At 46.1% G+C, this 72,089-nt stretch overlaps 2 long non-coding RNA genes and 1 other non-coding gene across 6 annotated transcripts; 1 reads left to right on the plus strand and 2 right to left on the minus strand.

Annotated features, from left to right (window-relative positions):
* Positions 1–16,044: 16,044 nt before the first annotated feature.
* On the minus strand, positions 16,045–22,795 carry LOC129631858 (uncharacterized). 2 transcript variants are annotated; one of them, XR_008704211.1, is made up of 5 exons: positions 22,674–22,795; positions 21,429–21,569; positions 20,144–20,387; positions 17,354–17,403; positions 16,045–16,735 (listed from the first exon to the last, which is right to left on the minus strand). It is a non-coding gene; the product is annotated as an uncharacterized LOC129631858 (long non-coding RNA). The 2 variants fall into 2 exon arrangements; XR_008704210.1 differs by lacking the exons at positions 20,144–20,387; positions 21,429–21,569; positions 22,674–22,795 and adding an exon at positions 18,085–18,395.
* A 5,170-nt stretch (positions 22,796–27,965) lies between these two features.
* On the plus strand, positions 27,966–28,038 carry TRNAG-CCC (transfer RNA glycine (anticodon CCC)). Its single transcript has one exon. It is a non-coding gene; the product is annotated as a tRNA-Gly (tRNA).
* A 23,680-nt stretch (positions 28,039–51,718) lies between these two features.
* Positions 51,719–62,033, minus strand: LOC129631489 (uncharacterized). Of its 3 annotated transcripts, XR_008704048.1 has the most exons (5): positions 61,795–62,033; positions 58,267–58,404; positions 52,474–52,690; positions 52,174–52,298; positions 51,719–52,092 (listed from the first exon to the last, which is right to left on the minus strand). It is a non-coding gene; the product is annotated as an uncharacterized LOC129631489 (long non-coding RNA). The 3 variants fall into 3 exon arrangements; XR_008704046.1 differs by having other exon boundaries at positions 51,719–52,298; XR_008704047.1 differs by lacking the exon at positions 58,267–58,404 and having other exon boundaries at positions 51,719–52,298.
* Positions 62,034–72,089: the final 10,056 nt, after the last annotated feature.

Raw genomic sequence — 72,089 nt, forward strand, 5'->3', positions numbered from 1 at the left:
GTGGTTAAAAATGTAAGTTTGTTGTATGATTTGAAATGTAAGCAGGACAAAGGGAGGATCTTTGTCACACTTCATAGAAGAAGCCATTCTAAAAAGATACAAGAATTAAAACAATAGCATTTCCAATGAAGAGTTAATATAGGAACAGATCAATGGAATAGAATCAGAGATCAAATCAATAAGCAAACCCATCATTCAAATATTTAAACAGTCACTTTTCAAATAAGCAGGAAAAGATTATTCAAAACTTGGTCTGGGACAACTATCTAACAACAAGGAGAAAAAATAAGTGAAGTCTGAGTTCGTTACAATGAAATAACTGAATTTGGAATGTAGTCAGTTCATTTGAATGGAATGAACCATAATATCATAGAATAAAATTTCTGTTAATTAGAATGGAATCTTGAAATGAAGATATCTAAGTATGACACTACAGAAAACATTGATATATTCAACCATGTGAAAATGAAAAGGCCAAACTTAAAAACAATTATTGTGGTAGAAAAACTTCCAGCCATAATGGAGAAAAGAGATCAGCAATCTTTCTCCCCAGAAAGCAACTACAGAACTGGAATAAAATGTCAAAAGCAAACATTTAAGGACTCTAGAAATTGACCAACAGCAAACAGCAAATTGGAAGTGTTTATTCATAAAAAACTGGTAGAAGTTTGAGAATCTGTGGTTTTCTTCCTAGGGCTGCCCCAATTTACTTCCTCAACTCAGTTGGTGCAGTAGTTATGTCAGGGCAAAACTGGCCGTGAAAAACAGCATTTTACTGCCAAAGGGGGCTGACCTGTCTTGGAATGGAGGGAAAATCTTCACCTGATGGTGCTGTCAGTAAAAGTTGCAAACTCAGAAAAAATCAGTGTAGGGGAACCCACAGTTAGGCTAGTGTGAAATTGTAGTCCCACTTAGGCTGAGTGAAAGAATAGCCAGAAAAGTAATGGGGAGATCCTGGAAGAGCTAACTAAGCTATCCACACACTTTTGGCTGCCTGGAGAACCTCTGGCATAGGCAGGTAAGACTCAAGAGAAGAAAATAAAACTAAATCTTGAGGCAAAGTTGCCTCAACGCTTAGGAAGCCAGAAGTTTTAAAAACAAAGCAGATATATCAATAGCCACACACCCTTAGAAGACATATTGTACAGACTAAGTGTAGGTAAGTGCAGGAAAAGTGAATGGGAAGCAACACTTTAATAGGCACAAGGTTTCTTCCTGGAGCAATAGAAATATTTTAGAACAACATAGTGAGTTTACTGAATACCACTGATTTATACACTTTAAAATAGTTAATCTTATGCATGTGAATTTCACCTCAGTAAAAAAAAATTTAATTAAAGGAATGTGCTCAGAGGCACTAGTAGGTAAAAAACCCATCAGGAAATGCAAGAGACGTAAGAGATGCGGGTTCAGTCCCTGGGCCAGGAAGGTCCCCTGGTTGAGGACATGACACCCCACTCCAGTATTCCTGCCTGGTGGGCTACAGTCCATAGGGTTAGTTGCAAAAAGTCAGACATGACTGAAGCGATTTATCATGCACTCTCAGTCGCTCAGCCATGGCTGACTCTTTGCAGTCCCAAGGACTGTAGCCCACCAGGTTCTCCTGCCCATGGAATTTTTCAGGCAAGAATACCAGAATGGGGTGCCATTTCCTACTCCAGGGGATCTTCCTGACCCAGGGAATGAACTCGCATCTCTTGTGTCTCTTGAACTGGGAAGCAGGTTCTTTACCACTAACGCCACCTGTGTAGCCCAAATAAAGGAATATAGAATGGCATTTATTCAAACCAAGAACAAAAATAGAGAAGTATACGCTTAAAAAATAGACCTAAATGAAAAATGATAATTCTAGAGTGAAAAATACAGTAATCAAAATGAATATTCACTAGATAAGCTCAATACCTGAGATGGCAGACTAGAACAACAGTAGGAAAATAAAACTTCTCCAACATGAATAACAGGGGGGAAATTTTTCATAAACAGAGACAGATTTGTGGAAATTATCAAGTATGCTAATACACATATAGTGGAATTTCTTGAAAAGAGAGAGCAAGATGCAGGAAAAAAGAATATTCGAAGAAATAATAGCCAAAAGTTCTCAAATTTGATGAAAAAGTGTAATCTACAGATGCAAGAAGCTCAAACAAAACATAATATAGGATAAATATATTGTATTCAGCCTGAGGAGAGCCAAAGACAAGCAAAAAATCGTAAGAGTGGCAAGTGTAAAATGACTCAGCATGCAGAGGAATAACATGACTAGCAGCTGACTTTTTGTATCGAAAACAGTGAAACCCAGAAGGCAGTGGAGCGACATATTCAAAGTGCGAGGGAAAAAACCTAAAGCTGTCAACCAAGAATTCTATAATCAGCAAAACAATCCTTAAAAAATGAAGACAAAACACATTCCCAGAAAAACACTAAGAAACTTTGTTGTTAGTTGACCTGCCTTATAAGAAATACCACAGGAAGTTCTTTAGGATGAAAGGAAATGACACCAACTCAAATCCATAGGAAGAAATACAGAGCCCAGAAATAGTAAATATATAGGTAAACGTAAAATTTAATATGAATTTAAAAATTTTTTTCTTTTTTCTTATCTTAATTTCTTCTAAAAGCCTAAGATTGAAACGAGTAATTCTAGAATTTCATTGTTGGGCTTATAATGCCTTTGCTGCTGCTGCTGCTAAGTCACTTCAGTCGTGTCCAACTCTGTGCGACCCCATAGACAGCAGCCCACCAGGCTCCCCCGTCCCTGGGATTCTCCAGGCAAGAACACTGGAGTGAGTTGCCATATAGATGACAATAATACCATAAAAGAGGGGAGAGTAAATGGGGCTATATTGTAGCAGAATGGCTAAATTTTACTTGAATTAGGTGAGTGTTAACCTGAAATGGTGATACCTCAAGCTGTGTATTTTAAACCCATAGAGCAATGACTATGAAAATATATATATATAAACTAGAGAAATAAAAATGGCATACTAAAAATGCTTGTTTAATACAAAGGAAAGCCACACAGAAGAAACAGAAGAATAAAAAATCTATGACTTCTTAAAAATTAATAGCAAATGGGTAACAATTGGAAAGTTGCACAGGGAGGCTGCAGGCCATGGATGTTCACAAGGGATTATCATGGAACTGCCTGTTTCTGTTCTGTGCATTTTTCTACATGTGTGTTATATTTCATTAAAAAAAAGCTTTAATAGCCTTAAAGAAAAATATATTGCATTCAGTACACTGAAAATTGTATGTCTTTATTATATAATCGGCTTTTATAAATCAAATGGGCAAACGATTATCATATAGAAAGCCAGAAAATTCAAAAACTAGAAGTACAGGTGTCTGATAAAGAGTTTTTAATAGTCAATATCAGAAATCCAGTAAAGTTAAATTATATAGTAGGCATGTCCAACAATAAAGGAATTTCCATGTAATAGGCAGCTATTAATCATTTAAAATAGCATTTTAAATAATATTTTGATACAAAATCATAGTCACGACATAGAAAGTGAACAATATAAATAATATAAAACTATTTGAATATTGAGAGGGAGAGCCCTTTATATATTAAATGAAAAGTCCATGTTATAAAACTGAATATAAATCATGATCCATTTTAAAAAAGAAATCTCTGTGGCGATCAAACCAGTCAATCCTAAAGGAAATCAACCCTGAATATTCATTGGGAGGACTGATGCTGAAGCTGAAGCTCCAATACTTTGGCCACCTGATGTGAAGAGCCGACTCATTGGAAAAGACCCTGATGCTGGGAAAGACTGAGGGCAAGAGAAGAAAGGGACAACAGAGGATGAGATAGTTGGATGGCATTACTGACTCGATGGACATGAGTTGAAGCAAAGTCAGGGAGCTAGTGAAGGACAAGGAAGCCTGGCATGGTGCAGTCCGTGGAGTGGCAAAGAGTCGGACACAACTGAACAACAACAAAAATATATGGATATGTACCTAGGCCTCTGCATAAGAAACAATGGGATGAAATGTTTCAAAAGTCTGAGTTCCTGTCTCTGAGTGCTGAGGTTAAGATGATTTTAATTTGATAATTCTTTAGATGTGCATTCTAAATTTTTCACAATGAGCATGTATTAGTGATGAATTAAAAAAAAAAAAAAAAGATGTTTTTAAATAAGAGTCCAAGAAGTATGAAGCATTGTTACAGCGAAGCTGTGGGACACAGCAGGGCAGGGAAGGTCCACCCTATCCACCACCCCGTTAACCCCTTGCAGCAGGAATTTATTTTTTTTTTTTATAAATAAAATAGATCAACACCTAATCTACAGCAGCAAGATGACTCTGTCCAAATGTCAATGCTCAGGCAAGCAGTAAACATGAAAACCTTGGAAGGAGCCCACCAGCCCATATGGCAGAAAGCCAGCGGAGAGGGAGGTGAACATTTCCTATGAAAATATGCTCATGCCTAGGGTGGGATCCATACAGGTAGCATGTAAAAACCCAGAATATTGAAAGTAAACGTGAAGGTGTGTACACGGTACTCATTCACTCAGCTGTGTCAGACTCTTTGGGACCCTATGGACTGTAGCCCACCAAGCTGCCCTGTCCATGGTTCTCCAGGAAAAATATGGGAGTAGGTTGTCCCCTGCCCTCTGGGACTGAAATCACTCCTCCTGCTTAGCGGGCAGATTCTTTACCACAGAGCCACCTGGGAAGTCCAAACATGAAGGCACCTCACTGAAAATACAAGTAAAATCTCTAGGAAACTTTGTTAATGTTGTTACTTTTTGACCACCGATCAGATTATTTTTTACTTTAATTGTCATGAGGAACGCCAGGATGTCAACAGAGACCGCTGTCTGAGCCACCTAAAAGGTGGAAGGATACAGCCAAAGCAGCCAACACGTTAGCATACCTCCCAGGACAAAGAGAGCTGTGCTCACCCATCAGACCATCTTGGGCAGGGTTAATAAAGGCTTCCGCTTAATTCCAGCTCTCCAGCATGCTCTGGGGAGGGGCACCTTTGAGCAATTATTACATGCATAAAGTGAGTCAAGACTGCAGCATCTAATAACCACTTCTCAGCAAATTTTTCAGTCTCCCTTTTCTGATGGGCAGTAGGAGTTGTCCAACTGTGCCCAGACACACCCTGCAGACAGAAGCTGAGGGTGGGGGCGGTGAGGGGTGTCCCAGAGGACAGCAGGAGGACAGGGCGCCTGCCAGCCTCTTCTAGAGTCGGGTTCATGCCAGAAAAAGCCAAGCACGGGAACCATCAGGAGAAAGAATATAGGGCTTTCTGACTCCCCTCCCCCGACAATACCTAATTATAACTCTAAGTAGCAAACATACATTAAGTTCAAGAAAAAAGTCCAGATTGTTTTCCCCATAATGTCCATTCTGATTTTGGAAGTTATCATATTGGTTTTCCTCTTTAATACTCTGCTTTGTGGTATCTTCGGCACTTTGCCCATTCATGACATTGGGATGGTTTTGTTTCCTATTGCCCCTTTGAGAAAACCTCTAGGTTATGCTTTTCTTCACAACCAGATGAGTAGCACCACTCATGGGAAAGAGTTGGGCTGACTCCTGAAACCTTCTAGATGAAGGAGCCCAGACCTCGCTGCAGGACTGTCCACCAGACCTTTGCCTTTCAAGGAAATGCAAGCAGCAAGTCACCTGCTGGAGGAATCCCAGGGACTGGAAATCAAATTGCTCTTGTTTGTTACTGCTTTCTTTTCATTCCAGACTTAGAGTGCACAATTTTTTTAGAAACTGGAAAATAGTCTTGGATGGTTGGGCTTTTCTAACTAATTGTTAGACAGAGATGCATGTATATCTTGGCCAGAGCACATGTCATTAAAGATAAGGGGGGTTGGGACTCAGAGCTTGCTCAGTCCCCTCCAGAAGGAGAAGGTGCAGATCAATCACCCAGCCACCGATGGGCATGGACTCTCCGACTGAGTCCTAGAGATGCTGCCCTTGCAGTCTATTGCATCAGGTGTGGACCAGGTTCTAAGCCTGACAGCCATCCTTTTAATTCAACTCAGTGAAGTGCTCTTGCTGCCCTGAAAATATTCTTTTGTGTGCCAAAGGAAGTGAATAATAATTAAAGGGCCCTTTGGACAATATCCTTCTGCCTGAGGAATCGTTTACTCAAATAATCTAATTTGTAAAAACCTCTTCACTACCTTCCTACCCAGGTTCCATTTTCTTTTGCATATATTTTTGACACTCAACTAATGATGGATAGAGGGAATTCACACATGGTTGACTGCATCTCATAAAGACACTTGGATGTAGTTAAGATCACTAGCAGCTTTTTTTTCTTTCCAGCACCCGATAGCATAATGTGTTTTCTGAACATGTGTATAAGACACACATTGATACCAAAAGTTGTATTCTACATAGCCTGATAAAAAGGACGACACATCAAAAGCCAAAATGAAAGTCTAATGTGTACTATAATCATTTAAGAGATTAAAGAAACTAGTGTAAGGTTAAGGCCACCAAACAGTCTCCACGCACTACCCATATCCATGAAGGTGATGCTGAATAGCCATGAAAAGATGGCAGGACTTCGGTGCCCACAATGATGCAACATCCATACTGCAGCATGCATTTGTCATCACTTGCCCTAGCTATTTCTGAAAACACGAACAAATGCATGCAGTGATGAAAGACACTCAGTATATCCTGAGTGGCCTCTAGAAGCAGAGGAGGAACATGCTGTCAGGGCCGGGCTATGATATATTTCATAATATAATTCAGCCATTCCACCATGTGTCCCAAGCCTGTTAAGCAGAACTTTGGGTTTCAGGTCAATGTAAAAATGAGCTGGGACTGCCCATTCGGACTCAGAAGAATGCGGTGGCACTGTGCTTGGGCTCTGCAGCAGACCTTTCTGGACCAAACCCTGGCTGTATGGTACCCTTGCCTTGTGACCCTTGGCAAGTTCCTCTCCAAGTCCTGCTTTCCTTATTGAGACAGGGACTCAATACCAGTCCCTGAATCCCAGGATTTTTATAAGGATTAAAGTAGCTGGTCCAGGCAAATTAACACATTGTCTCTTTAAAAAGTAAATGATCAAGAGATGTTAATCCTCATTTTTAAAGCAAAGAATAAATTCATAGTGAACTTAAATCATTTCCCAAAGTAAATTCCATGGGTCAATTAGAATATTAATAGGTGCTCCGTGGGATAAATAAAAAATTACCTGGTCAGTTGAGGGAGATAAACAAAGTTGACCTGGTTTCTACTTCTCCAAGTCTTTTAACAGGTAAAGGAAATTGTGAATATCTCACAACTGATCGGGATTTTGTGAACGGTGAGCTGAACAAGACTATAAAAGAAATATCCAGCACATTCAAGATGCTGTTAGGGATAGACTTTTATCAAGAGCTTTAGCATGAGGCTGAAACAGAACCAGGAAGGTGTCCAGGATAACCCTGAAGTCACCTCCAAACTCTGAAGGAAGAGTAACAAAGAGCAGGGTTCTGCTTAGATGAAAAAATAGACTCAAAACGGAAGCTTCGGTAGAAGGCAAGTACCTCCATAAACTGCTAAGGATGTCAAGTGAGGAATGGACATGATCAAAACTTGACATTTGTTTTGCCCTCTCGAGGGGAGCATGATTTTGAAGGAAATGGTAGCCAGTGAGGAGTTTTTTCCTAAAGCTGTGGATTTTCCAACTAAGCATCATTTCCTAGGTGGAATCCTCACGCTCATTCCTGACACTTGGGAACCTGCCACAAAACCCTCAGCGGGAACCCCAATGACTGGGTCTTTGGTACACTGACTGACCCTCCTCCTCCACTCTCAGATCTTAAACATCTCTCAGTTTGCCATGTGTAGGAATCCTTTAACACTTGCCAGGTTCTGAGACAGACCAAAGGAAAACACTTTGACCATCCCCCCCAAGCCCTCTGCTTCACTTTCTCCAGGAAACAGTTTCTTACCAAAAGTGATCAAACCCAACTTGACCACCACACGAGACTCAGAATAATGAATAATCGCTAGCCATTCTGAAAACCCCATCCAAACACTTTCAAAGCATGAAATCACTCTTGTCCAAGGCTTGCACATAAAAGCAGGCGTATTCCTAATGGTCTAAAAATGCTTTGTTACACCTGAAACTAACACAACACTGTAAATCAACTATACATCAATAAACAAATTTTCAAATGCTTTGTAACAATAATAGCCTTCTTACTTGTTTTATTAAGTACGTAGATCAGAAGACCATTTCACAGGGGCAAACTGGCCGGTTTTAAAGGGTCAGTCTCCTTACTGAACAAAACTGCCCTGAGCCCTAAACATGATACATCCTGTTGTTCATTAATTTCTATCAAAACAGCCTCTTGGGCTTCCGTGGTGGCTTGGTGGTAAAGAATCCGCCAGCCAATGCAGGAGGCCTGGGCTCTGTCCCTGGTCTAGAAGGATCCCACGTGCCAAGGAGCAGCTAAGTCCGTAAGCCACAATTGTAGAGCCTGTGCTTTGAAGCCCAGGAACCGCAACTACTGGGGCACGTGCCTCAACTACTGAAGCCGGAACGCTTCAGAGCCCATGCTCCACAACAGAGAAGCCACTGCATTGAGAAGCCCATGCACCGCAATTCAAGAGTACCCCCACTCGCTGCAACTGCCAACGAAGACCCAGAACAGCCAAAAGTAAATAAATGAATGAAATTTAAGAAAAAAAAAAACAGCCTCTATTTCTTTTTAAAAGATATGGGAAAGCAAAAATAGATGCAGGAAGATATACTTTCTGTGTGAGCAATCTTGGCCAATTCTCTATGAGATTCCCCCAAATTCACCTAAGTCAGAGTTGAAGATGTGCCTGGAATGATTGGGTAAGTGAGCCCCTTACACTCCAGGAAGCTAAGCCAATCGTTCACCATCAAAGTGCTCGAAGATGAGAAGGGCAAATCCTGATGAGCCGAAAAGGAGACACCCCCAACTTCCAAAGTTTCCCCCTGATGAAGCCAATGAGTTTCTAAGGAGGTCTTTTCTTCACAAAGAAATAACGTCCTCCTGGAGAAAGAGCCGTGCAGCCGATTAAGACATTTCCCAAGCATCTGCTAACCTACTTACAGGCATCATTGCTCCCTAGGGCCTCGGGACCCTTCCACCTTCCTGAAGGGAGTAGCTGAATAGGTAAATGGGTTATATCAGGCCAGGAAATCAATGTGTATACTGTGTTCTCAGCCACAGATGAGCATGTCGAAGCCATTTTATTATAGCTCTAGGAACCGTATTGATCCAGCTGTAACTACTCAGAGGTGGCCGGCACTCCAATGAGGACGCATCCCTCTGTCCATCCAGCCGCCTCTCCCCACTCCCTCCCCACCGACTCAGTAGTGCTTAGAGAGTAAGTGTTTGCAGATTGGATTAATTTAATGTTTGCTTAATCAAAACTGACTGCCCTGGAACTTAAATGCTATTAATTACTAAGAGAATCCAGAACTGATCCTCTAACACGGCAAAGCCGGGGAGGAACAGCAGCCCTGCAGAGCTCTCTTAAGAGTCACTCTTAAGGAGATTCTGATTGTCATTCTTTCCAGATGTTCATTTTGTTTCCTTCTCCACTTCCACCACCCCCGTTTACGCAGCCACTTTCCCCTGCAGCCTTCTAGAAAATACCTGCTGCTCTTGTCACTCTTCTTTATGGTACAAATGGTATGTGCGTTTCCCCAGCCTCTGATGTTGGGCGGTATGCATCACGTCCATCTCCCTGCTTCTCTGGTCAAAGAGCACCCATTGTGCCCTGTTGTTAGTTCCATTAGAGTGCTTTCCAAGAGCACCTAGAGCTCCTCAAAGACAGGGGCTGTGACTTATCCATCGGTCACAACCCCAGTGCCAGTGCTGTGCCTGGCATGTAGTGGGCATCCATAGGTGTCTGCCAAATTTCATTTGGACAGATAACAATGCCCACCCGCTCCCCAGGGACTCTTTGTTTACAAAGTCCTCCTCTGTGTTGACATCTCTCCAAGGACACCATCTCAGAAGCTTTGGTTCAGCTGGTACCTCCATCAAATTTTCCATCTTCTCTACTCATGAAAAAACAGGAAAGTCTTTCCTTGAAACCAAGATCTTATGGCTATCTTGATCATGAATTAAACACCATCACAGGAGAAATGGGAAAGGATGTGTCTGCCTCCAGATCTATCCCACTGTTTTGGAAAATAGTAACCATGCACCAGAAAACACCACGCAGCTCAGCCAGAGAGCTAGTGAGAACCAGGAAGGAAGCTGGTGCTTTCCCCCAGCAATACCAGAAGCTTTTAATAAAAATACCATGCTTCTGTAGTCTGGCTGCAAACACATGCAGTGTCTCTTGATCACCTCCCCACTAGCAATGAATGGTCCCACCGTCCACAGTACAGAATACACAACACATCTATGTATTGTAGAGAGAAAGCACGCCTGCTCCAAGCAAAACTCCTCTGCTGAGCGTGCGTGCATGCTGAGTCACTTCAGTCGTGTCCAACTTTGTGACCCTATGGACTGTAGCCTGCCAGGCTCCTCTGTCCGTGGGATTCTCCAGGCAAGAATACCGGAGTGGGTTGCCATTTCCTCCTTGAGGGGATCTTCCCAACCCAGGGATCAAATCTGCATCCCTGCATTAGAGGACAGATTCTTTATCACTAGCGCCACCTGGGAAGCCCCCTCTACTGAGCAAAGGCCTCAAAGGCAGCCACCTCTTGAAATGCTGAGAAGCAGTTCTGCTGCTTCTCAGCCTCCAGCAGACCACTGGGGAGCTTGCAGCAGTCATTACAGGGGACTCCAACTCACAGGCCTACAGTGAAGCAGCTGATTAAGTCCATGACCAAAGCAAGTAGAGTATATGTCAATACAGAGGGGTGAGGCCCACAGCCAAATAGCAAGCACATACTCCTTTGTGAGTTCTTGCCAGCTAATTCCCTAAGGAACACAGGGTCAGTCTGAACAAATCTTACTTCTGCCAGAGAACACCTAAACGTGCGAGGCTGGCAACAAACTCAACTTTTAAAACCTACATAAGTGTGCATGCAAGCTAAGTCACTTCAGTCATGTCCAACTCTTTGCTACCCTATGGATTGTAGCCAGGAAGGCTCCTTTGTCCATGGGATTCTCCAGGCAAGAATACTAGAGTGGGTTGCCATGCCCACCTTCAGGGGATCTTCCCAACCCAGGGATCGAATCCACGTCTCCTAAGGCCCCTGAACTGCATGCAGATTCTTTACCGTTGAGCCACCAGGGAAGCCCCAAACCTACATACATCATGCAAATGAAGTCTATAGTTTAGTTAATAGTATTGTACCAACCTCAGTTCCTGGTTTGGTAATGTATTGTGGTTACATAAGATATTGTCATTGAGAGAAGTTGGGAAGAACACACAGAGACTCCACATAGTATTCTTACAGTTTTTTTATGAATCAAATTGTTGCTGCTGCTCAGTTGCTAAGTCATGTCTGACTCTTTGCAACTCCATGGACTGCGGCACACCAGGCTTCCCTGTCCTTCACCATCTCCCAGAGTTTGCTCAAACTCATGTCCTTTGAGTCAGTGATGCCATCCAACCATCTCATTCTCTGTCACCTCTTCTCCTCATGCCCTCAATCTTTCCCAGCATCAAGGTCTTTTCCAATGATCCAGCTCTTCACATCAGGTGGCCAGAGTATTAGATTTCACCTTCAGTCCTTCCAATGAATATTCAGGGTTGATTTCCTTTAGAATTGACTGGTTTGATCTCTTTGAGGTCCAAGGGACTCTCAAGAGTCTTCTCCAACACACAGTTCAAAAGCATCAATTCTTTGGCACTTAGCTTTCTTTATGGTCCAACTTTCACATCCATACATGACTGCTGGAAAAACCGTAACTTTTATTATACAGATCTTTGTCAGCAAAGTGATGTCTCTGCTTTTTAATACACTGTCTAGGTTTGTCATAGCTTTTCTTCCAAGGAGCAAGTGTCCTTTAATTTCATGGCTGCAGAATCATGGCTGCTGTTGCTGCTAAGTCACTTCAGTCATGTCCGACTCTGTGCGATCCCATAGACAGCAGCCCACCAGGCTCCCCCATCCATGGGAATCTCCAGGCAAGAACACTGGAGTGGGTTGCCATTTCCTTCTCCAATGCATGAAAGTGAAAAGTGAAAGTGAAGTCGCTCAGTCGTGTCCAACTCTTAGGGACCCCATGGACTGCAGCCTACCAGGCTCCTCTGCCCATAGGATTTTCCAGGCAAGAGTACTGGAGTGGGGTGCCATTGCCTTCTCCAAATCATGGCTGCAAATTACTTCAAAGCAAAACATTAAACACACACAGGCCAAACTGCATACCTCAAGCAGCCACTGGTTTGCTCCCTTAAGTGTGTTGACATCCCTTGACCAAGTCCAAACAGGATTAGTGGCAGTCATGACTCCCAGTCCAGGTGGGATGAGGACCCACAGATTGATATGAGACCCACTTATAGCCAACTCAGTTATTGACTTCCCGACCCCAAATCTGTTCCCTGGAGGTGAAACCTGCTATAGATTTAACTCACTGAACTCCTGCCCATGAAACCCTATCCAGACTTTTTAAATCAAATCACCATGGCACCACACAACACCTACTCATTCATATGCATTTTGCACAAATAATTCTTACTTGATGAATAGAGCGTCAGACTTACAATTCAGCCACAGTGTGGTAAATTACACTGGCCAGATTAACTGTATAAAGAACATGTCTCAAAACAATGATTTCAGTTCAAGCTAAGGAGGAACAAGTGCCCTTTCTTTCATTTCTAAATTACATTTTCAATCATAAATATTGAAAATTATGTTTCTGATCACTGCTGTCGCCTTGTGAGTAGTGGCACATGAGCCCCCCAGACACACGGATTGTTACAAAAGGAAAGCAAGGGCCATTAGAACACTCAACCCACTTTGAGTTTTTAAAGGATTTGTTCCCCCAGCCCACAAGATTATAAAAACATGGCACCCTTTGGAGTTTCAGGAGGCAGAGAATGACAGTCCTGTTTGCACACTGGTTGTTAAATATATGAAATTATTACTCTGGGTGCATTTTACCACCTATTATGTATGAGCTAGTTCAAGTGTTTCACAGGTAACTAGGGTAAAGCCATTACCCAACTCAAAGGACATGAATTTGAGCAAACTCTGGGAGATAGTGAAGGACAGGGGAGCCTGGTGTGCTGCAGCCCATGAGGTCACAAACAGTCAGACATGACTTAATGATTGCACAACAACAGCCAGAGACGTAGGTAGGCAAATCGCCTACCTTCTGCGTGGTAGACCCTTAAAACATCTGAGCTATAAGCAAAGGAGTTTTTTAATATAAAATATGGGCTAGAAAGCTCATATTCCCCTCAAATAATAGCAACAGCCAAAGCTCTAAGGACAGAGAAAGTCTTCAAAAGAAAAAAGAATGAGATGTTACGGCCGCGTGGCTAGGAGAGTGGTAGGGAAGAAGCAGAGCTGGCCACTTGGTTCTAGCTTAGTGAAAGGAAGGCTACAAGAACCTCTGCTAGAAACACATGATTAGGGAATAGTCAGCTTGAAGTATTATAGCTGGTTTAGTTCACCAGGTATTTAGAAATTAACATGAAAATAAAGAGTTTGCCTGCAAAGAAGAAATTACCCACCTCAACCAATGATGTCTATCCTCCAAGACATGTACCCTTGGTGCCATCAGGTATAGCCAGAACTAGGTTTAACTCTTCTCTAGATCCACATACATGTCAGTATGTAGAGGAGCCCTCAGTAGACTCTATCAGTCTCTCCACCCAGCTCAACTGCATCAAGGATGCAACCCTACTTGTGCTGGATCATGCCAAACCAAGGCAAACTGAGACCACTAAGTTGCACATGGAGTATCTCCTATTGTAAAGATAGAGCCTGCAATATATTCTTTGCAATCCTGCATTGCAGAAACTTCATCACATTAAATGTATATTCCTATCATTTTTGAAGGATAAAGTTTTCTGAAGCATAAAGCTTTATAGACCCCGACATAGTGGTCTTTGTATAGAGCAATCAGTGCCCTGCCATACTCCCTTGGCACGTATATTCTAGTACATGGGCCAAGGGTGTTCTGCTGCAAGCATGTGCCAGGGAGTTAATAACAATGGCAGACAGGAATTGGTGAATTAACACCCTAACCATCTCTCCGCTCACCTGGAACATCTCTGAGGCTTGTTTTAACACTCTCTCAGAGTTCCCAACTGTTAGAGCCTCAACTGCCCAGGACAGAAACCTGTTTTGATACACCCTGAATTGTCTTCCCTCACTTCTCCCCCAGGCCAGATGGGATCAGGACCTCGAGATTTCCTCCATGCATCAGGATTCTCCAGAGAAATAGAAGCAATAGGGGGTGTGTGTGTCTGTGTGTGTCTGTGTGTACAGACATGTAAGGAATTGGTTCACACTATGCAAACTCAAAATCTTCAGGGTGGGCTGGCAGACTGGAGACACAGGGAAGAGCCAATGTTACAGTTCAAGTTCAAAGGCCATTTGCTGGTAGAATTACCTCTGCATGGGAGGAAGTCAGTCTTTATTCTATTCTGGCCTTAACTGATTAGATGAGGCCCACCCACATTCCAGATGTGGCCTCACCCCCATTACCTGCCTTATTGAAAATCCACCCATTTAAATGTTAATCTCCTCCAAAACCACTCTCATATAAACATCCAGAATAATGTTTGACCAAAATATCTAGGCACCATGGCCCACCCAAATGGATACACAATATTAACCATCATACCTCCCTCAGGAAATGGCAACCCACTCCAGTATTCTTGTCTGGGAAACCCCATGGGCAGAGGAGCCTGGCGAGTTATAGTCTATGTGGTCACAAGAGCCAGACGTGACAGAGCAGCTAAACCACCACTTCCATCTCCCTCGCTCACCCCTTCCTTCCAGTGTGCCCTAAGATCACCACTCAGATAAACGGCTTGCACTTCAGTTCTGGAAATGGGATCTGTTTCTGAGGAAACCCAACTTAGAGACATTGTGCCTTTGGCAAACTACAGCTTAGAAAATAAATGCAAGTTTACACATTTCCACTCCTCTTTCAAAAGCCCAGTGGCCCATGAAAGAGCTCAGCCCACAGTTCGGGAACCACTGTATCACAGAGGCTAGAGGGTTTTTTTGTTTGTTGGTTTGGTTTGGGGGAGTTTTTTTACTGAAGTACAGCTGATTTACAATGTTGTATGGTTTCTGATGTACAGCAAAGTGATCCAGTTACATATAAAATGTTGCAGAAAAACCCAAAAAACTTTTTGGCCAACCCAGTATATATATTCAGATACACACACACACATATATATATTCTTTTCCATTGTCAGTTATTATAAGACACTGAATATAGCTCCCTATACTATACAGGAGAACTTTGTTGTTCGTTTATTTTATATATACTAGTGTGTATCTCTTAATTTGAAACTCCTAATGTATCCTTACCCTCACCTTCCTTTCTGTAACCATAACTTTCCTTACTATGGTTGTTTCTGCTTTATAAATAAGTTCATCTGTACCATTTTTTTTGAGAGCCCACATATGAGTGGTATCATATGAAAACTGTCCGACTTACTTAGTATGATCATCTCTAGGTCCATCCAGGTTGTGCAGCTGGCATTATTTCATTCCTCTCTATGGTTGAGTTAGTATATACCGCCTCTTCTTTACTCGTTCATCTGTTGATGAGCACTTGGGTAGCTTCCATGTCCTGTGCTGTGTTGAGTGCTGTGCTTAGTCACTCAGTCGTGACCAACTCTTTGCGACCCTATGGATGGTAGCCTGCTCTTCTGTCCATGGGGATTCTCTAGGCAAGAATACTAGAGTGGGTTACCATGCCCTCCTCCAGGAGATCTTCCCAACCCAGGGGTTGAACCCAGGTCTCCCACATTGCAGGCGGATTCTTTACCATCTGAGCCACCAGGGAAACCCCTGTATTAGCTATTGTAAATAATGCGCTATGAACGTTGGGCTGCATGTATCTCTTTGAACTAGTTTTCACCTTTTCCAGATACATGCCCACAGTGCTGGAGTTTAATGCCTAAAAAAGGTCCCCATGATCTCTGAGGCCATGTAAACACAGATGCATGTAAACACAGATGTTTCCATAGACATTGATCATGATTTTAGAAAGACTGCAACATCCTTAAAAATGACTCCCATATTAGGACTGACCAGGCTATCCAAGAAGTCCCTCTCCAGTCCTGTGCATGCCCACCTCCAGGGAGCTGGCCACTTCCCAGAAGGGTATAAACCCTTCTCAGAAATGCATCACAGTGTAGAAGGCAGCAGCGTTTCCATTTCAAAACAAATCCCTTCCTCCGAGGGCTTAGAATATATTCACAAAAGAAAATACATTTTTTGACATTCCTAAAAATGCACGATCATATCCTATGTGGCAAGACAAGACCAAGTGACTCATTGAAGTCATAATCACGGCAAACTGATTGTATTGTTGTCTTTGAATGAGAATCGCCAGAGGACTCAAGCTCCGTTGTCTCAAGAACCCTAGGCAGTCATTTGCCGCATCACGAGACCCAAATCATGTGAAGCTGAAGATCATCTCCTCCTCTTTGTATTTCATTAGCAGAGATCAGGTTAATAAAAAGTTTAAAAGTTGACTGCCTTCCCCCGGAGATTTATTTAGACCTCCTCCACAGCGATGAACCGGGAATGGCAGCAGACACTCATTTCTCCAGAGCTCGCTCTGTCATCTCCCTCTGTGGTCCCTGAAGTCTGCCAATTAAAGACCTCCTGGATGACATTCCGCTGCCGAAGTTATGCACACATAAATCACAGTAATAAGAGAAGATTGTTATGTTAACCTTCGTCATGCAACCCTTTTCCTTTTGTGAGAAATACGGAAAACATTCATCCGTCTGGCACAAAGGAAGCGATTTCCCAGCAAATGCCTGGGAGACTCGCCTGATGCTGCCCCTTCCTTGTGGTTACGGAGGCGGTGCCTGGTGCACCAGCAGGCGTTACTCAACTCAAAACGCCAAGCAACGAGGCCATAAACCAGGTGGCATGACGTCACGGACAGGATGCTCTGAAATAAAGGGGGAGCTGGTTCTATCCAGAGGAACATTTTTCCATGTTTAACCAAGCAAAGCTGGGACACTACTGCGCACAGTTTCAAAGGTCAATTCTTAAGGAGCCTGGTTCTGGGGAGAGTTGTCGACTGCTTTCTGCAGCTGTGGATGTAACCACCCGACCCCCGCCCCAGGTGACTGGAGTTTCGCTCTCAGTATGAGGGGCTAGTGCGCAGCAAATGTGAATTCCACTTTGATGGGAACAATTACATCCTCGGCTGAGCCCCCGGGAGCAGGCAACGGTGGCACCCGTGGACCTAAGAATCGAGGTGCCCACCCTGGTATGATCCCTTACCTGCATTGCAAATCTTCATGGGCTGGTCTCGGGATTTCCCAGAGAGTCAGCTTTGAAAACAAAAAAACAAAGAGAATTCTTTCTTAACACCGGAGTAGATATTAATGATATATTAATGACTATATCTACATGTTCACTTTAGAAGCTGATGTTATTTGAACGATTTGAAAAATAAACATCTAGACACGAACTGGGTTGCTTCTCTCTATAATATGGCTTCATTTTATTAGCTACCCCACTCCAGAACTCTTGCCTGGAAAATCCCATGGACAGAGGAGCCTGGAAGGCTGCAGTCCGTGGGGTCGCTAAGAGTCGGACACAACTAAGCGACTTCACTTTCACCTTTCACTTTCATGCATTGGAGAAGGAAATGACAACCCACTCCAGTGTTCTTGCCTGGAGAATCCCAGGGACGGGAGCCTGGTGGGCTGCTGTCTATGGGGTCGCACAGAGTCAGACACGACTGAAGCGACTTAGCAGCAGCAGCAGCAGCACTAATGGTAAAGAGCTCGCCTCCCAGTGCAGAAGACACAAGGTTTGATCCCTGGGTCAGAAAGATCCCCTGGAGGAGGGCATGGCAACCCACTCCAGTATTCTCGCCTGGAGAATCCCATGGACAGAGGAGCCTGGCGGGCTACAGTCCATGGGGTCACAAAGAGTTGGACCCGACCATAGCAACTTGGCACGCATGCACGTAAGGCTAGTTTGTCTCTAGCTTGTGACTGAGGTACCTGCCACCCAGATGTAGCCCCTCCTCAGAAGCTGCCTCACTTGGGATGTGCCAGTCAGGGCTCCAGCCTGGGTCAAAAGCCCCCTCCTTTCATTTCTAAGAGCCTGATTCTCAGAGCCGCTACCCAAGCACGTCCCGCCTGTGCGGAGCAAGTTCACAGCTGAAAAAGGTCCTGGTTCTTTCCTCTCAAGTGATGTTTTTCCAAAGGAATTAAATTTTTCTAGAAGTGAAATAAAATGGTGTGTGTTAAAGGGATTGGTGGGGAAGGGATGGAACAGAATTTCCGCTACCACAATTTCACAACCAGAAAGAAACTCCCCTCTAATTCTCTCCAGAGCAACCCACGTGCTCTGTAAATTGTCCCAAAATAACCCATTGCATCTGATGCTATTGAATTCTTGGCACCTGGCGATGTTGTTATCTCATTCTCTTATCTCCTGTTATTCTTTTCCTTGGAAATGTAGAATGAGATGCTTTTTTCTTTAATCTGGGGTGGCCAACCTTCCTGGTTTACCTGAGATAAAGGGTTTCCAGAGTGTGGGACTTTCAGGGCTATAACCAGGGAAAAGTCCCATGCCTACAGTTGAGTCGCTTACCTCTATTACGCAAAGCATTCTGCTCTGGTGTAAGCATCCCAATAGATGACAAATTAAACACAGTTGCACCGCTTTGTGGTGGCAGATATAGCAGACCGTCCACCAGGCTGTGGAAAATGGGTCGTACTTGGGAATCTGAAGAGAGTCAGTCGCTGTTGAGAAGTAAGCCACCTTATACTGGAGGGAGAAAATTAGGTTTTCGATGCTGCTACTGACTCTTAGAAGCTTCCCAGGTAGCACTAGTGGTAAAGAACCCACCTGCCAACGCAAGAGACTTAAGAGATGTGGGTTTGATCGTTGGGTCAGAAAGATACCCTGAAGGAGGGCATGTCAACCCACTCCAGTATTCTTGCCTGGAGAATCCCACGGACAGAGGAGCCTGGTGGGCTCAGTCCATAGAGTCACAAAGAGTCAGAAGTGACTGAGCATGCATGCACTGACTCTAAAGCAGGACATGATGAGGGCTTGAAGGAGAAAAATAGAAAACAATGAACAGCGGAGCACATAGTCCCCCACAGAGGTCTTGCGAATGGCTCCAAACCAGCAGTTCACACAATTTTCACCAGTTAGCACAGCCCCCAACAGAAACAGTTCCCCTGAGTTTCCCACATGAAATAACATCTTCTCCCCAGCATATGTTGCCCAAGGACTGTCCCATCACAGACTTGCTATTTTTAATCAAAATATATAGGAACAATTAACAGTATAGGAAGACAAATATCATACAATATCACTTATATGTGGAATCATAAAAAAAAATGATGTAAATGAACTTACAAAACACGAAACAGACTCACAGACTTGAAAAATGAATTTATGGTTATGGGGGAAACAGGGGAGGGCTAGATTGGGAGTTTAGGATGGACATGTACACACTGCTCTATTTAAAATAGATAACCAACAAGGACCTACTGTGGAGAACAGGGAATTCTGCTCCATATTCTGTAATAACCTAAATGGGAAAAGAATTTGGAAAAGAATGGCAATGGGATTGGCTTAGTCACTAAGTCGTGTCTGACTCTTGTGACCTCATGGGCTGTAGCCCGCCACGCTCCTCTATCCATGGAATTCTCCAGGCAAGAATCCTGGAGTGGGTTGCCATTCCCTTCTGCAGGGGATCTTCCCAACCCAGGGATCAAACCCAGGTCTCCTGCATTGCAGGCAGTCTCCTGCACTGCAAGCGGATTCTTTACCAATTGAGCAACCAAACCACCAGGGAAGCCTGAATACGTGAAGGTGTATAGCTTAATCACTTTGCAGTACACCTGAAATTAACACGTTGTTAATCTACACTTCAATATAAAGTAAAAAAAAAATTTTTTTAGGTATAGAACCAGTATACCTGGTCAATTACGGGCAAAAAAAGAAAATTTAATTTGGATTTTGTCATCTAAATAGCTGTGAGACTCCTGACACTTTTCAGGCTTTTAAACCCCAGAGTATCAAAAACACCATCACACTAACCAGTGGGTTGCAGCGTGGAAACTGGCCATAAGATTGGAACACATTCCCACCTGCTCACCTGGGCTTTCGAGGGGAACCTGGGACTCCTCCAGGGGCCATTATGTGTGTGAGTTGGACTGAAGTCCTTGGCTAAAACCACTGTTGGATTTTTTTCTTTATGCGTTATATTATTATTAGCTGGACACCTGAATTCTTCCACCAATCCCAGATCCAAATTAGACGTGTCACTTCTTAAAGGGTGAGGCTGGAAGACAGAGGATACTATTAGTAATAGGGAGGCAGAGGAGACACCCGTGAGCGCTTCCTTTCGTGTCACTGAGTGCTTCTTATGTTACAGCCATAGGAAGCTGCCATTCTTGTGGGTCCGGTTTTTATGTCATTCATGCTAATACATTGTCTCCTAGAAGCCTCACAATAAGTGCACTGATTTTACCCTGTTTTTGTATGAGAACACTGAGGTGCGAGAATGCAATTCCAGGCCATGGGCGATCCCAGCTTGCCCCAGGTCTAATTCCAGACACTGTACTCTCACCCATGACCCTTACGGGCCCATCTTTGACCCGATTCCGCAAGCCTGCGAACTTCTGATGATGAAGGGTGAGCAAACATGACTGACCAGGTGTTGCCCAATAAATGGCCACACGCAGGCGGCCATGTGGATGGGGGGCAGGGTGGACTGACCGCCCTGCCTTGGGCAGCTGCGCCTTCACTCGACTGTGGCAGGAAGCTCAAGCTCATGGACCCCAAGTGCCTGTGGACTCTCCCGGAAGAAACAGCAGGGCCCCTCGGGGAGCCACTTGTCCCTTGAGGCCATGCCTGGGAAGGACACAATGTGATCTCCACACCTCTCCCTGCCTCAGGCCACCAGGGCTGATGACCCAAACATCGAGGTCCCTGCCCAATGCTTCACTGAGGAAAGCCGGGTGCCCACCACACATCTCGCCCCTGCTGGGAGGTCAACACGTAAGCTGTCTTCTCCTTACGCCCTAAGTTTATTTCACAGTTTGGACCTTGCCTGTTCAGTCTTGGAAGTATCTCAAATATGCATATACTGTGTTCTGAAGAGCTTCCACAGACACTGTTTATTAGTCACTTTGATCTAATTCATCACACAGAAAAATCTCAAACAAGTACCGAGAGTCCTTTCAAGGGGCGGGGGGGGCGGGGTGGGGGGAATGCATGTTGAGACAATAAAAGTCTGCCTAAGCCCCCAATTCCCACAGCTCAGCCGTTGGTGCCATGGGTTCAAAAATGTAATTAAAAGGAGACCGTCGATTTCACTCACCATTGTCAAAAGGCCGCGTCACCCCCTGGAGGAGAGGCGCGCTTTAGTCAATTTCCCCGTCCATGCCAAAGTTTCGGAGAGATCCTTCACTTTATAAATCAACTCACAGCTTAGAACATCCTGGCAGCCCCTTCAAGGAACCTAAGGGAATGACAGGCAAAGAGAGGATAACCATCATAGCTTGACTGGATACAGGTGTTTGCGTTTACAGACGAACCGCAAACGCCTGGATCTCTGACAGGCGTTGACGCTATCAGTGCATCGCAGCTATTATTGGCTCCGGTCGCCAAGGGCTGGGGGGCCTCTCCCTTAGCAACATCTCTGAGGCTGATAACATTTGGCTGAACTTTTCAGATCTTAACCTCCCTTCTGACTTTCTGCAGTCAAACCCGCCTAAACTGATCAGAAGAAGAGACACGCAGTGGGAAGACAAGTAAAATATTATTGACTGGACTGTTTCATGTCTATTAGGAAGAAAGAGCAGAGAGCGGAGGGAGAACCTTACAGCTTGACAGGCTTCAAGATAATCAGGGGAGGAATCAGGGCTGCACAGTAACCCTCGGTGAGGTTGGAAAGCACAGGCTCACGAGAGGTCATTGTTCTGTGCGGGAAACAAACAGGGTGCTGGGCAAACAAGCGCAAGATTGCATTCCTCCGCCGGACCCTGCTCCTCTCCAGAGGCAGGCGGACTCCTACGCCGAGCACAGGCTTGAAATCAGGGAGCCCTGTGGCTCCAGAAGAGGTCTCACCCTGAAGGCTTTTTTTTTTTTCCTGGCCTCAGGCACATCCCAGAACCTTTGTTCAAGGCTGAGGCAGGCCCTGCAGACACAGGCTATGCTGCCCTTGAAGAACTTGGCCCTGACAATTGGTATTGTCAATTTGTTTCACTTCCCTGCTCCTTGCCCAGAGGGGCCAGGACTAACCTCTTGACCTCTCCAAGTTCAAGTCTTCTGCAGTCTGTGTGTGTGTGTGTGTGTGTGTGTGTGTGTTGGAGGGCTGGTGGCTGGAAGGGCCCTGCTTGCTCTGAATGACCCTGAGGTCAGTCACCACAGCCTTCCATGACCCCACAAAGGGGTCATTTGATGGAAAACATGCTCCCTAGTGCCCCCCAACCCACTGGGAAGGACAATACCCCACTTGATAACCACACACAAGGTCAAGTTTGCTGTCCAAAGCAGAAGCCAGGGTCTCAGATGCCGAGTTGGCCCTCTGTCGATCTCCAGCGCCACACCCCCTGTTACTCACACTTTTTTATGCAGGTGAGAACACCAGCAGATAGACACGGAGACCTCAGACGCCCTGCTGGCGCTCCCCACTGTCCTGGGGGTCTGCTCATCGCGGAGCCATCTCTCTTCCAGAGACAGGGCCTGTTTTCCCCTGCCGTGTTTCTACTTTGCATCTCAGCAGCCTTGATCTGTACAAACAGTTGGCTACTGGTTGGCCACATACACTGTCCTCCCATCCAGGGAACTATCTGCTGCTCTGGAACCACATGACTTTGTCACCGGGAGTTTCTGGCCCTGCAGGAAGAGTGGGTGGGTGACATTTCAGCAAAACCCCAGGAACAGGGTGACAGAGTTAGGATGACAGTACTAGAAGGAACTAAAAAGTCCGCTTCTCCAATTCTTTAATCCCAAATACAGGGAAACTGAGGCACGAGGCAAGGAAAGGAAAAACACTTGGGTTTATAAAAACCTGTCCCCCACACTTGCCTCAAGACATGCTCAGATATATGTCCGTCCAGGCTCAACACCTCCTGCTCCCATCCCCTTACTGTCCTGTACATCCACGATGGTCTTTGATTTCCCTCCTAGGACCTGCCACAGAGCTTTCTAGAAGCCTGTTTCCATGACATGATGGTGATAATGATGATGACGATGACAGCAGCCATCAGGTATCAAGCACTGCTCTACGCCAGGCCCTGGCCTAAGGCCATCACATAGATCATTTCACTCAGTCCCCAGCATGGTTCTGCTTTGCATTATGGAGGCTCCAACCCCATCATGGAAGAAGCATCACCATTGCAGGGGAAACCCAGAGAGGTGACGTATCTTGCTCAAGCTCACATAGGAGAGCCAGGAGTCGAGCCTGTTTCTCCACATAGCCACCCACCAGGGTTGTCCCAGAGTAGGTGGGTCTGTCCCCAGGATTCTCAACATCCCCAGTCTGGAGACCTCTCAGTCTCCAGACACTCCAGGGGTTTGACTTCCTGGAGACCTCTGGGAAATGGACCGCAACTTTCCCCTCCTGTATCAGCCGCTTCCTGGCTGCTCCTCTTTCCCCTCAGCCCAGAACCCACATAGATTCATCGAACTGACTGCTCTCAGCTGCAGACTCGGTGTCCTCACCTGACCCATCTTTTCCCTGCCACCAACCAAGTTCAAACCCTGCTCCATCCTTTTCTGTATTCACTATGCAGTGTGAGGTCTGCCACCTACAGACTTAGAAACTTTTGTGGCCGTACCTCCTTCCCATCTGTCTCAGCAAACCATCCTTCTGCTGAAGACAAAACCTTCTCTCTCCTCTCCTCCAGTCTCTCCATCATCACTGGCTCAAGGCTCCTCCAGCCTAAACAAACCACTTCTCCTCACTCGATCCTCACTTGCTCCCCTTACCTGCTCAAGTCATCCATGACTTTCCTGCAGCCAGATCTAATGGGCACTTCTCAAACCTTACACTGGTGGACACTCTGCTGCATGTACCACTGGTGAACACTTCTGCCACCTTGAAACTGTCTACGTCCTTGAACATTGCTTTTCCTTCTATCTCCCTCACCACTCAGGCTCAGTTCCATCTGTGGCTTCTGCATTCTCAACCTGCTCCTTGATGTTGGTTTTCTTCAGGCTTCCACTAATAATCCTTACACCTTTAATTCCCACCCCAGGCACCATCCAACCCATTCCCTATAGACTTCAGACTTAGGTTATATCTGGCTGGACCATTGCCTTCAACAAAAAACATGTGCTCATGCTAAGTGCCCTGTGTCTATGATTTTTTTCATGGTTATTAGGTAAGCTGGTTTGGGATTAGCTAAGTGCCCTGTGTCTATGATTTTTTTCATGGTTATTAGGTAAGCTGGTTTGGGATTACAGCTGGCTTCCTGGGGTGATTGACCACGGGGATAAAGTGTGCTGATGACAACCAGAGGTGAATTTCCAGCTCAAGGTCATTCTATTTCTCATGTTGAATTAACAGTTAGTTCCCCCAGCATGTGAAAGAGATGAGAGTTGGTCTCAGCTCTGATAACCAGACTCTACCAAAGATGAGACCTTGAGCTTTGGAAGAGGAATCAAGAGTCAGCCACCTTCTTCTCCCACAATACTGCACAGCCATGTCCATCTGTCCTTGTTCTAAGCTGATCTCCACTTGCACCCTTTCTAACCCGAGTCTTCTGGGCCCAGTGCTTCCAGGGCACAGGTGAGCCATGGTGTGGCTCTAACCTTGGTGCATAGGGCAGGCCCCATTCAAGTACACTCCCCTCCGGGAATGGGGTGGCCCCCTGTAGCTGTGTGATACCATGATTCTAGGAGAGGGTTGGGAGGTGGTCACAGGAAGAAGCACCCTCTTTAAACAGGTTTGACATGGCTCTGTCCTCAAAATTGCTGCCCCTGATGTACAAGGACCTGAAGGTGAAGCAGGTGATGGGTAGCCATTTCTTCTTTCTCTCCCAAATCTTACAATCTCCATGCCTGTGTACTAAGTCATGTCTGACTCTTGGGGACCCTGTGGACTGTAGCCCTCCAGGCTCCTCTGTCCATGAGATGCTCCAGGCAAGAATACTGGAGTGGGTTGCCATGCCCTCCTCCAAGGGATCTTCCCTACCCAGAGATTGAACGCACATCACTTATGTCTCCTGCATTGGCAGGCGGGTTCTTTACCACTAGCACCACCTGGGAAACCTCTTAGAAGCTCCATCCAAGTCTGAAGACACAAAGGGTTTAGGGGAGGAAGTTTGAGGCTGGAGGCCTGCATTCAGCTTCCCCCTGTGTCATTCACGTGCTGATGACTTTGGGAAACTGGGTTGATTCAAGCCTAAGGCAATGCGTAAACCAAGGGCAGAGGTTATAGCCAGGGGTGGGGGTGGTGTCTTCTCAGTCCCTTCCTGGGCCCTCCTCCTGCGTGTCCCTCTGCTGGCCCCCTGTCCCCAGCTGGCTCCTTCTCACCTTCCAGGTTCAGCAGTCACCTCCTCGGAGAGGACTTCCTGCCACCCATGATAGCATAGCGCCAAATCCTGTCACTTTCTAACTGAAGGCCCTGTTTTATTTTCTGAAGAAGATATGAACGGGCATTTTTAAAATTTATTTATTAGTTGTATTTCTTAATTCCCTGGTGGTCTAGAAGTTCTAGATCTTAGTCTGAGAGAGAATGTGCCTGGCTCATAGTAGGTCCTCAATAAAGAGTCACTGATTAGCAAATGAAGGAATGAAAAACTGGTGATTTGACATCCTCCACCCTAGGGTGGGGTGGCCTCAGGGCTTTCAAAGGCCCCATTCTTATATTTCAGTGGTTCTGCTTTTCCTCCAAGCACTTCATCAATGATATAATAGCTGGGAGTCCTCTGGTGTATGTATCCCCACTTTGGATTCAGGGTCCCTAAGACAGGGATGGGTCCCACCGTCACCCTGCACCCTTTCAGAAGAGCCCATCCTGGATCCAATCCCCCAGGCACTCCTGTGCACTATGTCCCCTAGAGAAAATGAGAACTATTCCACATTAGATAGGATCAGACCTTCCCCATGCAAGAAATGTCTATTGACACCTTCTAAGAACAGAGTGCTCACGGGCAGCGGAGCTGGGACATTTATCTTCCCAAAGCCACTCCAGAGGAGGCCCAGGCGCCCCTCCCCTCTCAAAACCCTTCTTCCCTTTGATCTCATGTGATTCTCCCCAAAGTTGAGGGGCTTCCCTTGTGGCTCAGCCGGTAAAGAATCTGCCTGCAATGCAGGAGACCTGGGTTCGATCCCTGGGTCGGGAAGATCCCCTGGAGAAGGGAAAGGCTCCCCACTCTAGTATTCTGGCCTAGAGAACTCAATGGACTGTATAGTCCATAGGGTCGCCAAGAGTCGGACATGACTGAGCGACTTTCACTTCACTTCATTTCAAACTTGTGAGTAAGCGAGATCTAACACGTTAATTTGTACGTGCAACAAATCCTACTAGTGTCCAGGGTCATCAGCATTGTGTCTGGTGGTTCCACAGCTGCTGCTGCTGCTGCTAAGTCGCTTCAGTCGTGTCCGACTCTGTGCGACCCCATAGACGGCAGCCCACCAGGCTCCCCCATCCCTGGGATTCTCCAGGCAAGAACACTGGAGTGGGTTGCCATTTCTTCCTCCAATGCATGAAAGTGAAAAGTGAAAGTGAAGTCACTCAGTCGTGTCCACAGCAATTACACCCAAATCTTGACTGACTGTCCTCAGGGGCCCTGCTCATCCTTTCTCTCCACCTGGACTACAGCCCCCTGAGGGCTAAGTTGGGACACCTCCCCCAACTTATGTAAATAAGAGTTCACTAAAGAGCACCATAAATAGAGAGTGCTGGTAGACCAACAAGCCATCCTGTTTGGCTGATATATAGATACACCAGGAAGAAAGAAATGACATAGGGGAAAAAAATGAAAAAGTAGTTTGGAAGGGGGGAGGAGTCATATGTGGAAACAAAGAAAGATTAACGGCAAAAATTCATTAAGATCTTTCAAGAAAAAACAACTATTCATGGTATGTGCAGGAGTGAAGGGCTGTGAGTTGAAGGTTAAGCAGAGCTGTCCTCTTGGCCTGAACAGTCTAGTCTTACATCAGCCCTCTCTGCTATCTCTCCATGCTGTAAGCCATAAGCAGCTCCATTCCAGCAATTTCCAGGAACAACCAGCTGTCCAACCCTAGAAAAGTCACCCTCTGATGCAATGATGGTCATCAGAGCAGTGTCCCCCCAAGTCCTGAGGAAATCCAGGCTGGAGGCAGCTTTGGTCCCTCAATAGAAGTTTACCAAATGCCCTTGGCAGACTTCCCTGTGCCAGGCAGATATCTGGAAGGAAACTGCCTTACAATCCTTCTGCTGTCCTTATTGCTTCTTAGTCAAGCTCACCTTGGCCTCTTGGAAAACCAACTACCTAAAGTCACAATAAACAGCCCAGTTGCACGCATGCATGCCTTACCCCTGGAGCTTCCCAGGTGGCGCTAGTGGTAATGAAACCTGCCTGCCAACGCAGGAGACACAAGAGGGGTGGGTTTGATCCCTGTGTGGGGAAGATCTCCTAGAGTAGGAAATGGCAACCCACTCCAGTATTCTTTTTGTAATTATTATTTTTTTTACTTTAATTGGAGACGAATTACTTTACAATGGTTTACTTTACAGTGGTTTTTGCCATACATTTTCACTCCAGTATTCTTGCCTGGAAAATCCCATGGACAGAGGAGCCTGGCGGGCTACAGTTATGGGGCTTCAAAGAGTCAGTTCAGACATGACTGAGCAACTGAGCACGAGCCTTACCCCTAATGGGTGGGCACAGGAGATATTACTCAGAAAGCTGAGGTAGGGACTTCCCTGGTGGTCCAGTGGTTAAGACTCTGTACTCCCAATGCAGGGGTCCCAGGTTCAATCCCTGGTCAGGGAACTAGATCCCACATGCTGCAACTCAAAGTCCTGCATGCTGCAACTAAGACCCAGAGTAGCCAAATAATTTTTAAAAAAAAAGAAAGCTGAGGTAGGCTGTGTGATAAATGGACAGGGCTCCAAAAGTCCCCTGCCATTTCTGTGGACCACCCCAGAGTTCAAGTCCAGAACAAGAGCCTAGAGGTCTCTGAAAGCCCCCATGGGTACCCCCTTGGTCACTGACAGCCTGCCCTTTTCTGCATGTTTTGAAGGGCTTTTCATATACACAGACTCCTTCATCAGCAAGTCTGAATTTATAAACAGTTACTCTTATTCAGGAAAGCAGAGATGAGCAGTTTTATGTAAAAGTTACATCTCCATTTAAGAAAAAATATATAATTCCACATTCTACTGTCCCTCGAACTTTATTCCCGTTTATGTAGATCTTAATACAGTTATATAGTCGCAGGGCTAACGTCCCCTTTGGATGGTAATGAGGTCCTCTCGAACCCTTTAGCTGCTATAAAGTATGCAGAAGTTAAATGCACAGATGGAAAAAAATTTGTCTCAATTTTATACTTCTGCAAAATGGTAATTTTGTACTTAAAATGTACAAGATGGATGTTCAGAAATATAGGCTGATAGCCTAAATTATATTTGGTCATAATTTATGTAGTACAGTCCCAAAGAGATACAAAAAGGCAGAGCATAATTTATCTGCTGGAATCAGCGATAGCTTTGCTAAAACTACCATTTAGTCCATCCCCCACAGTTTTGAGCGGCCTCCGTCCTCAGGGCTCACTCTATTTAAGTTCCCCATACTGCTGTTTGATCACATATTGTAGTCTATAATTTGCCTATCATCTGAAGCAAATTTAGGTCCCAGAAGTTATGATCTCTATGTAGCAACCACTTTATTTGGTAAATGCAAAATATTTATAGCAATATAAAAACCAGATGAAAATAAAATTCCTATAATCATTGGAACATACACACTTTATCACTGGGGCTCATAACGACCGTCAGAGAAGAACTAGCATGTTGCCTAATAAAATTACCTTTGGATGTGTACTTGAACTTGCTGATGCTCGAGAACCAGAGAAACATGTTCTCCAGCATCCTTTTCATCCTGCCAGTGGCAGGAAATGCCAAGCATGGGCTCTAGATAGGGTTGCCCAAAAGGAAATTAGATGAAAGGCAATGGGCAGGTAAGTCATTGTGGCACCTTGGATATGGAAAGGAATTTCCAAGTAGAAACAAATCAGCTGGTGAGGGCACTGCTCTGGACAGGTTCACCCCCTTTCAACCAGGGACACTGACCAAATAATGAATGTTGACCATAACCACATCTTTGACCCAAGTGAACTTCCACGTTGATGAAATGGCTTGGCTTCTTCTTTGGGCCGTCTTTCAATGCCAGCCTTCTCACACCTCTAATTGTTTCTCTTTGTGTTTCCAAAATGTTCATGTGGGAGATGGTCAGGCCGGACCCTACAGAAGACCTGAGACACAGTCTGTCAATAGCTCCTTTAAAAAGCAGCTAGCTCTTCAAAAGAGTGTGGGGAGAAGCAGAGAGAAGACAGACCTCAACTAGAATGGACATCTGGAAACCAGAGTGATGGCATCTATGCAGTTAATAACAAAACACTTGTTGAGTGCATGTTCCATAGATAATATTCCTTATAACAACCCTGAAAGGTAGAGTTTGTCTTTCTTTCATGATCTATATGCAAATTAAGACCCAGAGAGTTTGGTCGGTCAATTAAGGGGTCTAGGTGGATGTAACACCCAGTTCTGACACCATTCAAGATGATGGTCTCACCTGCTGAATTTTTCCATGAGCCAACACAGGACACCAAGCTTTCCAAGACACCTCTGCAAGAATATTGCTTCTCTATCCTCAGAATTGTCTCCACCCATCTCCCCCTCCTTCCATGCAGCCCTCAAGGTTGCCTTCAGCTGAGTGAAGATGAAATAGAGCCCCAGATACATCTCTCAGATAAAAACTTCAACTGAAGCCTCATATATTTCATAGATACTAAAGAGCTCATGGCTCTTTGAAGACGAGTGTTAGTATTAATCATTGTAGTTGTTCAGATCATTTCCTCGTTTTTAACATCACCCAAGCCCTCCCACTAAAAAGGCACCATTTCTGGGTCCTAGGGAGCCAAACCCTAAAGGATGCACTGGAATTCTCTGGATACTTACTTCCTTCTTCCTTGCAACGTATTTCCAGTTCCAGATACTTAAGTCTAAGAGAATATCCCGTTTTCAATTCTTTTTTACCCCCAAAATGCTTAAGCACACATTTCATAGAATTCTGCTTAAATCCAAGTGTAATTTTACAAGGTCTCTTTTATTTTCCATACATCACACTGAAAAGAGGGAAAGAAAAAGACCCAAAAATAAATGCACAACCCAAAATTAAAGAGGACGTAAGAAGGGCAAAGGAAATACCTTAGGCTAATTTATCCCCAGGTTCTATAATTGCTTCAAGACCAAATATAGGCTCTGAAAGTATCTGAGTGGGAAGAAACTCTTAACACATGAGAACTGTTCTGCAGTGGGAGAAACTAAGGTTCAGAAAAGAGACATAATAAACCAGTAAGGAGAACAATTATGTTGTGATTTGGGTCTTCCCAGGTAGCATGTGAACAATGAGTGTGTCCTTCAGTTCAGTTTGGTCGCTCAGTCATGTCCGACTCTTTGCGACCCCATGAATCGCAACGCGCCAGGCCTCCCTGTCCATCACCAACTCCCGGAATTCACTCAAACTCACGTCCATCGAGTCGGCGATGCCATCCAGCCATCTCATCCCCTGTCGTCCCCTTCTCCTCCTGCCCCCAATCCCTCCCAGCATCAGGGTCTTTTCCAATGAGTCAACTCTTCGCATGAGGTGGCCAAAGTATTGGAGTTTCAGCTTTAGCATCAGTCCTTCCAGTGAACACCCAGGACTGATCTCCTTTAGGATGGACTGGTTGGATCTCCTTGCAGATCCACACACACTTGCAAGGAGTGTGTCCTTACCCTGCTATATTTAAAATGGAGAACCAACAAGGCCCTACTGTACAGCACAGGGAACTCTGCTCAACATTACGTGGCAGCCTAGATGGGAGGGGAGTTTGGGGGAGAATGGATACATGTATACGTATGGCTGAGTCCCTTCACTGTTCACCTGAAACTATCACAACATTGTTAATCAGCTATATTCCAATACAAAATAAAAAGGATTTTTAAAAAAATTGAGTGTGTTCTCAAAAGTCAATACCTATTGCCCTTAGAGGTGATGTCAAGAATATGTGACCTACAGAATCATCCATAATGAGTCACCAAGACCTCCTCCAGCCTGGGAGAGAAAGACTTGAAGGCAAGTTTGAGAGACTGATGGATTTCATTCATCTGTGGCCTGCCAATCTGCCCTCCTCCCCATGCAGAAGCAGAAAGAGGAAGGGAGCAACACTGACTTTTGTCAGAAGCCTGCCTTGCGGGCATTTGGTTTGCGTTCTCTCTTTTGATCATAAATAATCTTGTGAGTGATTCCATTGCACGGGTACGGTACAGGTGCTCTACTACAAAGGCCAACTACTTTCACAAGGACACACACAAACGGATCACAATTCATATAGAAATGCTACTATAGAGGTTATTTCAGGGGGGTAAACTACTAATGATACCTGGGTGGGAGTGGGGGAGACCACATTCAAGTTGAATCTTGCCAGATGGGATGGTATTTGTGATCATAGTTCAAGGAAGGGACAGAAGTCCAGAGAAGAGATGCTTTAGAACCTCACAGGAAGTGCTTCTCCAAGTGCTGAGCCAAAGGGCTGTGTTGTTCATCACCTTCTCAGAAGTCATTCAAACCAGCACCGCCTCCCCGCCAGTCTACAGTCAGGAGCTCTTGATATGCAATATTAGAGAGTGCCAGGATGGGAAAGGCACCGCATAAAATCAAATTCTCTTCTATTTTAAGTTGAGTGGTGCACCGGTTCAGCTTTAAAACCTAATTTCTTAAAAGTTTCAAAGGGGAAAAAAATGTCCCTTTGCAATTGGAATCGAGTCCACATAAATTAACAGGCCGGCTCTCCGTATCCATCTTTCAGAACTTGCCCTGATTGTTCATTTTAATCAAGCGGCCCACATTCTTTGACTTTTCATCCTTCACTGCCCAGAATGATGCACTGCAGCTACTGATGACACGCAAATGTTAATTTTGCTCAAGTTCAAACATCGTCCAAAAAGGGCCTATTTTAAAGACTGCTTGGCAAACATCAGCTGAAAATGAGGATGAACAGAATCAAACACCAGCAAGAAACTCAGAGGAGAGAAAGCTCTGGTCCTCTGGAAACTCACAAGTTTTCATCTCTAAACCCTCCATCTCTCCCAGGTCGAGTAGAATCGCTGATCTCTTGAGTCAGAAGGGAACACAGATATCATCCCAGCCCTTCCAGAGGTCATTCAGCAAGGTCGTGGGGGAGCTAACAAACGCTTGGTAAAGGAGCCTTTAGTAAATTGTGAAACACAAGCCTTTCAAGTCTTGCTGTCATTTACCAGGCTTCAGGAAGAGGAAGGCCTGTCGCACACACAGACACACACACGTTTAACTAACAGGCTTATGTAGACCTCAGGCGCCCCGTCACCAATCACCTGCTACCTCGACCCTGTCTCTTCAGCAGGGGAGGCCACCATTGCCTATGGAAGGACATAGAGTAACAGCTGCTCAGAGGGGCTGCAAAAGGAACTGCATGCTTGAGTGAGGAGCACCATCCCAGTTCCTCTCTAGAGCTTGTCAAAATCCCAACCGTGTCCACAGGCGTCTGATCAAGCAAGATTCAGATTCACATTCAGAAGTCCTTTAGTGAGCACCTACTTCGCCAGCAGGTCCCACAGTAGTTATCTATGGGTATATTGTGTCATTTAATACAGCCACACATAAAGAAATTCACATGTATTACAATCAAAGCAGTTTCATATTAAAATAGATTGGAAAGAAATTGAAGGAACTGGGACCCACTTAAAAACTCTGAAAACTTGTATAGACTTTGTCCCTCTTCACTGCCCTGGGTCACTTTCCATTGGATTATCGTGTTTTATTTTCTTCGTATTTCCTCATCACTGAAATTAACTGAAATATCATGTTTGTCTCTGCCCTACACCAAGAACCATCAGAAAATAATCTTATCTGTATCAATCACTACTGTGTCCCCAGAATACTCAAAGGATATCTTTGAATGAATGAATAAAATAATTATGATCTGTTTTTCACCAGGATTCTCCAAAGCTAGATCATGCCATAAAGCCCCCCAGCAGAAAAGGCAGGGGTCTGCAGGTCCCCAAAACTTGGAGAACCATGTCCCAGCAACATGGCCCTAGAGAATAATTTAGCTGAATACTGTGGTCCAGGCATCTTGGTGCCCTTGCCCCCAGAACGCCAGCATCATGTAAACAAAGCATCGGCAGTGACGAGTCCCGGTTTCCGCAGCTCATCAGATGAAACTGCTCACCGTGGCCGCCCATCTTCTGCCAAGAAGAGGCAAGACACTTCCACTGCGACGTCAAAAAAATGACTGCAGCTATTCCCTGAGCGATAACAACCCATCTTGAAATGCGGGACATGTTTCCTTTTCCTTATAATAATTGCGTTCTGTCTTTTAACCCTCAAAGTGTTAAGTGTCGTCATTTCCTCTGGGGATGCAAAGATCTGGGGTTAACAACTTTCTCTTTTAAAAATTCATAAAGGTGCAAACAAACAGCCGTGCAGCCGATGGCTACACCCGGGAAGAAGCCAAGGGAGAAAGAGGGAGAAAAAACAACCACCACCACGTTCTCCCCCACAGGACACTTGGCAATTAACTCCAGCTATGTCAGCAATTTTTTTGAAAAATTTCCTAAACATGGAGAAGGCTTATCCTCACCCTACGAAAGACAAAACCACTGCAGTGATTCTCCCATGCATTACAATGTGTGTGTCTTACTTCTTAACCAAGCCGCTAATCACGCAAATTATTGCAACTAATTACATCTGAAGGTCTAATTAATTCTTTCAGTACCACATCATTTAGTACGCATTCACAACACAGCACCTGTTTTGAAAATCCTTGCAGTTAATTTGTTTATAAACAAACACTATTTGCATAAAATGTTTAATGAATGGTTTAACAGTTAGTACAATACTCCAGTTTTGTCTTAGTAGATTTGAGGTCATCAAAGGCCACGATAAATTAATTTTAAACTATACAAATTAATTTAAATAGAATGTGTGAATTTCTCATTAATAAAGAAAACATTTCCAACATGTTAATTAATATCTCTGTAACAGGCTAATTACTGCCTGCACAACAAGTACATCTTGCGAGCAAACCTTAAAGATTTGGGGGGCAAGGGGGTGGGGACTATTTTAAAGCTGCAAGAAAAAGTGCAATTCAGAGTCTGCAAACCAGACCCAATTATTCTGAGGAATTGAGTGTTTCGAGCAGGCCAACCAGCCAAAGAAGTGATCCCCTTCCCTTGCTTTCTGGATACAGCACATTTCAGTCATCAAGAAAGAGACAGTTAAAAACTGTTTCTATCATGACTCTGCAAAGATGGGTAGAAGATGCTTGCCTTCTGGTAGAAACATGCAATTAAGGAAAATATTAGTTCTTCTGAAAGGAAAAGATCTCTCTTGTGAATTTAGGGCATACTGGCTGTATGTGTGCCCTAGTGGTAAATATGGATTTTATTAAATAAATCTGCATCTTAACAGCAGAATCTGAGGCTCAGCCACCATCATTTCCCCTGTGGTAAACCATGGAAAGACACTTCATGTAGAAACTAAAGAGGAACAACATTATCGCTTGGCGTGGAGCACAGCCCTTACCAGAGCCATCACTGAAATATGTTCACAACCCTAAAGTTTGTTTCTGATTTGCAAGCATTTTCGCATTTGATAAGCACCTGTTGTAAATTTACATCCACTCAGGAAGTATTCTTACGATAGGAAGCTGAGCATTGTAAAGCATATTTATATTCTTACCCTTGTGCAGCATTGCCGCTTAATGCTCAGGCTGATGAAATCACTGGCTATACAGGACCCAACAGGAAGTGCGGCACCACCTAATTCTCATGGCATCATCCCTGAGGAACTGCAGGTCCCTTCCCCTGGAAAGGATTTTACTGGCACTGATCAACAAGCACTTGGGTTTTAAGTCCATTAACTTGAAGTGTGTGTGTGCGCACGTGTGTGTGTTTGTGGAGTCTGTGGGGGTGGAATGACAGACAAAGAGAAGCACAGACTTCACACTTCCTTGAGACCTGCCATTACACTACAGAATCAAGAAACCATCCCAAAATAAGTAGGAGCCTCAGGCCCTGAGCACCAGGGAAAAGCAGGCACTCGCCAAGCCTCTGATGGAACCCAGATTTCCAATCTGGTGCCGCTGCCCACAGAAGGGAACCCACTGGCCACATTGGCCCTCGGTCCTGATGTTTCTTTAGAGGCCCATGAAGAGTGAAAACGTCCCAGGCAATCCACTGCCAGGCTGCCCCAGAGGGTGGGGGGGTGGGGGGCTGTGGGCTGTGAGAATCCCCTGGCTTGGCTCTTTTGGCAGATCGGTGGCAGCCAACATCCATGTACCCAGGAGGGCCCCAGCTGTCCCGGCCCCATGGTTCCACCCAAAGCCAAATATTTCCCAGAGACCCCGGGCGCTGATGGCTGACACAGCAGAGGAATGATAAATTTCAGAAAAGGCAAGCAAGCCCGTGCTGCTCTTTTAAAACTCTCTTCATTCTTTCCAAGTTTCCCACCAACAGCCCCACAATAAAAACTCAGTGCTTGAGAGACAAACATTTCAAGGGGACAGGCAGGGATGAGGAGAAACAAGCTCTTCGCCCTCAGGACACAGATGTAAGCTGCTTTACCTCTAAAATGCAAACAAACAAACCCTAAGAGTCAGGGCAGTTAGCACCCGGGAGCTGACATGGGGGGGCGGGGTGCGGGGGCTGCGGGGGGGACTATCAGAGAATATCTTCCCATTCCAGAAAGAACAGGAATGGGCACCTGGCTCTGCTGGAAAAGGTCAGAGAGCCTCGCAGCATAGATGGAACCAGGGAACCCTGACGGCCACGTGATTCCTAACTTCTCTCCAAAGTCGGCGGCAGAAGGCGTCCGGACGCCCCTCTTGCACAAGATCCTTCCCAGATCTGGAGCCTGGCCTTTTCCTCTCCCCATTAAAAATCACCAGCATTTCGCAAATAAAGGCGATCACCATGTGAAAAATTATCTTTTAAAATGGAGTTTAATTTGCATATAAGGAACGAGAGATTTATGACGAGCAGCATCGTCCAGTACTGCATCTGCCTAGCATCAGTCGTAATTTAGATTGTTTGTGACTGATCTTAAATTCTAAAGCTTGGAGAAGATGAAGTACTCTGTTGCTGTATTATTGTCAGGAGTCTAAGACTTACCAGAGATTTATTAGTAATCTTATCACAAACATGTCTCAAGTTTTTGCTTTTAATATGTGCCAAGCTCCTCTGAGGAATTTTCCTCGCTGCAATTATATTCCTCAATGCATGCATTCTGAAGCTGAGTTGATTTCCTTCCCAAAATAAAGCGACCTATCATCACACCACAGCAGCTCTTGTACATTTTTCCTCTGCTACTTAATAATCAATGTATTCATCATTAAAATCTGAGCCCTGAAGCAATGGTTTTTAGCATATTCTAATGACTAGCGACTTGCAAATTACAATGACCTTTCATGTACATTCTGTAAGCACCTTGTTCTAATGTGTACTGTATTTATAGTTTGCCAATACAAACTAGCCAAAGATTGGATAATTACTGTAATCTATTAGCTCGATTGCTTTCCCTGCTCATTTATAGCATGTGCCACGCAGGCCATTTTCAAAAGCTGGCCTATCTTTCATCTCCCGCAAGCTCAGAAAGTAAGGGATACTTCATCTTCACAATATACACACTTACTAACGTCTGAAGAGCGGCCCATCTCAGCTCAAGGAGGTTTCAAAAATAAAGAATCTTCCTTCCTATTAGTGTCATAATGCTATTTGTGACTGACAAAAAACACCGCTCCGAGAGTGTAAACTTTCGTTGAAGAATGTCAAGGCCAGTTCCATTTTCTGCCCATTACTCTGACCTCCAAATAGCATTTAATAAGATCTGCTTGTTTTCCTCGCTTTGAAAGAAAAAGATAAAGGCACTTCCCTTAAACAAGAAACAATTTTTTCGCTATAAGTAAATGTTGCGAGGGAAGCATTAAACTTTTTTTTTTTTAAGCACGGTGCTGTGACTGGGGAGCCGATAAGAGCCGTGTGTTGGAAGTACCAGCTCAGGTCGCCCGCTGACCCTTGGTGACGGTCTATTTCAGGCAGTTATGGATAGATAACATTACAGACACTGGTAATTAAAACAACACTAATTTTGTCTCGGTGGCCACGCTTTGTTGTTAGAAGCCATCTATCATGGCCTTCACGCATCACACAATGAGAAGACATTTGTCTACGTATATTGTGCTTGGTCAACGGTTTTACGGATCTCCCTGCGTACCTGGACGCCCAGGCACTTTTAAAGACGTAGTGCTTTCATTTCTACTCTGGTGCTCTGATTAATAAAACATTTTGCATGCTTAGTCAAAACACGCTGCGTTTTTTTTCCACCACATATATTCATGGGGGAAAAAAACCATGTTAGTTCCCTTCCTTTTAGCAAGAAAATAACAACAACTACAAAGAAATTGTCATTTGGATTGGAAGAGAAAGAAAAAAAAAATCAAAAATGGAAATATTTGCCTTCTCTGTAAAACAGAGAACAGCCTAATGGAGAGCATGATATTAAAACACACAGGCAACACAAAGCATCTCCTTTAAGACGATACATATTTTTGACTATATGTGCTGTTGATTCTTTCCCCTGCATCCATTTGTTTGATTTATGGACACTCTATTTCAACTTCCCCTTTTATTCCAACATCTACAGTTGCATGAAGAGTGATGGCAAGTCAAATGTTTTTATATTTTGGTAATAAAAGCAAAAGAAAAGATCTAGTCCACAGGCACTCCCAGGAAATTAGAGGAGGCCGAAATGCACGCTGCCTGGCGTAGTTCTGCTGTAATAACTAAAGGGAAACTGTAATGGTGTATTTCAAGGGATCTTGACCAAGTGACACAAACAAGAGAAGCAGCAGACAGGACCATTTAACTTCAAACTCCACGGAAGCGAACCAAAACGTAGATTTCCTCCAGCAAGCCCGGCTGGCTACTGGGTGGCCATCTTCATTCCTCAGCAGAAAAGCCACCCCCTCAAGACGCTTCAGGCTCCCCCAACTGCATTTCTTATCGAGTGTCTAGAAGGTGGGCGCTGTTAGAACGCTTTTCTCTAGGTACAGATGATCACAGCCCCTTTTTCCCCTTTGGCTGCAGACACACGTGGAGTTTCAAATATTAGCTGGAACTCCGGTTCCTAATTGCTCTCTGAGGGAAGGGATCGTAAACGCAAGTATGGATGACAAAGATGCAGGCAGGAATCCTGCATCAAAGCCGTTTGCAAAGTGACACAACTATTTATTAAAAAGTACATTTTTATTCTAGGCTTGCAATTTGCATTCCTCAGAAACCCCGTGGATTTTGAAATGCAACCACAGAAACGTTGGGGTAACTGACCGTTCCTCATACCCACAAAGGAAAGACACCTCAGTATTTTCCCCACCAGTTTAATACATTCAAGCACTTCTGTCAATAAAAGTAACCCACTCGTTTAAATGAGTTAATATTAGCACATCTTTCTTACCCGCTGCTATAAGCAGTCTGGCTGCAGCAGGTAAGCAAAAAAGGCCAAGACAATGTGAGTTTATCTGGTCCCACCTGCATTTCTACTCCTGATTCTGCTGAAACAAATGGGAAAGAAAAACTTACTGACTTTTGGCAAACTACAAAGGTTAACTCTATTCATCATGGAGGAATGGATGCTAAGTGCTTTCTGTCTGTCCATATATTTTAAAGATTTAGAAGGCACCTGGTCGTGTTCTCAGGATAAAGACAGCCGTGTTCATCTTTGGCATATGCAGAGTTTTTCTCGCAGCTTTCTCTTTGTATTGCTGGAACTATTGAAATCCTTTTTGGACTATGGAGTTCTGGAAACAAGGTTATTTTTCAGCGATATAAAAAGCCAAAGCTTTTCCTTCTTCGGATCTTTTGTGAAGTCTTTTAAGGTAAGTGAGAGGATGTGAAGGTGCCTTTACCCCTTGGAGGAGAAGCAGCTCACTCGCTGTAAAGGTAAGAATATAATTCTCATCACCCACATATAGTGATAAGACGTGCCTCTCCTGATATCGATAAAGCCTTCCCTGGAGAAGATTTCCAGAGACTTGGAAGCAAGTGAACGGTACACTCAGAGGAAATACAAGGTGAAAGAAACCAGGTGGCCTGGTTTTTCGATCTTAACTCTTAAAGCAACAGCTTCCAAAGTTCAGAGCCCAACCTGCCATCTGCTATGTGGCCTCACAGGGGAAGGGACAAGGAAGTCTGGAACCTGACGACCTCCCTGGTGGCCATCAGAGCCTTGCTCTGCAGCATCCATGTCCCCACCTTTGCGACTCACCCACCAACCAATCTTATCACTTTCTCCAACTCATTTACATGAATTTACTTTTTTGCCTTAAGAGGTGGTTGTATGTTAAAACACACAGTGCAATTTTATCTCCATAATATCACAAAAGAAATATTATGTTAGTATAAAGTTAAAAAAAAAAAAATGCTTTCAAAATCTGCTGCTCGGCTAGCAGCGAAGCGCTGCTCAAAAGCGCCACCCACAGGCGGGAGGGGTGTCAAGCCATTCTGGGAGTGATCGTTTTTGTTAATTTCAGCAATCCGAGTGTAAAAAATGACAACGCCACGCAAGTTGACGGAGGCTTTTGATTGAAGTGAGTGATTGCCTCAGCTGCACCTGCGGAAAATTGATGACAATGCTGTCTAAACCATTCATTAGGATTGGGAACTTCATGGCGATGAACGCTGGATTCATAAATTTGCTAGACATGTGTTGTAGATAATATGACAAAGCACTGTTTCCAAATGAACATTTCTTTGACCTAATTTTATCGAAATCATGCGAAGGAAAGGAAGAATACTTGTTCCCAAACTCTTTGGGAACAGCTGCAACTAAAACTGAGTCTCTCTCATTCTCTTTCTCTCTCTCTCTTTCTCTCTTTGTCTTTCAAATAAATTTCAGTGAAACATATTTGGAATATATCTTCTGGTTTGCTTTAAAATATTTGTTAGAATGACAAGGCATCTATTTTTACCTCTTACGGACAATGTTACTCTCTTGTTTCTCAGATGAAGAAAAATTATTTTAAGGTTTTTTTCAAGATCCCAAATTTGCTAAATTGAGCACTCACAGAAAATAGATGGTACTACTAATAATAACACCTTCACAGACATCTTGGGAGGAACCATTTCAGTACCAATTGGACCTGCATTCTGTGAGAACTAGACGGGCTACAGGTTTCAAGGGAGGAGAAATCCCTTTAAAAATGGACCCTTCTGGTCAAAAAAGATGAAACCAGGAAAAAATATGCCATCTGTACACATTTTATATAAGATTCCTGACGTGCTGTTGATTTTAACGTATTGAAACACTATCAATATTGAATGAAGCTTTTTCTGTGTGTCAAAAAAAAAAAAAAGGTTACTGAGAGGGGAGAGAGCATGGAAAGCATGGTGCTCAGACCTGGCTTTGCTTAGCTGCACGCAGGAAGGAAAGGCGGTGGCTGAATCCCTCTCCTAGAGCATTTCCCACTGGAGGTTTGACTTGTTAGGAAAGAGTTACGTTTTTAGAAAAGAATACCTGATACTAAAGAATCTGAAATTCTTGCTGTAGAAATAGATCTGACTCCTACAACAAGGACCCTCTGTCTTGTACTTGGAATCCCCCCCAAAAAAACAAAATGAATATTTATTAACCTAAGAAGAACCTGGCGCAGGTCGGTCCCATGCATCCCAATCTGCCAAACTGCTTCTAAATCTCTTCTCCGGCATTTAAAAGAAATCTATTTTTATAAATTCTCATGAATTTAGGTTTTACTACGAGTAAGGTAATTTCTGATTAGGCATCTTGATTTTTTTTTTTTTCTTCTCTTTTTTCCTAACGCGTCCTTGCAAATATCAGGTGCTTATGTTAACCCCACGCCTGGGTGGAGAAGCACCGCAGGTGTGAACAGCAAAGCTAATGGAGCTGAGTTCTGCCAAGCATTTTCTTACTGCTCTAGCAGTTACTCTGAACTGGGAAACATTATCCAGACAAATCCAAACAGGGCTCTTTAAGGATGCTCTGCCCAAGCTGCTGCAGATACAAAATTACCAAATAGATATGCGAAAACCCCTGAATACAGAACATGCGAGTTGTCTTCTAATTGCTATGCTTCATTTTCTAATGGGGGAAATGTGTAAAACAAATAACAGGGGACGGGGAGCTCTGAACAGTAAAAGCAGAATATTCCTGTGTTTCAGTACATCATTTAACTCTCTAATTTAGCCAGATCTGGAAGCCTAGAGCTCCAGCTGCCTCTTGACTATTCAGACCCCATGTGTCTGCTTCACATTCAGGGCAATATGTTTAAAACAATTTCTAGTTCGTCTTGGGTGACCTTCACAATGAGAATCCCAGGCCTGCAAAACGTCTGAGGTCAAACATGCACTGACCTCAACAGTCCACCAGCAAAGAGAGACACATGAGCCCTGGCTGTACTGCCCAGTCCTGGGTACCGAGAGGAATAGAAGGGGACGGCAGAGGATGAGATGGCTGGATGGCATCACTGACTCGATGGACGTGAGTCTCAGTGACCTCCGGGAGTTGGTGATGGACAGGGAGGCCTGGCGTGCTGCAATTCATGGGGTCGCAGAGTCGGACACGACTGAGCAACTGATCTGATCTGATCTGATCTGATCCTTGCCCTGGGAGATGTTACAATATGGTCAGGGGTGTGTGTGTGGGTGTGAGGGGGTGCATAGGGAGTGAGGAGCAAGGAAGTATGGATGTAAAATATGCATAAATTCTTGACAGGGCAAGTAAAGAAAACCCTGATGTAGGGGCATCCCTGGCAGTCCAGTGGTTAAGACTGAGCAGGGGGCACAGGATCCATCCCTGGTTGGGGAACTAAGATCCTGAATATTGCATGGCACAGCCTAAAAAGGAAAAAAAAAAAATCTAATAAACTACTTTTTGAGCAAGCTCTGGGAGTTGGTGATGGACAGGGAAGTCTGGTATGCTACAGTCCATGGGATCCCAAAGAGTCAGACATGACTGAACGACTGAACTGAACTACTTTTAAATGCTGTTAAAAGAAAAGATAAGAAAGAAAGAAAAAGGGGGAAACTCAGCTGCCCAGATGGCTCCACTCTAGGTTAGGTTGACTGGCAGCTCTTGGAAGATGGGGACACGCAAACACAAAGAGTAAAATCTTTGGAGGGAGGGGTAGCAGGGGCCTGTATGGCAGAGATATATATACATATGTCTCCAAGGACACATACAGACTAACCTGGGCCTGCTCTTTCCTCCTGCAATTAATTCCCCTCCAACCGTTCTGGCATGGTTCAGCCAAGCAAAGACAAGAAGGGTGGTTCGGGGTGGACTCATTCCCTGCCAACCCTGGCTCTGGCCTGGGCAGACACCTGAGTCTGTAATCCCTGATGGAGATAACCACTGCCCCCCCCTCCCCTCCACCTTCCATTCTGGCACTTTTTCAGGAAGCCTTTATTCTCAACATGAGAAAAAGAGTTCTTTTCCTCCAAGATCTTTAGCTGAGAATCATTTTGCTCATCCTATATGTGCTGGTAATTTCCTTTTTCCAATTCCTTTTGCTCAGAAAGCCTGTGTCAACATAGTTTGGGAGTCTACACTTCTTTCAGTGAAAACTCCTTGGACGTGGGGTTTTGTCCCTTTGCCGTGTGAGTCCCCTCAAATTCTACTCCAAATCCTCTTCTTTTGTAGCCTGAAAAGGGATCCTTTTTGAGCAAGGTGTGAGACAGCTTCTGTCCTTACTGGGGTCTCAAATGCTGAATTCATCTTCACTTCCCCTTAAACACAAGGAACGAAGACCAAGGTTTTGTTTTGATTTTGTTTTTAAGACCAAAGCTTTTAAACAAAGATTCCCAGAAAAGGGAGCCCAGCTTGAGCCAGATGCTCCTCTCAGGTGCCTACCATCTCAGCAAACATCTTTAGCTGTGGACTGGCATAATGAATGGTGCCTTGAAGTCCAACCACCTTGGCCGGGGAGCCAGGCCCTCACACCAACAACAGCTGTAGTGGGGTGCAGGGAGGATGCCTCTTGGAGAAAAGGAAAAGAAGGCGAGTGCACAATTTCAGGATAGCGAGTTCTCCTTGATAATGAAGGTTTTTGAAGCACCTACTCCCTCTCCAGCTCAGGTTGGACTAAGATCTTGGAGGTCCATAAGAAAACTGTGTTCCAGGGCTGAGCCTGAGAGTTGTAATAGGCAGACAACACAGGGAGTGGGGAGAGGAGAGGGGAATGAAGAGGTTCCACAGGAAAAGTAATCTTAAAAATCTGACCCAGCTTTCCTTCTATGGGAAAGGAAATGGCTAAGAGGCAGAGGCCAGGCTAGGACCCGGGCCCACAGGATTTCTCCGCACGCTTCTCCTCCCACGATCTCAGGAGCCTGCTGGACCACAACCACTGAGCTAAGTTAGCAACTTCCCATTCCAGACTTGAGAAGAAGACAGAGCTCCTTTCCCATCCATCTATCCATCCAGGGACCCAGTCAGTTACATCCACCAGTTACAAGTCTGTGCTGGAGATACAAAGATGAATATGATAGCTGCCCTGTCTTCCAAGAGCTGCTGGTCCAGCAGGAGACAGTGGCAAGAAGCAAGAGGCAGGATCTCTGAGCTGTGTCCCAGTGGCAGGGATGCCTCGCACACAAACATCCACACTCTCGCTGTATCTCCCCTTGTGCCAGGCCAGAATAGAGCTGATGGAGACCCCATCTGGGCATGCGTACACACACATACTTGAGTGTATCTACACATATCTCACCACCACCGGGAGGGAAAGAAAAAATTAACCATTGGGAACAACGGTGTTGTGAGACCCCAAACCTCAGCAGGTACCAATTTCAGAGGCAACAGCATCTTTAAATGCGGCAGGAATGCACTCCTACCTGAGGCAGGTATGCAGAGCTGGCCTTCTACCCTGGCTTTGCAGATTGCAAGGGGGCTGCACAGGAAACCCCTTACACATCATTCTCTGTGGTCCTTCCCGAGGCTGAGAGGAGCTTGCTCTCAAAAGCGTGGTTGTGTCTGGGCTGAAAGAACATGGTCCCAGTGGAGAGTATGAAAGATCCCACCTCTGAGCAACGCAGCTGACACTCCTTAGCCCAGTTGTCACTTGTAACAAACCCCAGCTGGCCACACAGCAAGGGGGGCAGGGCCGTCCAAGGCAGTGGCCGCTGCGTCCCCAAGCAGACACCAGTGTTGTGTAAATACCTGCAGCAGCAGGAGAGCCATTCAGATCACCGGGGTGGGGAAGCCTGCCAGTGCGAGACTCAGGGAACAGGGACTATGGGGACCTGGGAGGGGTCGGCGCCATCTAAAGGGGCAGGGGGTCAGCCCTGATGGGTTGTTCTCTGTAGATGTGCGGACTTGAATTTTCCAGCCCTTTCAAGCATTCAAATGAAGCCAGAAATCCAGATAAATATGTGAAATCTCAGATTATGAAACATTGGCAATAAATTCATATTTCTTTTTAATAATCTGAGAACGAAGCAGAATACATCTGCGGGTGGCTCATGCCTCCAAGATGCCCAATTTTGTGACCCTGGCCTAAGTCCGTCCTCCAAGGCTCCTGGGAGCTCACACGACCCCTTTACTTCCTCTCCTTCCCCTGAATCAGGTGTCGCCCCATTAAATGGGTGACAGTCTACGCTGGCCCATTGGGGCCGGGGCTCATCAGTGGGACCGGGTCGTTTGGCAGAGTTCAGAGGCTTTGTTCTGAACATGTGATATCACGGGCTTGCTTCTGGGAGGAGCCCCAAGACACCCCCAGAGAGTTGCCAGATATTCAGCACAAGGTTCCACAACCTCTCTGGGGAGCAGGCTTTGCAGGAGGGTTCATTTGAATGAGACCAATTTCTACTTGCTGCTTCCCCATGGAAGGAGGCAGAATTACCCCATGGTTGTAAGGGAATCACCTCTTCACAGATAGTGTGTGAGCTGGGTGACTTAAATTTTAGCTTTTGTCAGCAGTTGCTTCTATCAGATTTTATTCTTTTTATATATTATATATTTATGTATATTTACAAATATACATAATTCAGAAATGTACTTATTGAATATATATACATACATATATTTTGTCTCTTTCCTTGCTACAGATTGAGCCCAATGCAAAAGTGAAAATATCACATTTCAACAAATGGGTTTTTCTGTATTGAAATACGATAGCTGAGGCTCAGTGGGAATCAATTTGCTCTCAAGTTCCCCGATTCTGGGCCCTCTGATTTCAACAAGGAAAGCAGGGGGCTCCAGGTGTCCCCACTCAGGGGCTGCCACTGAAGGATCTACCAAATCTTCACAAAAGGGGGACATCGAACAGATCCTTTTTCTCTTCTCTTGTGTGTAACCGTGTGGGTGCATATCCGTGAGTGTTTGCATCTCGTGTATTTAAAAATCCTATTTAAGAATGCAAAGGTCCATACAGTGTCATTAAAACAAATGAGTATAACCCTTTGGTCATCTAGGTGAAAGCATTTTGTTGGTTTTTTTTTTTTTTTTCAAATTGCTATTGCTATATATAAATGTAACATATAGCAATAACCGTAGAAAGATACTGTGCCCTTGTGTATGGATAATTAAAATAGGAACATCTCCGGACTAAATTAAAATGTGTAAAAACCAAATCCTTATAGCATCCATGAAATTACAGAAGCTACAAGTGAATCACTAGCCCAGAGACGAAGCATTTCTCTCATTACTTCAAGAATCTCTTCCATGATCACAGTTTTGCATTTTCACAAATCTACATGGTTCTTTTTATGTCACTAAATATCTCACCTCACTTTGACTGCCCTCTTTCTATAGATGCTAGTTGGTAACAGCGTGCAAACACTCTCCAATCATTTAAGAGAATCCAACACTCTTAGTGCTTTTGATGACACGATGACTACACATCGTGAACTAAAAATTTAAATAGGATGGATAGATGGAGATAAATCATATCTTTATGAACATAAAGAAAAAAACACTCGTGTGTTTCAGTTTCAGAAAATCACACCCCACAGGTCATAGTCTATGAATTAAGAGGGTCTGAATACCTGAGGACCTGTACACAGATTTTTCACCTTAACCTGTGACCTACACAATCTGAGTGATTTCCCCCGACGGAGAGCTCCTGGTATGCCCTTTCCTCCTCTGTACTCTGAGCATAAGAGGTGTTATTACCCATAACTTTTTATTTAAAGGAATTGTGCAGCTGGGAAAATGAATGAATTTAATTATCAATGCAGTGTGAAAAAAATCATTAGAGCAAAGGCCTGGAACGCCACATATTAAAAATAAACAAAGGCTATTAAAAAACAGTTCCCAAAAAGAATGTCAGTTTTTCTTCAATTCTTAAAAGGTAAATACCAAAAAGAAAACCATATGTAAACATCCATAGTTACAGAAGAAATTACTCTTTAAGAAAATGGTAAATGACTGACTGGATCATTTAACTTTAAATCTATACTTTATGTGGCAGTATGGGAAGGTCATTTGATTGCTATGCATAGAAAAATGAGAATTCTAATATGTTCTCAAAGTTTCACCTTCATAAGACAAAATTTTCATTATAAAATTTTATTTAATGGTGAGCACACGGAACTTCTGGCTCAAGCTGTACACGATGACACTTTCATAACCAGACAGCAAGCTTGCCTTAGCCTTTTCAAAGACAGTAGAATTACATCTTTTAACCAAATTATTTAAAAAAAATTCTTTATTAATATTTCCTCACAAATGGAGGGTGAACGCATTAAGTGTGGGGGATAAATAGTAAGCAAAGTCACCTCAAAGGGCATCTCTGGTTGGAAAAGGCCACAGAGAAGCACACTCTGCAGACAAGCAGGGATGCTGAACCGCGTGAGGGATGTGCAGGGCTTCCTGTTGGGACCCAACAGGACCTGTAGCTGCACAGACTCCCATGGGGTATTCACAGCAGCACCACTTACAGCTCTGATGAGGTGAGACTCAGGCAAGATGGACAGGGGCTCAGCCATTTTACACCAGGAGAAGCCATGTGCTGACAGAGATTGTGGCCCCCGAGGTCTACCTCCAGAGCCCAGTTAAACAGAGAACAGGAGACAAATTCAGGAATAAGGGAAGGAAGGGCAGAAGATTCCACCTGGGAGGGAAGGGCAGGGGGACTTTGCCTCCATCAATTCAAGGAAGCTCACCGACTCACGTGACCCTGAGACCCGGAACACCGAATAGGGTCAGAGACGCTGAAGAAAACGAGGAAGATGCAGATTGCAACAATGGAGGGTCCAGCCTACGGCAGAGGGGGAATGGCCCTGGGGGAGCTATATGCCCTGAGCTGTGTTCCAGACACCTGGAGCGGAGCTGCCTTCCTGTAGCCAGGAGGCGGATGTAAAGGCAGAAACTCACATCGGACAGGGGTCGCCAACCACGTCGGCCAGTGGTCCACACCATCCTGCTCACTTTGACGCAAAGCTTTGGTTTGTATGTGTTTCGCGCATGGCTCCTATTTACACCCCTCCTCTCCACTGGGATTCCCTCTGGAAGATTCTAGGAGGGAGTCCAGTGGGGCTTAGCTGGTTCTTCCCAGCACCACTCCACTTGGAGCCCTGCCAGGATCAGTCTCCAGTGGTCCCCACCAGAACCTTGCCCAGCCCGCCGCCAGTCCCGTCCCCCAGCCTCAGCAGTGCCAACTGTAAAGCCGGGGCATTAAGCAAATGCATGGGAAGGTGGCTGGGCTCCTGAGTGCCTGCAGATGCTTGAGATCTCAGTCCCTGCTAGAGAAGAGCTCTTTGAAAACCCAATGGGAGCAATGGACTTTCTCCTCCAGGGGGCAAAAAAAAAGCTGGAATATTGCATACAATTTCTAGAGATCCATGGACCATCCCAAAGCTCATGCACAGACCCCAGGCTAAGAGCCCCTGAACTGGCTCAAAGGCAACTTTCTCATCAACAAGAGTTTTCATATCAAGGAAACTGAGGTTCCAGAGAACAGGACCAAGTGTCCCAAAGTCCCCCGAAAGTTGGTGTCCACACGGGTGAGAACGGTCTCCTCTGCACCCTCTCCCCTCTCAGGCAGTCTCCCGAGCCCCCAGTTTGCTATCTGGACACCACCATCCTTCCCACGCCAGAGCACATTTCCCAGCAAGGGCAGAGACATGGGTGGGTGGGGGGAATGGAAGAGGTGGGACACAGAGCCAGAAAAAGTGACACAGTCCCCCAAATGCCATTGTCATCCAGCAAGCCCCAGGTTGTCACTGCGGGGAAGGGGGGCATGAAGGGATCACCTGTGCCTCCCTAGCAGAACAGGGGGCCCTAAGTTGTCTCCAAAAGCACATTTGCTATCTTTAAAAAAAAAAATGTGGAGGAGGAGGAGGAGGAAAGGATGCTCAGTCTAGATAAATTCAGAATGATTTGAATACATTATTGTAGTTAAGTTTAGTACATAAAGTACTGGGGATGGCTCTGTGGCGCATTTCAATGAAGCCCAAAATAATGAGGCTCTGGCGGGCCGTTGCCGCTTCGTCAGAGCGATTCTCCCCTAATAAGTGGGAAGGAGGTGTCCACGGCCCCCTGCCCCTGAATTGTCCTCATGGGATTGGAACCAGCCTCAGAGGGACGGCAAATTTCTAATGGGTGTGAGAGGAGAGATTGAACACCTGGAGTGAAGGGCGAGCCATGGAGGTCATTTCCAGACCTGAAGCAGCAGCCAAAGTCTGTCCCCTAAACCTTCCAGGGATCCAGGGTGGCCGGCATGCCAGAAGGGGAGGGCGGCCACCAATGCTTCTGCCAGCTCTTCCTTCTTGCCCTTTGCCCCATTCTAGCTTTTGGCACCCACAAAAAATGGAAGAGTGGCATCAACTAAGGGGCTAAGAAGTTCCTTCCAGGACTTTTCAGAGGGAGGGGCTTAGGAGAGAAGGAAGGATTGGGGAAGAGGGGGAAGAACCGAAATATAGAGAGACAGTCTCCCAGTTGAGCCTCCTCCTTCCTTGAGTCAAGAGACATGAGGTGGGGTTTTCTCCAGCAATGCTGGGCTCAAACAGCTGAATCTGCCAGAGTTAAAGGAGAAAAGACTGACTCCAAAGCCACCCAATGAGCCACATGTTCCAGGAAACATCCCGGGAGTCAACATCCGGGGACAGGAAGGCGGGGAAGGGTAGAGAAAGAATGCTAGAAAGACTGGTGACCATCTGTGAGGACTCTTCCTGGATCCTGTTTGTGACCATTCCATACTCAGAAAGCTAGAGCAGAAAGAGCCCGTGAAGACACCAGGACCACCCCACCCCGCTACCTAGGGCAGAACAAGCTTTCCTGTCCAATCTGACCCCCGCCAGGGGAGCTCTGAGCCTCCGGTAGGTGAGCCTAGCAGATGCGGCAAGCTTGCAAATACGGGGTGAAAGTTACTAGCCTCTGTATAAAAGGAAACCCACAGACTGTGAGCCAACCACTCACTGAGAAAATATAAATAGTTAAATGGGTAGAATCAGCCTCCTTTTCTGTTCTCTGGATATAACTTGCTCCTGGACTTCTGTGAATACTTAACTGAAAAGCTGTTGGGGTGGACATCTGTTGTTTTTGCCTGCCCAGCCTCTTTCCTCCTTTTACTGGAAATAGCATCCTGATTTTCCTTGAGGAATCACTCCTCCCCCATGCTCGAACCATGTGGTCTTGGGTGGAGCTGAACCCACCCGCAGCTCCAGGGATAGACAGGTGACCCAGACTGAGACAATGAGGACATCACAACCCACCAGCCACCGTGACTGGCTCAGAGGTGGGTGTAGGACATAATCAGGACCAGACTGACTCAGTAACAGGTGTTTGTGCAAAGAATCTTTTCCCTACAATTCCTGAGAGGATTGATTGCTGGAAGCCATCTCATCACCACAAAGAGAGTCCAAACTGCCTGAAAATGGAATCAAGGCAGAAGAAATCAAAGCTGAACCCTGCCAACAGTGTTCTTGCCCCTGGATCCAGCCACACCTGAAGCTTGACTTTTCAGTCACATGAGCTAAAATAATCTATGGTTTGACAAGCTCATGTGACTTGGGCTCTTCTGAAAGAGCCCTGACTGAGGTTGTTGCTCACTGATGGACTGATGGATATATAACATTTCCTATGAAATCACAGGAATGATGAGAGGCTGAAGGCTGTCCACTCCCAGGGAACAAAATGCCTACCAGGTTCCCAGGGACTTCAAAAAAAGCACCTGCTGGCCCAGTTGCATTTTGGGAGACACTGTGACTGAAGGACTCCTTCTCTGGGAATCTATCACGCTGTGAAGTATTCACAGTTTTAAAATTACTCATCAAGAGCTAGGTTGTTGTTTTTTTTTTTTTTTTTCCCACTCTGCTACCTTAGTTACTGATTATTTCCAGATCCATCAGATATACAAACTCTTGTTTTTAAAATGCAATCAGCACACCCACGCACCCATCTATAGATAGTAAGGAACAGGTAGCCGAAGGTCCTAGAACATAATGTCATCACACGGGATGAAATGGATAGCATTACAAATGTATACTCAGCAGGAAAATACTATTTAGCTGGTAATTCAAGCTGGGGATGAATAATCAGTTCATTTTGAATAATGAACCAAGAAAGCACTGCCATTTAGAAAACTTGGGGTCCATCCTTCTCTTGGAAAGCCTGGTGTGGCTGTCTCACTCTGATGCAGAAGGTCACCATCCCTTCCAGAGGCCTCAGGCCATGGTCCTCAGCCAGCAGGGTGGCTAGCTGAAGACCACCCAGGCCGACTTCTCGGACTCTGGGTTTTCATCTGACTCCAGGTCTCTGGGAGGCCATACAAGGTTTCTCATTTCAGCAGCTCTGCAGGACAAATGGTGCATGGCTCTGTAGTCTCCGGACACATTTAAAAGCCCCATTTACTGTTTTCTTCTCTGTGCATCAGGTTCCCTCACCGACCTGCTCATGGCCAGGATCTGCAAGGTCCTTATGGGGAGGGGTCCTTCCAATTTTTCCTGACATGCCTCCAAAAACTGCTTGGGTAATGATGTTTTTAAGCTACTTGAAGCATATACCAGAGGAGCGTCAGCACAGGAAAATATCTTAGAAAAAGGAACTCACATAACACCGCTTTATAGCTGACTTTGACCCATTTTGAAGAAAGTTGCTCCCTTTGTTAGTGTGACCATGATGTGATGTGTGTGGCCTACACTTTGATCTCCTTTTCAGATGGGAAATAAACAGACACTCCTGCCCGCCTGGCTGAGTCAGCAGCTTTGTCAGGCAAGGGGCCTGCAGCCTCCTTTGTGGTTGTCCAATCTCTTGAGCCAGTAGCCAGAGATCTCATCCCAGACCCAGGACCTTAGCCTGCCAGGCCAGGGGTCTGAAAAATCCACACATTCTGGACTTTGCTTTGGGCTGAAGCCATCCCCTCTCCAAAGGATTCTCAGACTCCATAAGAAGCTTTGGAACTTTATTCTCATGAAACACTGACCTAATCTTTGCATGGAGACTGCTATTTACATTAAAATTGGTCACATAATGAAAAAAGAAAAAAAAGTAGTTCATTAATATGCTAAGAAGTGCTAATTTGAACATTGCCGAAAAGCAATTGCAAATTCCATTTTGCAACTTGCAAATGTGATGCAGTGCAAATTAAGGCTGATGGACTCATCTTCAGACATTCAAACTTCATCTGGATACTTCCTTAGCATCCAGGTCTCAGCTGCATCCACCGGCTTCAAGACCCAAAGGGGTGACTTCTCCTTCATTTGGGAAGAAAGAGTGTACCTCCAGTAATGGGAGGGTTCCACTATGAGCCATTTCTACAACGACATCTGGTGAGTCCAAGTAAGGGCATCACGAGGGGTGCTGCTGAAATGACCCATAGCGAAAGAACAGAATAACTCCCAATCTTCACCAACACAAATCCTCTGTAAGAAGGAGCCATACCAGATTCACAACTTCCAGCCGGATCCCAGCCTCCAGCTCTCTTCCGACAGGTGACCTGTGATGCCCTGTTGACTCAAACTGGCTTGAGAAGGTAGCCTGAGATGCCCTCTCTCTGCTGAGGAAACCTGTGGGGGTCAGAGCCAGATTGGCAGGTGTCAGCCACTGTTCTCCCAGGGGAGCACCAGGGGCAACTCTGTGGATGGGAAATAAATTCCTGAGGACTATGTCACACTCAGGAGTTCCTTCCGTCTTCCTGCCACCCTCCCTGCTGTCTACACAGGCAGTGGAATCAGAACTTACATGGAGTGAGGCTCCCAAGTCAGCACATATAGGGCCATCTGCGTGGGCCTCGGAAGACCCTTAAGACAGGATAGCATCGGATACCAACATCCTTCTCCTGCTAAGTGCAGCATATTCACCTTCCTCCATTTTGGTCAGTTATTCCTTCTTCTGTCGAATACCAGACGAGGTGGTTGGCTGGCTTTGGGGGCCGTACTATATTTTTGAAGTGTGTTATCTACAAATATATAAAAACTCATTAAACACCGCAAGATATTCCAGCTCTGAGAGGCACCAGTCAGGGGCCCCAATACTCATTGCCAAGGCTTGCCACCTTGGCAGGGTCAGCACAGGCGGAAGCCCCTTGTCATTGCCCCACTCCAGGTGGTTTCCCTGGAGGATGAGCAGCCCCACCTGCTGTCCCTTCAAGTCAGGAGCATTTAGTCCTGACCACATCCTCAGCTAGGCCTCAACTAGACTTTGCTCCCTTGACTCCCTCCCCACTGCTTCTCAAAAGGATCCCCATCAGACAAAAGGATGAAGTACAGAGATGAAGGGACCTGGGTAAGGCAAGAGCAGAAACATTAGTATAGAGCCAGAAATAAGCTTAATACAGAGTCAGGTGAACATGCGGTGCCAAGAGGGACATGAAAAACAGCTTCCCCGGAGGCAGAGCAAACAGGGAAACAAGAGGCGTGAAGAACTCTGTCCAGATAACTGAAAAGGCTCTTCTGCAGCTGAGGGCTAAGAGAAGTTTCTCTGGTGGGTCCCCTCCAAGGGAATGGACATTGAAGTGGAACCCAGAAACCAAGCATTTGGCAGGTCAGCTCCTGAAATGTTGCTCAGTAAATGCCCACAACAATCTGAAAAGGCAGTTTTCCCAGGTTGTTCCCTATCCCTGAGACACAGTCAGACCTGTATGTGTGTATAGGTCTGACTGTGTCACTCAGTCGTGTTTGACTCTTTGTGACCCCATGGACTGTAGCCCGCCAGGTTCCTCTGTCCATGGAATACTCCCAGCAAGAATACTGCAGTGGGTAGCCATTCCCTTCTGCAGGAGATCTTCCTGATCCAGGGACTGAACCTGGGTCTCTTGCATTGCAGGCAGATTCTTTACCATCTGAGCCACCAGGGAAGCCCTAGTGAGACCTATGTTTATCTCTAAAGTGTGTGTTTGCAGAGGATGTTTCTACTCTAAGATGGACATGAAAGGGAGATGACAGAGATCCATCCCACACGCACCTCACTATGGCTTCTGGGCCCCCCATGCTTGTCCCTCACACCAGCCACCCGGGAAGGCTCGGGGGAGCTTGGGCAAACTGATGCTTTCTCATCACCCAGGTTTCCTCTCAAATGCGCCCTGCTCTGTGACAAGTCTGCTCAAGCTAACGGTGCCTTCCTAGCACCTACCACCATCCGGAACTCCTTCCCAACTACTAGAATGTAAACTCCATGCAGGCAAGAACTTATCTTGCTCAAGCTAAATGCCAAGCACAAGGAATTTTGCCTGGTGCATGACAGATATTTAATAAATACTTGTGAAATAAATGAACTAACACACCCTTCTATATAGCATGTTCTATGGGCCAGGCACCGCTAAGCCCTTTTAAAAAATAATAACTCTTTCTCCCTCAGAGTAGCTCTCATACGTAAGTTTTATCACTAACCCATTTCACAGATGAGGAAACTGAGGCACAGAGAGATTTAAGTCATTTGTCTAAGGTCACACCGCTAGTGGGGGATAGGACCTGGAGATCCAGCTCCAGAGTCACAGCCCTTGATGCCACAGCTGATAGGTGATGGGGGCAGGATGCCTGGCTCACAGCCAGCAGTTTTCATCCTCTTCCCCAAATTCAGAAACCTTGTTACACTCCTGCCCCTCATCCAGAGTTGCTCACACTGATTCCAGAGATAAGTAGCCTAATCCATTTAAAATCTTCTTTTTTAACGTTGTTGATTTTAGCTGAAATGCAAAGTGCAGCACAGAGGAGCCCAGACGGCATCCACTGGAGAGTCTGGGATTAGTTCATTAATAGGTTCGGCTGCTGCCCACGAGGCAGCATACCATTAGGAGCTAACTGCTTCCGACCACGCGCCACTTAGAACCGCACATTTGCAAATCAGCTCAAGATGCAGATCACCGTGAGAGATGGCAGTGTGAAAGAAAGGCATTTTTCATTTGTTCTCCTAGTAATAGCTATTATGGAATACGATTGGTGTAGACAATGCAAAAAAGTAGTTTTTCCCATTTGTTTTCTAAACCAGCCAACATACCCCATTCACACAGCACAACTCTGTGGGCAGCTGTGGGCATCTCAAACAGAAATCCTCCAGGAAGCAGTCTGGACCTGGGCAAACCAGACACGCCTGGCCTGGCCTGGTCCCCACATGCCTAGGTCCAGTGCTGAAAACACTGACAGTTTCTGCAGAACCCAGGAGAGGAGAATACACGCTCTGGGGAAGGAGCACCCTCTCTGTAAGGAAAGACCCCAGCTGAAGCCTGCAAAGTGGCCTGGCCCCCTTGTCCCAGAGACGCATGCTCTGGTGTGACCGTGTCATGTCTGTCATTGAACAAACTCCACCCGCCACTCTGTGCATCATCTCCATCCTCAGAAGACGCCCTCTCTCTTCTTCATTGTTCTGAGTATCCATGTGCTTCCTTTGCCTCCTGGTTTCTGCTGCTTCTGAGCTCCAGCTTTCTTGTGACTCCACTCTCCATGACCTCCCAAGGCCCCATTCACCTTGCAGCTTCCTTGCTGCCTTCAGCTTCAAGTGTGGTCTCCCACACTGAGAGCAAGCACTGCCTGGAAAAATAGCCAGAGAAACCAAGAAACTATCCTCTTCTCACTTCACCTTCCCAACTCTTTCCTCTGCAAAGAAGTATCTATGGGGTGTCAGGTCTCCTGGCATCCAGGAAGGCCAAGGAAACGGGTACCACTGGTTCTCCCCGAGCAAAGTTTAGTTTATCAGGCTTGTAGGAAATCGGAGCCAAAAAAGTAAAAATTAAGTTATTTAGGAGAGACCCTGCCTGAATGGATCTATCATTTGAGAAAAGTGGGCTGGCCCATTCCTCTTACTAATGGAACTACCTGCCTACTGGGGAAGATGGAAAACACTGTTGCAAGAAAATATCTTGGCTCCAAGAAATGCCAGCTTATGTTAATGCAGGAAGCCCAGTTTTCAGACTATTATCTTTCTCACTGTTAAGTAACACATTGAACTTCTGGGTTTATGCATCAGTCTCACAATTTTGACTAACGTGAGTCTATACCTAAGACAGATCCACTTACAGAATCTGAATAAACTCCAATTTCTGGATTGTGAGTTGAGAATCAAACTCAAGCTGTGATAGATTGCTAGCTAACAAAGGCCACTCTGCAGCGGCTACCTCTGGTTAATGATCTCCCTCCCTGCTCCATACCAGGCCCTAGTAAAACTCATCCTGGAAAGGAGAGAGCACGCAAGCACTCACAACTTAAAGCAAGTGATTCTTAACCTTGGCTACTGAGTGGAGTCAGCTAGATCTTACCCCAGATACTCTAACCTAACTGGCCAGGCCTGCCCCATGGGCACTGCCCACCTCGTGGTTCTGTTGTGTGGTGAAAACCATTGACTAGAGCTTGGAAGCCCTCAGGTCCATCTCAGCTACCAGGGAAGTGTAAAAGGAGGGACAACCCACTGCAATTCAGAGCAGAAGCCTCTAGAGATGGAGGAAAACTTCCACCAAGGGCATAACTCACCTTGTCCTCCTCCACCACTTCCTCACCGAGTCCTGCCACGATGGCACTCCCCAAGAGTCAGGTGTCTGCGCTGGCTGATAAGAGGAACTGTGAGCTCTGGCTAAAGTTTGGAACTGCCTTTGGATGCAAGTTAAACCTATAATTAGAATTCACTGCCATTCCAATAATAGAGGACTGACCCACAGCCCAGGACTCCAGCGGCACCGGCTTCAGGCCAGTGATTGAAAACCTCAGTGGACAGATTTGCCACACCTTACAGCCATCTCCTGGTGGGCTGTCCCCTCTGATGTCCAATGAGGAGGAATTGAATTATGGCCTCAGATGCCAGAGAAGTCACGGAGCAGGGGTATGGGGGTGCAGTGGAAATGGCAATTATGCATGGACCTGGGTGGGCCACTGGGGACAAGGCAACATGGGAAGACAGCCAATCTCCCCTTAGTCCTTCAAGTCTCCTTCCAGAAACCCATCGCAGTGCCCGCTATGGTAGAGAAGCAGCTGCCATGCTGGAAACAGCACAGGGGTGTGAGCTTCGCCGAGAACCACCCCTGCAATGGCAGGGTCAAGACACCACCATCAGCCTTCACATTCACAAGTAATAAATATGCTCAAATTAAAAATGCATTTGCCCCACTCATTGTACCTCTGTTATGTATCATAACATGTAAATACACATTCCACTTGTCTTTCACTTATTATTTACTTTCTGTTCTCCTGTTGGTCAGCAGAGGAAATAATAACCATCTTCCTATGTATGTGTCTCAATATCACTAATATTCTTTAAATTTTATAGATTCTCCTTTCAGATTGAATGAAAGCTATCACCTTTGGCATGGGACGCAATTGAAAATTTTGTGAATTATATGCCTATTCTGCTCCTATTTTCCAAGCTAAATATCTAAGATAGAATATTTAAGAATATTTTATGACCACTCGAAAGTTCTTAAGAATATGGTGAGAAGAAGTGTGGAGCCGATACCATAGTTGGAATCAGGAGACTCTGATTTGAGTCCCAGCTTGTGCACGAAGCTGTTCTATGACTCTGGCTATAGCATCTCCCTGGTTTTCCGTGTCCTCAATGAACTGGGAACACCCTTACCTGGCCTGCCCACCTCGTGGTAGTATTAGGAGCATCAACAGGTGCCCTACGAGGTAAGAAGCTGCAGGAAGCAGGGAGCAAGCAGCAGGAAACCCGTCACCACAGATGGGGCCCTGGAGAAGAGTGTGGGCTCAGTTAAGGGAGGAAAGTAGGAACAGCAGGTTCCCCAGAGGGACCAGAGTGTTCCCAGAGCCCAGTACGCACTGGAACTTCAGAGGAAGGACCCTCTAACAAGAGCTTAAGTTGGGGGCTCCCCAAAGCCAGGCGACTGAGACAGCTTGCCCACCTCATTCTCCCCCTGCCTAGGGTTTCCTCTGTGGCTCACAATGGCCAAGTCCAGTTGGAACCAGCCAGCAAGGACCACCCACATGACCAACCTCCAGGGGCAGAGGGAAGGGTAGAGAAGGCTGGAAATGGATGGGGTAGGGGTCATAACCAGCACAGAGGCTTATGCACAATCCAAATCTCCATTCAAACCCAGGTATAAAAGCCATGGTACTTCGCTGCAAAGGATTTTTTTAAATGCCTCAGAATTCAGCTCCCCTCAACTAACAAAGACCCTCCTTGATGCTGAGTTGAAAGGGACATGTAGTTCTAATCGGGGTACTGATGAATCGACTCTGCCTTAAGAAAGTTCAATACCCAAGAAGGCAAAATTTAGCATAGAATCAAGAAAGGTTCTTCACCTTCAAAGGGCTCTCCTAATGCAAGGATCCCTCCCAGGGCTCATTAAGCAGCAGGCCCCATCCCCTTCACTCACACACTCTCATGCACACACACTCACACGCACACACACACACACTGTCAGAGGCTGGCAGGGGCTGCAGGAGGGGGAGCCAGGAGAGCTGCAGGCGAGGGAGGGAGCTTGCCCACGGGTTAGTCACTGGCCACAGCCAGCACCCTGTACCTGCTTAGTCTCTGACACTGCAGTGTCAATGGAGAAATAGGACATCTGGCGCCGTTTTGCAGTGTGCGTACCTGTTTGGTCTCTGACATTTCACTGTCAGAGGAGAAATATGACATCTGGAGCAGGTTTTACAGCACCATAAGCAACCAGGGTGCACCCGAATGCTTGTTTTTGTCCTGGAAGTCCTCAGTAAACGCCCCGGTCATATCCTGGAATTTCATCATAGGAGAATATCATGATGTAGTAACTGGGTGGATCTCAGAGGGTCAATCCGATCCCAGCTTCTGTTTGGCAGATAAGGAAATTGAGAGGCAAAGAGCAGATGTGACTTGCTCAAGACCACAGACACAGAGCAAGTCAGGGATGAATGAATTCAGGCTTCCTTGGCGCCTAGTCCTGTGTTCCTTATCCCCCCATCTCCACCCCTCAATGAGTGAAGTCCATGTGAAAATACCTGAGGATAGGGTGTCTGTTAGGATATAAAGAGGACAAGAGTACAGGGTCTCAAATTTAATCGCTTGAGTTCAAACCTCTGCTCCATTTGGCTGAGTGAGTTTGAGAAAGATATTTCATCTCTTTCTACGCCTCACTTGTTTCCTCTGTAAAATGGGTATGAAAAGCATATACCCACTTTAGCGAATCATTAAAAGGATGAGATGGGCCATATAAAGTGCTTAGTACATAATGAGCAATAAGAAAAAATGCCCAGTTTTGCCTGTTCATCGGAATACCAACATTAATGATAAGCATTTTCTCAGCCAAACTGAACATCCCAGGCATGGGACCCAACGTGATTCAAGAACTCAGTGACGCAACGGAAAGCAATGGTCTTCCCATCCTCTCATGAAAAGTGAAAGTGCATTCTGGTACTGCCCTGGGGATGTGGAACCCAGGCCTGCGGGGGGTAGGATGGAGAGAGGAGTATGACAGGCTGTTCCAGCCACTGACCTTCCTGGGAAACTGGTCTGTCCACGTGTCCCTAGCATCCAGGAGGCTGAAAAGGGGTAAGATTGACTTTTTTGTCATTTTATTTTATTTTTATATTGGAGTATAGTTGATTAAAAACATTGTGTTAGTCTCAAGTGTACAGCAAAGTGATTAAGTTATACACATACATATATCCATATCTATTCTTTTTCAAATCCTTTTCCAAGTTAGATTATTACAGAATATTGAGCAGAAGTTCCCTGTGCTATACAGTAGGTTGTTGTTAGTGATCTATCTTAAATATAACAGACTCACAGACTTAGAGAACAAACTTATGGTTACCATGGTTGGGGGTGGGAAGGGATAGATTGAGAGTTTGGGATTAACATGTATACACATGTTGGTTGTAAATACCCAAACTACGAGACCTGTAGTCCCCACCGCCTTGACTCTGGATCCTGGCCCTCTCCTTCTGCCCTCTGCCAAGCGCCTCCTTTATTCCTGGGAGTCTTCAAAGGGAGCTTCTGAAACACAGATTGCTTCATCCACCTACTGTGGACACCACCCCACACTGCCATGCTCTACCCTCTTCAGCCCTCTTCAACGCCCCGCCCCTCTATTTCCATAGTAACTACCTGGTGCTACCGCTCCAGACCTCCAGGGGGTGCTAGACCAGTACTCGTGATAGAGCTGAGGGAGGCAGGAGACTAGGTCTCAGCCTTTCCCTCTCACCCAGGTCCTTGGGTGTCTCCCCGTCTTTCCTCATCTTCAGTAACTCTCAAGGTCATCCCCCACCCCTCCTGTCCTTTGGTTCCTCCCCCCGCTGCCCCCAACCTCAGAGGGCTCCCCTCTGGGTCCTCCACTATCAGTACACTTTGGGATCTATGCCCAGCTACCTGGAATTGATGAATTATAGAGTAAGGCACCCCAACATCTACTGAGGCCATGATTAGGGCCCCCACTGGCCACAGGACATGAAATTTAAAAATTAAAGAAAAATAAAATTGCTATTGTTTCTGGATGGAATATCCGGATAATCACAGGAAAGGAGATCTTAAAACCATAATCATAATCATCTGTGGTCTTTGTTTGTGTAGACCTGGCTTAAGGCTTAAATTTAAACCCTCAGTGATGCTAAAAACTCCACGAATAGCTCATTTCCCAACAAAACTGCCATACAGGGAGGCAAATAATTTAAGTAGGGACAATGCTTCACCAGTATGCACATATTAAAAGTTGAAAATCACAACCCAGGGAAAGCCAACGCAAGCATGAAGGAAAAACAAACTTTTGTTTCATTGCTTCCAGCTGGAAAGATCTCCCCTTTCTGAAACTGTCCTCAGTTTCCTGGCCAGAGCCCTTTTTTTCCCTCTGAGCTGGGGTATCAAGGGGGTGACTGTCACAGATGGAGTGTTGAGGTGCAAATCCCTCCTTGGAGGTGCAGAGGCAGGAATTTCGAGGGGGAGAGACCCAGCCATCAGTTCACAACTGGAAATTTACAATGGATGTGTCTCCTCGTATCAGATTAATGGATGGAAGTGAGGTCTCATTCCTAACCCTAGGAGCACTTTAGCACTTTCATACAACATTATGTTTTCTGAGTGCTCCCCTTCCCCCCAGAATCAATGTATGGGTTATAGATTATTGATCACTAAGGACCCAGACCACAGCCTCTTGTTCAATGTCAGAATGAGAGCTATTGTTCTCCTTCCCAGGCTTCTAACCATGAGTCACCGTACATTTTCAGACACACAGCAATTATTCATAGTCAAGTTATCCTACCCAAGCTTATCAGGAATTTAAACGGAAAAATATGTACATGTGCCTTCCTGTGGCAGCACTCTATAGATACACAGGGAAAGTCAGGAAAAAACGTTATTGGTCCAAAAGGAAACTTGAAACCGTTGGCTTTTAATACGCAGCAGTTTCCACGAGACTAATATCGCCATCCTGTGAACCTGCCAGCAGATAGAAGCTACCACGTTATTGTGGTCTGTTCCTGAGGACAAATAAAGTATGCCACTCTTTAGTGTTGTGTGGAGCACGCCACGCTCTAGACAGAAGTGTTTCAAGTCAACACAATATGAAAAAATTCAAAATAAAATGAAAAGTGTCTGAAAACAAACCAACATAAATATACAGCAGTCCTGTTAATTATGATTATTTATGATCCTAAGAACTGGCATCATTACTGTGGTTTCCTTTCCAAAATCTCACAAACTTGTTACTATACAGCAGTTTCGGAGTTCTATAGGCTTAAAAAGGTGGTGTGCTGGAGGCGGAAGTCATTTGGGGCCGGGACCACGTGTGTCCGGCTGCGGGGACCGGCTTGTACACGTGCATACATGTGTGTGATGCTGATACACGGTAAAATCCTCTTGGTCCTTGCAACGTCCCCTGCCCCCAACATTAAACTGCTGGTAACGCGTAACAGACGTCTCTGATGAGCACCACCAATCTATTAAACAAAGTGCTCCAAGCGCCGGCAAGGGGACTGAAGAATGATCTAGAAATCCGCCCCCTTGGGGGAAAACAGCCTAAGGAACATCACCGACAACACTGAATATTTCATCAGGGATGACAGGACTTTTCTCTTCCTGGTCCCCCACCCCCACCCCCTCCATCACCCTGCCTGCCACGACCCCCCGCTTCCCAATTTTTTCTCCACTCACTTGACAACTAGTCACGGCCACATCACCGCCGTCCCGCTGTCCTTGCAAGCTGACCTCTGTAGTGTGCGGTGCCCAGTGGTCATGCTGTCCTCGTCTCTCTCCAACCACATCTGACAGGAGACGAGGCGATCACCGCAGCGGCTCCTGGCACCTGAGACGCCCTGGGACTACACAGGTAAACCAGGGAGTCCGTGTTGTCTCCGGACCAACAACAGAGGGAAAGACATGACACCTCCAGCCAGGAGCCCACATCCGAATATTCAAAAGTTTCATCATGCGGGTGATGAAGGCGGCCCTCCCAGCCTTCCACGATGAGGTGTGCGCGAGGCAAAGGGGGCGGGGAGGGGGGGTCAGGAAGGAGCACCCGGCCCTGTCCTCAATCCAGGGTGAAGAAAAGCTCAGATGTAACAGGGCAGTGATGGCAAGTCCAGTGGGGGGTGTAGTGGAGGGAGGTGGTACTGACCCCACCCACTCTTGGAGCCCCTCCCGGCACGCTCCAGCCCCCAGACATGCCTGCAGCCACGTGGGAGCTCAAGGCCACACCTGCCTACTGACTAGCCCCAAGGAGACAAAGCAGGGAAATCATTCCTTTAAAAATGAGATGATGGCTTTTTGAGTTGCTATATTCTCTCGCAACTCCTTTTTGGCGAAGTGTCGGAGTGCAGAAAAACATGAAGTATTTTGACTGAAATAAACGCTTGCATGGAAAACAGAGAGCCCTGGGGAGTATTCTGAGACTTGAAGAACGTCATACTATTTTAAGCAGGTGACAGTAATGTCATCGTCTGAGAGGTTAGGGTGTTTTCTCTAGACTTGCAAGAGAAGAGAGTAAGTTTGCAGCAAATAAAGTCAAGAAACACACTTCCCAGTTGCACGGATCACTCACAGGCTGCCAGGACAGGCATCCCCCACCCCCACCGGGCTCTCTGCCTTGGAGGGAGCTAACCAGTCCTGCCAGGGAGAGAGTGTTCACGGGCTCCAAGCAGAAAACCAAATAAAATACAAACATGCTTTTCAAATCACTCTGGTTTTTCCAACTTTAATTACACCCCCTGCATCAACACGACTGCAAGCTGTTTGTTAAAAAAAAAAAAAAAAAAAAAAAAAACCTGTCTCAACATCCACTGTGGTTATTGTGGACTGGGATCTGGGGCAAATCTGGACAGCATATTCCATGTAACCCTGAGCTTAATTCCATGTAACCCTGAGCTTAACGCTTACTCCACACCATCCCCTCCTCCTTTTCCGTTCCTGCCTTGGTAATACTTCATCGTCAATAGTATCTGGTTGCTACCTACTAGAACCGCAGGCGCTGATGGAAGTCTTTCCTTCTTACACAGCACTAAAATATACACAAAGGAGTCTTGTGGGAATTTTGCTGGAAGACCTCACTAGAACCTTATCTGCTTCACCCTGTTACGGATCAGGGTCCTTGGCCTTCCCCAATCAATAGAAATTGCTTAGAGGCCAGATAAGAAATCCAGGCAAGGCTTTACTGGGGCCCCTGCTGCCGCAGCAGGAGTGAGAATGAACAATTCCCGAGGAGGAGCAAACTGGTTCCTTACACAGGGTGAGGGTAGGGGTGTGTCCAGGGGTCAAGTCGGAGGGGTGGCTTTAGGTGCTATGTTCAGGGGGTATGGGCAGTACTCTGTTTTTGCTCCCAGCTCTTCAAAAGTGGCAGTTGGGATTTTTCAGTCTCTTTGCACCTGGGGGTCTAGAACTTGGCCCAGACCCACACGCACACATGCACACCGTTATTTTTAGCCCCATACAGTTTCTTTGTATTTTGTAGCTAGAGGAGAGCTATGTCCAGGTACAAGCATTGCAGCACTATCTGCAGCAAAGGGGCCCAGGGCCCAGCCTGCCGCCACTCCATGCTTCTTGACGTCATTCTGGAGGTGAGAATGGCTCCGGGGAGAGGGAGACAAGACAGGTGGCAGTCCCGTTCTCTGTTCTCTTGGGTTCCGTGGTGAGGTCAGACACCCCTCCTGCTCCAGGAGCTGGGGAGGGTGAGGATGCTCATATGTCTCCACCCCCCACCTTCCAGGCACAGGTGTAACTTGTCTCACAGGGAGACAGAGGATCCACTCCAGCAGCCATACAGCAGCGTCTAGGGACACCAGGAACAGAGGAGAAGCAAAGGGAGGTGACTGACTTGGGTCCTGTGCCTCTGAGCTCAGGAACACCCTGAAGATGATGGGGGACAGGTGGGCAGGAGTCTGGGAGCACTCCTCTACCAGCAAAAGGGCTGCTACTGCTGATGCATGAGAACCTGAAATCCTTCAGGCAGGACCAAGCTTGCATGCCCTTGAGGACAATGCAGCCCTCCCCAGGTGAGCACCAGCAATCTCCCTCTTGGCTGGTGGACCAGTCCCTTAAATGGGTTCAAGTGGATGGACTGCAACGCTGAAGTCCCTGACGGGGTCATTGTTGAACTGGAAGCCCCCGGGGATTCCCTGGGATGCATAGCAGCCCCCACCTCTCAATCAGAGCCCCCCAGGTGGGTGTCCTTCCAGCCTTGGGATGAATCTCTTTCTCTTTTCTGGAGTACCCAGTGACGCAGTTGATATGACTACAGGAACCATATTATGTGAACTATGAATGTTTCTAACCTCGCTACACGTGCCCAGGGCTGGCTCTAAGAGAGATGGTGGTGGGGAGTGCCCAAGACCCAAGACCCAGCAAGGGCACTGCACATTCAGACCTCTATCTCCTGAGGCAGGAAAGACAGGGCGGGGCCCAAGATAACCTTCTCAGGCATAGGCATTAGGCAGAAGCCAAAGCTGCCTCCTTGCCTTGCACTTAATGAGGTCCTGAGGAACGGAAGAAGAACTGTATCTAAATCAGAAACGCAGTAGCAGCTGAACAAGAAACTGCCCATGAGACACAGACAAAGAGAACAGACTTATGGACAGAGTAGAGGCGGGGAGGCAAGGAGCGTGGGACGGATGGAGAAAGTAACATGGACACTTACATTACCATATGTAAAATAGACAGCCGGTGGGAATTTGCTGTATGACTCAGGGAACTCACACCCAGGCTCTGTGACAACCTAGAGGCGGGGGATGGGAGGGAGGTGGGAGGGAGGTTTAAGAGGGAGGGGACATATATCTATGTGTCATGTGGCTGATGTGTGATTCTGTCTGATTCATGTTGATGTTTGACACAATATTAAAAAGCAATCATCCTTCAATTAAAAATAAGTTTGTTTTTTTTTAAAAAAAGAAACTCTGACCATGAAAACCATGGAGAAGGCACAGGTTGCTGATGATCCTGTACCACCTTCCATGTGTGGGGCTCCACTAGTAAAGGAGATTTTGAGGGAAAACAGCTCTTAGAGCAACGCATGTGCAGCGACTTCAGGAGAAGGGAGCAGGGGACCAGGAGATGAGGTGACCTGGTTCCATCCAGGCCACACCTCTCCTCTCCTTTCAATGAATATTCCAACCACACCACACCTCTCCCCTCCTCTCAATGAATATTTCACCCCTAATCAAAAAAGCCCCACCCATTCAAAGGGCTAAAAATAAGATAAAAAAGAGATGAAAAAACACTTGCTCACAAGGACCTCACCCTCACTTTTGCCTCAATAAACTGCTTCATTTTTCTCTTTGTGCTTCAGCCCCAGTGGGTTTTTTTTTTTTTTCTTCTTTGCATTCCTCATCCAAATTCTTCTTGGACAAGTTGAACAAGACCCTGGACTTCTGATAAAGCTTTTCCTCTATCACCCCTAGGAAGCTCATTCTGGGATGACTCTCACCAAGTGGGTGCAGAGTGGAACTGTTAGAACCATCTCACCTACTTGATTTCTTAATTTTCTTTCTTTTTACTTTGTTTTGAGGGGTTTTGTTGTTGTTCTTTAAAACTGTAGAGGCCGCAGATGCTATCTTTTTTTTTAATATTTATTTATTTGGCTGCTCCAGGTCTTAGCTATAGCCTCTTTAGTTGTGGCCTGTGGGATTTGGTTCCCTGACCGAGGACTGAACCTGTGCCCCCAGTATTGGGAGCTCTGAGTCTTAGCCACTGAACCACCAGGAAAGTCCCAGTTGGTTGGTTTTAAAAGGGGTGTTTCTGTGGTCTGTATATTTAGAGTCAGGCATAAGTTGTGCATAAGTTGTAGCTATGTGCATGTCACAAGCTCATGAGGAAAACGCGCCTGGGGAAGTTTAAAGCAGGTTTTGTCGACGCTGGTCCCACGGACTCTTTGGCTCAGGTAATTCTTTGCTGCGTGGAGCTGCTCTGTGCATTGTAGCTACTTTAGGCAGCATCCTCAGCCTCTGCCCTCCCAACGCGGGAGGCATTCATCTCCTAGTTGTGACAATCAAAAACATCTCCAGACAATGTCAAATGTCCCTTGGGGGTGAGGTTCTGGTGGGGGCTGCCAAATGACACCATTTGAGAACCACTGCTCTAAACTTGAAGTTTAGCACATGTGCAGTCAAGACTAGAACCCAGATGGTCTAGAAGCCCTTGTCCTTCCCATGATGCCCTGGGGGAAGGGCAAAGGCAGGGCTCAGCCTCCAGGCACTCTCCCCCCACCCCACTCCCCTGCCGTCATCATCCCAGCCTCCACCACCCTGATGCCACTCAGAGCCCATAACGCCACCCCCACCACAGAAAGAGGGTTTTCCTCTGAAGAAAGCTAGCCTTCCAACAAGCAGTGAAGGAATGAGACAAAGGCGTTGATAACCCATCTGCTGTCTTTAAAGCTGGGTCGCACAGTTTCACAGCAGCATGCCAGGATGACATGGCTTAGGTGGTAATGACTTCAGGATGCAATGTCATTCTACTGCTGCTGTGGATTCCTGCTCCCCATCCACAAGGTGGTGAAGGCACCTTTTGCCACACAGCCCAGTCATCAGGCCAGGAGGGGGAACTCATCAGAGTGGAGTCCATAGGACCCTCCTTGTGCTGCATGGCCTGGGTCCCAGAGGGGCACCAGGAAGGTGGACCTGAGACTCACAATACTCAGTCTAGAGCAGAGGGGAATTTCAGACTGATCTGTAAAAAAAAATCCAAACCCTGGCCAAGACTTCAGCCCCAAATCTCTCACAAGGGTGTAGGAGCAGCAACCCCCCCACCCCACACCCTGACCAGCCAGGTGCCCAGGGTGGGCCAACTGCCCTGGTTCCCCCAGAGAACACTCTGCTCCCAGCCCAGAATGCCACTCATGGCTTTTCTCCCCATGCGGGGCTGTGAGATGGATTTTTATCTCAGTTATTCAGAGCATCCTCCTGGACTGTCTGCCAGGCTGAGCACATGGCTTTGATCAGAAGGGTGAGCTCAGAACCAAATGTGCTGGTGGAGGGAGCAGCCCATTCAGGCCTCCCAGGGGGACACAGTTGGACAGAGACACCAAAAATAAAGACAAGGCAGCCAGCCACCTCCAGGCAGGGACATGAACAGGTACAAGGGCCCTGGGGCAGGACCGAGAGTGGTATGTTCAAAGTACAGAAGGACGATCCTATAGCTGGAATAGAGACAGTTGTCCATCACATGAGATCTTGCAGGGCATGGTCAAGGGGAGATGTTTTCTTTTAAATGAATCAAAAGTCACTGTAAGGGTTTGGGCAGGTAGGAAGGATGCTCTGTTGCCAAAAAGACCACCTAGGCCCCAATAAGCAAAGAGACTCTGAGTGGGAAAGAGTGGATGCAGGGTGACTGGTGCTTAGGAACCAGGGGAGGTGGACAGACATGGGCATGATAGGGATGAGCTTGGAGAGTAGGATGGCTGTATGGGGCAGGCGGTGAGGGCTTTGCAGAGGAGAGAAGAGTCAAGCATGGCACTGCAGTCTGCCACGGTGATGCTGTATGAAAACCCCCAAACTCAGGGGCTTCAGACAGTAAGCATTAAATTAGTTGACAAATCAGAACTGAGCAATTTAGGCTGAGCTTGGCGGGATGGTTCTTCTGGTCTTAACAATGCTCACTCTGACATCTGGAGGTTGGTTAGCTATTGGCTGGGCAAGCAGGCCAGCTGGCTCTCCTCCTCCAGCAGCCTAGCCCAGGCATGGCCTAATGAGGAAGGCCAAGGCAGAAGTGTGGACGAGTCCTGTCGAAAAACATCTTCCTGCCTCTGCTTCTATCTTATTTGTTAACACCCTTTGGTGGGAGCAGATAGAAACAGCAGCACCCTGAAGATAGACAGCAAAGGATGAGGACTAAGGCCACTTCTGCAGTTGATCTGCCAGGGTGGCCGTAGGCTGGCCTAACTGAGCAGCTGGAGCTACCTTTACTGCCTTGTGGCAGACTGAGAGAGGAATGCACTGGGAGTTTCAGGAATTCTGCTTGGGCTTAGGAGTTTGTATGGCAGCTGGTGGCTCAGATGATAAAGAATCTGCCTGCGGTGCAGGAGGCCCGGGTTCGATCCCTGGTCAGGAAGAGCCACCGGAAAAGGGAATGGCAACCCACTCTGGTATTCTTGCCTGGAGAATTCCATAGACAGAGGAGCTTGGCGGGCTACAGTTCATGAAGTCGCAAAGAGTTGGACACGACTGAGCAGCTAGACTAACACTAAGGGCCACTGTAAGTTCCCTAAAGCACTCTGTAAGGGCTCATGGGAGCTGCCCAATGCTGATGGGCGATTCTCTCATTTTTAAGCAAAAGCCACCAAGCTGGAATTCCAAAACTTCAAGACCACAAAACCTACTGATGAGCCGGCTTTGGAGACACAGGCATCCTCAGTTGACTATGTCCACCATTCTGTCTCCTCTGCGGAATGATGGAAAGTCTACCCTGAGAGACTCTGATTTTATGCTGATCGTTAACTAAGAATATTTCTCTCCAGAGATTTATTACATTAATGAGCTCTGAAATTACTCAGAGCAATTAAGTATATTGTTTTGAAACTCTTTAGAAATCATCAAAACACACTGGTTGTTTCTCAGGGAAACATAAATAAGGGATGCAGTTGGTACCCAGACAAACCCAGCCAGCTCACCTCCCACTGGCTTTGGGAGTCCCTAGCTCCCGGCTCCCAAGGTAGACACATGCCTGCCCGGCTGAGAGAGACTCTGCTTTGCATACATAGTGGTACTTTCTTTCTGAAGAAAGGACTGGACTCTGAGTCCAACTGGCCAGACCTTGGATGGCTCTGCTCCCTGGGGCCAGTATGAGAGCCGGGGCTTGTCCTGCAAACTGCTCTGCACTCACACACAAGAAGCAGAAAGAGAGCTGAAAGCCACTCATGTGGCTTCAGAAGGCCTCTCGTTCCCAATAGCTGAGTGGTTTCTACATCCCTTGCTCAGCTAACACAGACCTATAGGAGCCACTGCCCCTCAACTGCCCGTGACACAAACGGGTGTTCAGATGGGGCCCCTGAATTGCATACACGACTCACTCCTCCGTAACAAGTCACCATCATCACAATCACCTTCACAGCCGCTTCCCAGGCCAGATGGAGAAGGGCAGGAGCCAAGAGAAGCCCTCAGGTTTCGAGCTGCCTGACTCAAACACAGACCATGCCCCTCACTAGCTGTCTCACATAACAAGGACTCACATAGCAAGGACTCTATTAACGCAGCATATGTCACAGAACTTGGTCCTCCTAAACACCTCGTAACGGTAGTTCAGCAATTTGCCAACATTCTCTCATTTACTTTGTTGTTGCTGTTGGAGTATAATTGCTTTACAACAATTAGTTTCTGCTGTACCAGGAAGTGAATCAGCTACATGCACTTCCTCTTGCACCTCCCTCTCACCTCCCCATCCCAGCCCTCTAGGTCATCACGGAGCACCAAGCTGAGCTCCCTGTGCCTTACAGCAGCTTCCCACTCGCTTTGCATTTTACACATGGTAGTGTATGTATGCCAATCCTAATCTCCCATTTCATCCCACCCTCCCCTTACCCCACCCCACTGCTTGTCTGAATGTCAGTTCTACACGTCTGCATCCCTATCCCCATCCTGAAAACTGGTTCATCTGTGGAATCTAGAAAAACATTACAGATGAATCTCACATTTACTTTTCACAACTATGAAATGGGAGCCACTATTTTTCCCTGTTTTACAAATAAGGAAGTTGAGACACATGGAAGGGAAGTGTTTTGCCCAAGTCAGCTGTAGGCTTGGAGTTTCTATAAATAACCTTGAGGGTCCTCTCCCCACACAGGGAGGCTGTCCTTATATGGACCATGTCATGGGCTTCTGGTCAAATTCAGCCAATGGAAGCCCCCAGAAGAGAGCAGGAGGGATAGGAAAAGTGGGACCACTCATTCTCCCAGCTCTGTCCTTACTGGTGACCTTCTCTCCGCTCCTCTCTGCAGGCTCCAGGATGCTCTGTCCCCCAACACTCAGGTCTGGACTTTCCCAGTCCCACACCCACAGACTCCTAAGTCCCACCCGCTCCTTTACAAATTGTCCTCTCATTAAACTCCTCTAATTTGCACCCTTTGAGTGTGCCATCTGTCTCCTGCTGGGGCCCAAACTCCCAAGTCTGTACTCTAGGGACTACTGGGTACTGCCTAGGTTCTGGGCCCTAGAAAACAAGAGTGTTGACAGGAGGAGGCTAAAATGAAGACCAGGAAGGTCCCAGCTCTCTCAGCCCTTTGACTGGGCTTCCAGCTTCCTGTTGGATGATAGGGGCCAGAGGAGCCCTGTCACAACCACCAGCACAGACCCCGGGAGCCCACGGACACAGCCAGAGTCCTGGCTACTTAGATAACAGCCCAGGACAGTCCCAGCACCTCCTCTCAGCTCTGCTGTAAGCTCTGTGGTCCAGGAAGAAGGCCAATACTAAGTGCGGAGGATAAGGGGAGACCCAAAACCCCAGATCTGGGGAGCAATTCTCCAGCAAGCACTTCCTAGAAGCCTACCTGCCAGGAAACTAGCTGACCTTTCAGAACCTCCAAGTCCCAAGTTTAACTGAGTGTGGCCTGGTCATTCTGGGCCCAGGATGGCCAGAGGGCATTGCGTTTAGAAGGGAAGAGGCCTCTCTCTCTCTTACTCCCCTGCAGACAGAGCCCTCCCCACAACACAGAGGGGAAGGCTCTGTCCTGGAGCTTACAAAGATAGCAATGTCCTGAGGGACTGGGATCCCAGGACAGGGGCGGGAATGGGCTGTTTTCTTTGTGTCTTTGCTTCCCTCCCCATCACCCTCTGGTGCCAATCACATCCATCTTCAGGTAAACATAAAATACACGTCCATTAGATTCTAGCACCATGGAGGGCCCAGATCAAATCCCTTTGCCTGCACGGAGCTGGGCAAGGGAGTCCTCGCTGAGTCCATTCAGACTTGCTAAGATGCCTCGTGCCACCGTGTCCACCCCGTGGAAACTCCATGAAGAGAACAAAACCTTCATAGTCTCACACATATACCCACCTGCCTCCTAATGCCTGCAGGCCTGGACACAGCCCACTTTCCAGACATTCCAAATAACAGTCAAAACAAAGAAAATCGCCGGCTTCCCTGGTGGCTCAGTGGTCAAGAGTCCATCTGCCAATGCAGGAGACACGAGTTCGATCCCCGATCTGGGAAGATCCCATATACCACAGAGCAACTAAGCCCATGTGCCACAACTATTGAGCCTGTGTTCTAGAGCCCATGTGCTTCAACTCCTGAAGCCCAAGTGCCTAGAGCCCACGCTCCACAACAAGAGAAGCCACCACAATGAGAAGCCCTTGCACCGCCACTAGACTGTAGCCCCCACTCACACAACTAGAGAAAAGCACGAACAGCACACTCAAAAATAAAATAAAATAATAAAATTATATATATATATTTTTTAATTACAGACTAGTGGGACAATAACAGCCCTCAGAGACCATCTGCACCATTATACAGATGGTACATACTTTTCCCAATATTTTATTAAAATAGTATATTTAACCATGGTTAACCAAGAATATTAACTTCATCCCACCCACCCCACCCCCATATGCAGCATGACATAGTAGTGATTTCAAATATCCTTAATTGTGATAACCAACAAAAACATTTCAAAGTTTGCAACTAAAAACTAGACCTTGCAAACATTCTGCATTAGAAGAAACATCACAAAGCTCTCGAGCAGAATTCTTTTCTCTGCCTGAGAGTTAATGTGGTATGCCACCCACCTGACATTACTCCTGGTCTGCTCTTTCTCCTCTATGCACAGAAGAGCGTCTCATTTATAAGTACCCACTTCATAAATAAATCGGCATTTTCACATCATTTAATGTTTCTTTTCAGCTTCACAAAGAAACCAGTAAATAAAACTGCCGACGACAGTCACGACATAGGCTCTCACAGTAAGATAAAAAAACTTGAAAATGTGCAGAGATGCATCGGCACTCTTTTACATAAAAAGATTTTCAAAA

Source organism: Bubalus kerabau, chromosome 17 (genome assembly GCF_029407905.1).
Source record: "Bubalus kerabau isolate K-KA32 ecotype Philippines breed swamp buffalo chromosome 17, PCC_UOA_SB_1v2, whole genome shotgun sequence".
NCBI classification, from domain to species: Eukaryota; Metazoa; Chordata; class Mammalia; order Artiodactyla; family Bovidae; genus Bubalus; species Bubalus kerabau.